Below are 72089 nucleotides of genomic sequence, written 5' to 3' on the forward strand. Positions count from 1 at the left end.
CTATTGATTGTGACGTGAGAAGATAAGTCATCGTTAATTTTAACCACCTGGATGCGATTGCAAAGATAGTTAGATATTAGTGTGTAAGCTGGACAACAAATGCCATAGCTATTTAATTTAGACAAAAGGATGGTCAATAGTGTAGAATGCCTTGCTTAAATGGATAAGAATAGCTGCGGTCACTCGGCCAGAGTCGATTGCACCTCTGATCTTGTAAGTTGAAGTACAGCACATTCAGTGGACTAGTGGCGCAAAATGGCATGATGGCAATGGGACGATAGTTAGCGATAAGGGTAGGCTTGCCTTTTTTGTAGACCGGTGTAATCCTAGCAAGTTTAAAAACAACAGGGAAAGTGCCGGTCTTAAACATTGGGTTAAAAATGTGAGCTAATACGGGTGCAAGAGTGTGCTTTACAAGCTTCATGTGACTCGAGCAAATACCACCAAGACCAGGAGCGATATTACGCAGATCTGTATCACATTCGTTACCTCCTCAGGGTAGGTGGGTCGCAAGTAGAAAGAATTTTGACGCCTACAAACAAACATATGGCGGTACAAATGAAGTTGTACAAGTCTGACTGGGTATTGTAGCGAAATGGACACTGAAAGCGTTGGCGGTTTCACTGACACCTTTTAAAAGATTTTCACCCGAGGAATTTTCTGGGGAGGAGGGGGAATGCATGAGTCTTATTTCTGCTTAGAAAATTGTTGATGACACTCCAACTCTTCCTGGGGTCGCTTTTATATTTTTCAATTTCACCAAAGTAATAGTTCCTTTTAGCGACCCTAAAAAGGTTGGTTAAATTATTTGAAAATTTGCCTGAATCTTTATGTTTTTGCCTTCAGTTTTTTTTTAAATCACCATTCGAAAAATTCAGCATACCACTTACTGATTCTTCTTATTTATTTATAGTGCTTGCTGAAGAATTTATAGCACTCACACCTTCACTCATAGAATGTGATGGAACTACACAACCTTCATGATAGGTGATCGGAGATAGAGTGATTTATTTCTTGCGCGGCCGCAGCCCGGCACCGGCGCATGACGGTAGCGGATAACGATGACGGCCGGTTCGCTAGCCAGTACGCAAAGCGTGCGAGAGGAGAGTAGCAAACCACTTGACTGTGGCTGACAATTCTTACCCCCTACAAAGAAGAAGAAGAGGGTGCCAGGCCAGGAGCCCAGTGGACGGAACGACGAGTGCGGGGGAGGGAAGATACTGGAGGCATTGGGGCAAAAACAAGCAAGAGAGAAAGAAAGGTGCAGCGTCCGAAGCTGAAACAAAATACCTACAGACCTAGTAAGAATCTGTCCGCTTAAGCAACGGCTCAATAAAACAGTATCGATAATAATGATAAAATACAGGGCACTGAGCACGTACGTAAGTAAGTCCGTGCAATGTCCTGGCATCTCCATGTAACTTCGTGTGATGACAAACAACGGAAATTTGTGGGAAGTGCAAACCGTGACCACTCGGTGATGTGGGGGACGTCCGTTGGAAAAATGACTGTGTCCACGTAGATCCGAATTCCCGGGAAAGGAACACCAAGGGAAGTTTTGCTCCGTTAGAAGCGGCTTTGAATACGGTGTGCCCTGCGTTGAGATTTCCTCTGGTTTCCTTTCAGATTTCCTAAAGAGCTTTTGCGCCAAAAAACCCCAATCAATCAATCAAGTCATCACATCCGATAGAGAACTTTGAAACCCTTAGCGTAAATGCTGAAAGGAGTTGAGACAGGTCATCTCACGTTATCCCAGATAAACGTAAAAGACGGTTCTTTGCACCAGTATGAACCTGCATGGAAGGTTTCACAGCGGAAAGAGTAATAGAATCGGAGAAAATTGGCATCATGAATACCGAAACTCATGCGGCTCGAACATCACAGTGCACGCCGCAGGCAGTGAGGCCGTGCAGGGGAAGTCACGTGCTTACTGCTGTCAATAGGAATGGACGCAACTCTGAGCTCTCTGATGTCGGCGCTAAGCTCAGGAGTGTGTTGGAGGGCTTGTATCTCGCCACGTTATCTGCCACGTTATCCAGAGGAACAGGCTAGATAAATCGCGTTACTGTGAAGCGCTGTGGCTCCCAAACTGTGTGGCCGCGATTGATGGGAAACACGTAGGAATAGTGACACTGCGGAAAAGTGGCCCCCTTTATTACAACAGTTCGTTCTGGTTGATGCTTGTCAGAACATAACGAAGCTGACAGCACCCTGAGCCGATACGTTTGGGTTTGGAACTCGAGCATGCTGCCAACTCGTTCTTAATAATTAACGGGTTGTCAACTGATACAACGACTGCGCCCTGAATATGGAGACCCAAAAGGTGTGTTGATGTACATACCTACCGATGCTTCGACATCCGGGTGTCTCTTTTTCATTTCAAAAGAAAACTTTTCCCACATGGCATGTTTCCTTGGTACATTTCAGTATTGCTCATTGGCAAGTTTCCTCAAAATCGGGTGTTGCTCTACCAGGTGTATTAAATCAAAAATAGAAGCTTGTCACATTGGCAACAGAAGGTAGCATTTTCTTTCGTCCTCCTGGAAGGCACTGCGCGTCAGTCGTCAGATTCTGTGCCCGGCGGACAACCTGTCTGTGTGGTTCTTTCTGACGGACGGAGGTGCTGAGCGCAGTGATGTTGCACAAGGCTCTTTCATATCTCGCAAAAAATAGAATAAAAACATGCCCGCTTCCTAGATTCTGCTGTACGATAAGCCCCGCCCGCGACCGAATGGTTGGATGATTTTGCGTGATTATGTTGACACATCCTCCTCCTCCTCGTTCAGTCCCTGCGTAGTCAGAAGAGGCGCTCTTGTGAATACACGGGAATTATCATTGTTCACAGTGTTTACTATACTGGGTGTTCCAGTATAGCAAAAATGCGAACATATTTTTTAAAAATGTATCACTTTTTCAGAGATGAAATCAATTGCAATGTATCATACCTGAAGGGCACTCCTTAGGAGGGCATTAACAAACTCCTAAGGCAATGTTGCCATTAATTTGCAATAATTATTTTTTTAATTATACAAGTTACGAAGTTGTCCCAATGAGCACATCTGGTCCCTTCGGTCACCTGATACCGGAGCTGTTTTCAGAACAAAAAAACGTTCGATAGATCGTCCGCAAAAATTCGGGAACGAGCACAATTTTTTTCTTTAATCTGTTCATTGCGCACCTTCTGAGACGCGTCTTTCCTTCACCTCCAATGTGAGATTGTGAAGGAGCCTCGTGCGTCAAAGACGCCGCCACGGTGCCGTCTCATGCGTCGAAGATGAGCTTTAACTTGCGGAAACAAAACAAAAACACATGTATCGGGTGACGCTATTGGAACTGCCCTTTTCTTGTATTTCCTTTTCTGTTAAGCTTTTTCCAGGACGCACTTTCACCCTCTCTCTTTGGGGGCAAAGGAAAGACGGGTCTTCGAAGATGCGCAATGAATAAAATAAAGAAAAAAAAAAGGTATTGCTTCATTCGTTTTTTGCGGACGATTTACCGAACGGATTTGTTTTCTGCAAACGGCTACGATATCAGGTCACCCAAAAAGGATCAGATCTTCCCATTGGGACAACTTCGTAGCTTTTATAATTAAAAAGTTAATTAACGATTTTTTGACGACGAAAACAATTTAGAATGTCGTTGTCACAAAGGCATACTTGAGAATAGACGACGTAGGAAGCATCCAAAATTTGGAGATTTATTACGGAATTGAGAGATTTATTACTTTATATATAACGATTTTTAGGTTATCAGTCATTTGACGGTCGAGCAACATATGGCCAAGAACGTCCGCCGGCCCAGAGATGATAGAAGTAAAAACAGCATGTCTATAGCCCTTATAGTTTTTGTTTTAATGAACAATGATTATCGCCTAAAAAAGACACCCTATGTTTTTAGAAATACGTGTTCTCTAAACAAGCTCACCACATGGTCCCTCAAGAATGGGTTTAAGTTCTCGCACGAGAAAACTGTCTGTGTTCACTTCTCCAGGGTCAGAGGAATGCTTCCTCCACGTACTCTTAAGCTGAATGGGCAGGACCTCACTGTTAAGAGTGAACACAAATTTCTTGGGGTCACGTTTGATAGCAAACTTACTTCCCTACCGCACATTAAGAGCCTTAAAACTAAATGCATCAAGTCCCTAAGTCCCTTAAAGGTGCTGTCACACAGGTCCTGGGGCGCAGATCGTGACACGTTGCACAGAATTTACATTTCGACAGTGAGGTCAAGATTGGACTACGGGTGCATTGTGTATGGGTCTGCCCGCGAATCTGCTCTCAAGATTTTGAACACACTACACCACCAGAGGTTGCGTTTAATAACTGGTGCATTTCGTACATCACCAGTTGCGCGCCTATATGTCGAATCCAAGGAGTGGTCGTTGGAGAGACGTAGGTTCTACCTCTCAGCATCATATATGCGCTTAGAGTGAGAGGCTATCCGGAACATCCTGCGATCCAGTCTGTGAGGGAGACACGGTTTGTTTAAACAGTTCTTTCTCTGCAAACCCACATTTATACCTCCTTTCAGTATGCGTGTGCTACAGGGAATCGAAACGTATGAGTATCACACCCCAATTTTGCAGACGTGTGTGGGAGCTCCTCCGTGGGACGTACTGCCAGAATGCAATTACTCTTTAGCTAAATATAACAAACATGGCACTCCGCCTTGTGTGATCCAACAAGAATTCAATTATGTAGCCGAAAGCTTTGGAGATCACACTGCTTTTTTATACCGATGGGTCAAAGACACATCCGTTTCTTGTGCAATGGTTACTGAGTCTTGCACGAAGTCACAGTGGCTACCAACCTCTGCATCAGTTTTTACTGCAGAGCTATATGCAATAATCATGGCGCTTAGCTTCGTCTTAGACCGTCAGATCAAGTCTTCGATCATCTACAGCGATTCACTGAGTTCTCTTAAAGCCACCTGTACGATACACAAACAGAAAAATCATCTTGTATTAAGAGCCCGATATCTTGCGACCAAGGTAATAAAAAAAGGTCTTTGTTTAGGTTTTTGCTGGGGCCCAGCCACGTTGGGATACCCGGTAATGAACTCGCAGATGCAGCAGCTGCCGCTGCGCTCTCTTCTGAAGTGAGCCTTTTGGAGAGTCCCTCTCAAGACCTTAGGTCAGTCCTGAGGAGGAAAATTAATGTTAAATGACAACGAGAGTGGGCTACACGAGAAAACAACAAGCTTTGGCTGTCAAAAAACACAATTTTGGGAAGCATACCGAGTTTTAAAAATCGTCTCCATTCAATAGTTTTTGCACTGATTTTGCCACGCATTGGTCACACACACCTCACACATGGCTTTTTACTGCACCGGGAGGAACCACCGGAATGCACGCACTGGGGGGAGCAGCTGTCTGTGCTGCACATCCTAATCACGTGTCCTGCACATGAACCTCATCGTCACTATCACTTTGAAGAGTTTTACAGATATCAGTTGCCGCTTCCCCCAGCCTTCTTGTTGGGTGATGAGCCTCTTTTACCCTTCATGAGAGTTTTTAACTATTTTAAAGTTTTGGCTATTTAAATGCAATATAGTTTTACCCAGCTTTGCTCATGTATCGTGTTTTAATGTCTTAACCTTTCTAAAACGATGATTTTAGTTTAATCTACCTGCTTTACATAGTCACCAACCATCCCCATTGCATTTTCACCATACCTTTGGCGCAATATGACCTTAGTTGTCCGTGCGCCATAAAAACCTGAATAATCAATCAATCAATCAACGAAGTAGGAAGCATCCAAAATTTAGAGATTTATTACAACATTGAGAGATTTATTACTTTATATATAACGATTTTTAGGTTACCAGTCATTTGACGGTCGAGCAACATATGACCAAGAACATTATGAAAAAGGACTATCGCCTAAAAAAGACACCCTATGTCTTTAGAAATATATGTTCGCATTTAGCTGGAACACCCTGTATCTTCTATTACTATTTCTATAATATGTTTTACACGTTTGATCATGCTGTGTGGTTTTCTTGCTTTTCCGGAAGCGCATTTATTGTTCGAATATTCTATTGTGACACATTGGATTCTATAGGTCGTATATTGTATCACTACCTATCATTCCATCTCAATAGCTGGGTCAACAGCACTCTAGAGAGAATCGGCGCTGTGCGGCACACCCTAAGAATTGATGCTGCTCGTCCTTCGCGAAGCTGATGAACCCGAAACGAAGTCCCAAGTAGAACCAGATCTCTCGTACATCGACGATGGTCTGTAGGAATTCTTGTAGAAGTACACGCCAAGTAAAATGAGCGTTATGCCAAACGCTAGCGATGTTGCCAGCATCATAATTAAGACGGCAGTTCTGCGTTGTCGCGCCGTGAGCACTCGCTTGAAACAGGCGCCGTTGTACTCGTAATATCCGCTCAGACATTGGCAAACGTTGTCCCTGCATTCCGTGTTATCGGTGCAAATTCTGCTGTCGTCACAAATGCCGTGAAGTGTCGTGTTCTGGACACAGCTCTCCCCTGCGAGGCCGAAGTCCCTGTCACAAACGCATTTATTTTCGAAACATCGTTGCGTCCCTGCCGGACACTGTCTGAAAGAAAACATTGAGAAGTGTCATATTATGAACAACGTCCCTCAAATAGTGGCGCTCGTGCACTATGCCGTCTGTGTGACCCGCATTTTGGATGTAACGTGTCCTGATCGACGATTTCGTACTGTCTTCCACCACTGTCACAAACCGATCTATCAGAACGACAGGCCAAACAATGACACGTGTTGTCCTCTCCTCTTCTAACACATCTGCCATTACCGTGACCAGGTTCCGCACAACTGCTGTCCACAAGGGACGCGATATTGGGACGCCTCGAACAGATAGAAAGTGAAGACCAGTGTTTGCACAATGACCAATATGGTCGCTCTGTAGAGAGGTGCCCATGCTCGCCGAGGCTTCGCCCCGTGGTGAGGCAGCGGATCAGGGCGATGACGTCATGTATTTCTTACTCTCTATAAAGCTTACGCCCTTCCCAGACTTGACTATGCGTCAGTAGGATGGAATGCTTTATGTGCCATCGATATCAAACACCTTGAAGCTGTGCAAAAGAGGGCGCTTCGTATTATTCATTGGGGTTTCTTTCGGAATTTCCCCGCATTCTTATCTTATGCCTATGACAAGCTTTCAAGTTACCTGCACTTGTTTCCTCTTTTTAACCGCCGCCACGTTCATGACATGCTGTTTCCTTATAAATGTTTGCACTCCATATTTGATTCCTCCATTTTCTTTTAGGCGGCCTAAATTTTTGTTTCGCACGTGCTACTCTGCGGAACCCCCCAACGCTCTGTAGCAGCGCAGACGAAGATTGGCACCTGGCTCGTGTCACGCCCATTCCTCGGCCATCTTTCGGTCCACGATAAACCTTTCGTACAGCGCACTGCTTGAGAGTGTAGTCGCGTTACTTTACGCTCTCTAACAGTTCTAGTGGTTCTATAAGTTTCCGGCCCGATCAACTTTTAATAGTCAAAGAGACGAAACAAGTGTATCACTTTTCGACATTGTCACCCTTAACTTCGATGCACTTTTGACACCTTTCAACCAGCATTCTTATACCCTTGAAAAAAATAGTCCGAAGTTTTGTCCGCAAAATGCTGGAAAACTGCCTCTTGCACCTCACTATCGTTTTGAAATCTCCGTCCTCTGACATCCCTCTTCAAGTTTGAGAACAGGAAGTAGTCACTCGGTGCCAAGTCTGGACTGTAGGGTGGGTGGTGGATTTCTTCGAAGCCGCACTCCTTCAGTGCAGCCTTGGCAACAGAAGCCGTGGGGACAGGGGCATTGTCCTGGAGCAACCGGACACCTCGACTCAACCTGCCGCGCCTCTTTTCCTTGATGGCGTCTCGCAGTCGGTGCAGGAGTGAAGCATAATAAGTCGCATTCACTGTGGTGTTCCTCTCTTTGAAGTCGATGAGAAGGATCCCGTGATAATCCCAAAATATTGTTGCCATGATCTTCTTTGTGGATTGTGTGACCTTGGCTTTTCTTGGGGGTGCTTCTTCTGGTTTGCGCCATTCCATCGACTCCTTTTTCGAAAGGGGATCATAGTAGAGCACCATAGTCTCATCCCCTGTGACAATTGACTTCAATATTTCTTCTTCGTTCTCTTGACAGAGCTCCAAAAACTCTTTGGCACAGACGACGCGCTGTTGCTTTTGAACTGACGAGAGAAGTCGTGGCACCCATCTCGCACTGACCTTTTTCATGTGAAGGCCCTCGCTGATGATGCGAAAAACGGTTGTTTTGGAAAGCCCCAGCCTTTCTGAGATTTCCTTCACCTTCAGACGCCTGTCGCTCAACACTTCCTCCTCGACAAGAGACAAATTTTCTTGTGTCACCACTTGTGTACGTGTTTCTCAAGTTACAATGTGCGTGTGCTCTATTCTTGTTTTCAATTGAAGTCATGTACATTTTTTTCTTGTACAATTTGTGTGTGTGTGTCATTGCATAGATTGTGTCTTGTTGTTAGTGCGTATTGTCTATATTTGCATATTATTGTTATCATTATTAACGTGGTGTCCGTCTGTGGCTCGCCCGCCGTGACAAAAGGATGGAAGACAGCCGTGACGAGAGGAGGTCAGACGTTCGCTGTATCGCGCGCGCTCATGGTGTAATGTTAATGGGTTAGCGCGTAGTGGGCATTTGTTTGGAAAAAGCCTAAGGAACTTTACTACCTGCTCAGCATGGAAAAACGATGTCGTACACGTTGAATACTGTAGAATACTGTCACGCCTTCACGTGTCCTTTTTCTCTCCTTCCGTTGTCATAACGTCGTCCTTCTATCTGTGTCCATGGCAAACTCAATGTAGCATATACATATTACACACACACACACACACACACACACACACACACATTCAAATGTTTCAACGTCCTCCTCCGCAATGATCAGGCACGATCATTCCTCCACAAGTTCGAATGGATAGAGATGTTTAACGGCACGTCTCAGCTCCCCGGTACCAGTCCCCACTATTTGGCACGATCAAACCTTACCATCTCTACTCCTGTAGGTTTCAGTCACTCGACCATTTTCCACATATGCCTAGCAAGGCTGTCTTCTTTTAGCAAAACTACGTCACTTTCACGAAGCCCATTTGACGATGATGGTGGCACCATGTGGGCGGATCTTAATTCACTGAGGTATTCCTTACGCCATCTTCGCCAGAAATAATCGATCGTCGTGTTCTTGTACCTCCAACGTGCTACAACCAAGAAGTGCGTCGGTGTCAGAGGCTGAGGTTCGCTCACGTCAGTTGACGCGAATTTACTGCTGCTTCCACTTCCACTAGCACGGTAATGAGTTCTTCAAAGTTCAAGCTGCTGCGTCCTAGTACCTTACGTAAGGCCGTTTTGACTGATATCACGAGTCTTTCCCAGAAGCTCCCCCCCCTCCCCACCAAGGGGCTCTTTCGACAATAAATTTCCACTTGATCTGGTGGTTTGCGAAGTAAGACTGCACGATGTCGCTCTTAACCACTCGAAACATGTGTCCCAGATCCTTTGACGCCCGCTTGAAAGTTGTGGCGTTGTCCGAATAAATTGTACCGCTAATTCCTCGTCGAGCCACGAAGCGTTTAAATGCGAGCAAAAATGCGCTCGTGTTCAAGTCTGTCACGAGTCCTAGATGAACCGGCCTGGTGACAGCATACGTGAAGAGTGCAATGTAGCATTTCTTGGTGCTGTTCTCTTGCCTGTTTTACAGTGGGCTCACGAAATCAATCCCCGTTACGTCGAAGGGTATACTTCATGTCACCCTATCAGCCGGCAATGAGCGACGGTTGCAGGTGCTAGCTTACAGCTTTGTTTCCGACAGGTCACGCAGCGCCCGATGATTTTCTTTGCGGCTTAGCGGACTCCTTAAAATCCAGTACACCTCTCTCAGCTGTGCTAATGTGTCGCGAACTCCCGCCTGCAGCAGACGGCGGTGCTCCCTCCTGATCAACAGCACAGTAAGATGGTGATCGGCCGGAAGGATAACTGGATGCTTCGTTGGCTCTGCGTTGTCGCTGAACTGCAATCGGCCGCCGATCCGTAGAATGCTGTCTTCGTCAAGATACTGGTTGAAGTCACGTATAGGAGAACGCAGTTCTATACTTCTTGATGAGATCGCCTAGCGATGGCCGGTCCAAACGATTCCTCCTGTACGACACGTGTCCAAGAAATATCTGCGTCCCTCATGTCTTCTGTTGTCAGAGGACCTGTTTGCCTTCCCGTTGTGCTCCGGCAATTAGTTACAAAGCGATTGAGCCATGCTGTGAGGCGTATCACCTTCTTGTAGGAGCTGTAGTTCTCCAATGGAAATATTCCTTCTCAATTTGTGGTGATGGACACTTCAGTCACTCTATTCCCCACTAACTTGTTCCATTTGTGCGTAGAACTCTTAATCCAGTGAAGTGCCACGGTCGAAACCGTCCAGTAGTGAATACTTCGCAGGCCAGTTGCTTCTTTGACGAAATGAGCGACGGATTGAAGCTCGGTCCGATTGAAGCTCCCAGGTTTCAAGTGACCAAATAAAACAGCACCGTACGCCCTCGGGTTGCGTCGCAGAAAACGTGCAGTACTTTCTGGAGGCCATCAGAGATTGATACGTCTTATGCTAGTAGCCTAGGAACCGCTACATGGCGAATATTCGGCAGTTCACTGCACTACTTGTCCCATTCTTCATACAAGTCCTTGGGAATGCACTCGTCCCAACCAGTTCCAACCTGCCACATCTTCTGAAAGAGCAGCTTGACCGTAGTTGTAACTGCTGTCAGAAAACCGAACGGCTCAAATATGCGTGCCTCTGTTCGCAAGATGAATCGCTCGCTGTCTTTTCGAGTGCACACGAAGTCAATAAGCGCTCCAAGTTCGAATATGAACTGATCTTTCTGAGAATTCCACCCTACTCCTAGTACCTTCTGCACTCCCACGTTTCCTATGGGTACGTATATGCCTCCGTCACAGCTCTCGTGCATGAAGGCATTTGGGTCTTCGTCTCGTCGTTGGACTTCCATTTTCGAAGTCGCATTCCTCCTCGACGTATAATTTCCAATGCCTCCTTGTAAATGCTATTAGCACCTTCTACGTCAGCACCGGTGACCAAGTCGTCAGCGTAGTCGTCAAACTCTCACTCAGTATTCTACCTGTTAATGCGTACTCCTCAGTCATCTTCCCTAGATGATGTCGAATGGTTGCTGCCAACATAAAGGGCTTGATGTCGCTCCAAAGGGAACCCTTGTCATCTTGCGTATCACTAGCTTTGGGAGATCCTTGCCAGGATGAGGTGTCGACTCGTACCAAATGAAACGAAAGGCGTCTCGAAGGCCTTCTCTATATTGACGAGAGGTGCGACGTTATACGTTCGAAATTGCAGTAGCAACCTGGCAAGGTCGGGATTCAAGTTCGGTCCGGCATCGTTCAGGGAAAGTTGCCCTTGTGCATTGGACGATGCATCAGAAACAATCCTTAGGCGCGTTGTTCGTTTGTCATTTCGTATTACTCCTTGATGTGGCATATGGAAGACTGGTCCATTGGTTTCCAACGTTTCATCAACAACTTCTGCGAATCCTTTATTCAGTTACTCGCGGATGCCTCAGTCATATTCTTACATGAGTTGCGGACTTTTCATGAGCCGTGCAGTAAGAGTTCGCAGTCGACTGAGCGCAGTTCATTTCTTTTCCGCCAGTTGACCAGCGCTTTTCTTCCACGGGAGGCACACCTCATACCGACCGTTTTCGAAGTTAATGGTGTCCTTCAAGTGCTCCAAAACATCTTCACCGCTGCGAGACTCAGGCTTTCCGGTAGTAATCCCGATGTGCTCGAGCTCCCAGAACTCGGTATCTGGTTCGACAACTCAAGTTCTCTCTTCAGTTCTCTTCAGTTATCTCGGTTACGAACACCCGCATTACTCCTACTGCTGTCGAGCAAACTGCTGTGGTCGACATCAACGTAGGACCCTGCAACGCCCTACTGCTGTCGAGCAAACTGCTGTGGTCGACATCAACGTAGGACCCTGCAACGCCCAGCCGAATATGTTTCCACGGCCATAAGTTTGTCGTTTATGCGCTGTACCTTTCCCATGACGACGTCCCTGTAGTGATCGCAGCCGATAAGAGCCCCAATTCCTTTCTCGTAAGCATTTCATTTCAAGCAAATCGCCATTTGGATGTATGTTTGCAATTGCCATCTCCTGACGACGAAAATGTTCGTACACGACGCCTGGTGGCGCTTCCATTACGTCGGAGCATACCTGCGGTACTTCCAGTGCCTGAATACGCACCTCCCTTCGGTCATGTTAGCTTCTGAGCTACACTTCAACTCTTTGACACTTCTGCTGGCACTTTGCTGATTCGTCACCGAATGTGAAGATGCTAATGTCCTCTTCTCGAAGCACTGTCAAATGCACCTTTTTCGAAATTCTCAGCGTATGAACGTACGGTAGCTTCCTCCATCTGTCATCATTCGAACCAGTACCCTGTCTTGCTCTCCTTCTGCCCATGCCTGTGCACTCTGTAGAAGAATTCGTTGGCTGCACAGGCCTTTGGCTGTTACTTTTAGTAAAGACTAACACTGCGCCGCTCGTTATGCTTCCTGCAACTTCTCTGCGAACAGTCCGATTCGGGTCACACATGGACGTAGCATGCTTGCCGCCGCAATTTCTGCATCTAATCCACTTGGATTTCCTGCAGAAGCGAGAAGTATGATTCCGCTTCGTGCAGCGAAAACACCGATTCTCTGTTTTCCGGATGTCTCTTTTTTCTTCAATTGACATCGGTGCCTTCCAGTCTTCTGATGTATGGGCATCCGTCCGACAAAATACGCACTTGTGGTCGTCTGCAGGAGACTCTTGTGTTGCAGTTGCTAGGACTGCGCCCGAAGATTGGGGACGATGATGCCGAGTGTCAGCCTGTCGTGCAGGTCGGTCACCGTGTGCGCTTCCTCTATTGTGCTGCTGTCCCTTCTCTCTGCACTGCTGTAATTATCCTCAGTTACTTGAAGCCCCTCTATGACTACTTCAGTCTTGCCCGTGAGGTAGCTCTTCAAGTACTTAAACTTGTCAATGTCCGACAGACCCACATTTCCATTGTTCGTAGAACCAAACTGATTCCAGAACGTTTGCCATGAACAGATCTCGCCACTGAACTTAAAAATCTCTAGCTTCGGCAGCTGCAGCTTCACTCCGATAGCGCCATGCCCTATAGTAGTGACAGGTCCTCGCGCTGGCGGCGTCGCTGTAGTTCCGACAGATGATTCCGTAGACCGTAGCTTTCGCCTTACTCTTGTCTTCGTTATACTGATCGCTCTTCATACGTTTGAAAGGACTCTAGCTCTGCCTCTAGCGCATCAATTCCAACCAGAGTCTCAATGTCCCCATCCAACTTCTGAAGCGTTCGTTCCTTGAGTACCTTCAAGCTTCTCTTCCAGCTCACCGACTTGTGTGATCTCCGTGACTAGCAGGCTTGCAACCTTGTTCATCATCTTCGTCGCTGATGACCGTACCACAGCTCTTTTCCTCTTCAGTCGATCAACGTTGGCCATGGAACTCAATGCTGCTGCTTCGTTTCCAGCCTCCAGTGACATCGTCGCTTTCTTCAGTGTCGCAGCTCAACTCAGAATAGCTTTTTCCCGGGTTTCGGCAACAAATTATGTTTGGAAGCCTAAAGAACTTTACTGCCTGCTCAGCATGGAAAAACGATGTCGACACGTTGAATACTAAGAATACTGTCACGCTTCACGTGTCCTTTTTCTTTCCGTTGTCACGTCGTCGTCCTTACTGTGTCCACGGCAAACTCAATGTAGAATATACATATTACACACATACACACACATTCAAATGTTTGGACAGCATTACTGTTCCACGAGGCTGTGGAGCTTGAGCTTCACTGGCACTGCCCCACTCCAACATGCTGAGAAGCGCCAAGGATTGGCAGCGACTCATCTGACCGCCCTCCAGCATCCCACTACGACATGCATGGGAGAAGCTCTTCAGACCACCATGTCTTCTGTGCAGGCATGCTGTATTGCTACTGCACCGTATGCATCCGCTGCTCAAGCACCAGTGGCACGCCCCTCCAGCCACTCACGTCTGTCACCACGTTAGTTTCAGTAGCTCCTACCCTTTGGGTACCTTTGTATAGTACACATGTCAGTTGTGGCATTGGTTTGCATCTGAGTGCATGGCCAATTACCAGTTAAGCACTCTCCGTTGCACACCGGAATCGGTTTCCAACGAACTTCCAACCAGTAACAGCATTTGATAGCGTCGCCTTTCACCACCTGACGATTTCATTTGATAGCAAGCGAAGTTCCCAGTGCAACCACTATGTAATAGTGGCATTCCATCACAGAATTCCGTCAGGACTAGGACATTTTTTTGAAACTAACGACACGCGACATCTGGCGAATATGCGGAAAGGGACGTCCACCTATGAATCTCCCAAGTTGTTTTATGGATGTCTATGGTACCGGCGCATGTCGCGTGACCTTATATTGGCTGCGACCGTCGCGCAATGCTCAATCGTCTTTAAGGGCAGCCTCCATGGAGCGAATTTTTGCAACGAAGTTCGCGCGGCAGACTGCCACGCGCGTTCCGCCGCCAGTTCTTCGCCGGCACCAACTCCATGGAGCGAAAAACCAGTGGACGGCGTCGGGAAGTCATGCTGTGATGTCACTGTTGCCAGGGTATAAGGTGAAAGCTTAGTGAAATCAATTGCTCGAAAAAGTGCATTTAATGTCACAAATTTTGCAACTAAATCCAGCATCTGTCTGAAAAGGTGCGCCCAGTAACGTACCGAAAAGCATATTCACTACTGCGAAAAGAAAACATGTTTCTTGGCAGAGAATGCCTCACGTTCTAACGATGCAGTTGGCGAAACAGCGAGCAGACGACAGCATCCAGTTGCAAGAAGAGGACGACGACGATGATTCACGAGAGCAGACGACCACGTGCAGGCGATCTGGCGTAGATGCGTAGCGGCAGAGCACTTTGATTGGTTCATCTGCAGTTCACGCTTCCGGAATCGCGGACGCTGGGCGAAAATATCTGACATGGCAGATCGGCGGCGGACGCTCACATTTCTGACGCCTCGCGCAGGGCGTCCGACGCTGAGCGAAGTTCGCAGCTTTTTCGCTCCATGGAGGTTGCCCTTTACACGCTGGAACGTCCGTAGCTTGAGTCTTTGAGCGCTGATCAGTTTTAGGAAGTTTTATGGGGGTCAAATATCACGAACGATATTTAACTGAATTTTGAAGCAGTATTAGAATACTCCGAGTCGCTATGAGTCAGGCTGCATAAGACATCGGTAGCTTGACGGTCGGAAGTCTATCGCCTTGTCAGGACAATGCCAGCTGCAATATTGAATACTGTAAGAACGTCGGCTACAGCATTGCTCATTTTTTATAACAGCTAGAACATTCGATACAAGGAAACACTACGCTAGGACAGGACAGGACGCAGTTTCCGTCTTATCTTTTGCAGTTCTGTGCTTCATGGGGTCTCGCATGGAGTGTCTTAGCGATTATACGCTATGCCATATCTCTGATGTCGTCTTAGGGGCACCTGACCTACCATGAGGTATCACCTGTTTGACCGCAAAGCTTCGTTGGTTCTCCTATGTGACCATTAAGCTCACCTGATGGGCATTGGATACCCTTTGTTGGACCGCCAGGGGCCCTGTGGTACCATCGGGCGTTTTTGTGGGGTCATTCAGCCCATCTGACTGGCTGTGGGACAGCATTTGTCGGACCGCTAACAGTCCTGTTGGGCCTCTAGGCGTTGTTAATGGGCCGACAAGCTGTTTTGATGGTCCTTCAAAATATTTTAATGGGCCATTAGAATTTCTGATTTAGTCTTGTCGGATTTTGTCGATCGGCATTCTCCTCTTGCATGTCGCGACGACACGACAAAGTTAGAGCCTGCAGCACCAATACAACATTAGGCCAATTTTGCTATCTGTTCGTCGTAATGTAAAATGCGTGCGACAATGAGCGATGGGAAATTCAAGAGATCGCCTCAATGTAGGGTAAAATCGTATTGTTACATCGGCCGCCAAGCTATCTCAAACCTTTGTCAGTTACCTTAACAGGCTAAAAGTGAAGTCGTAATATTTTTGCCGATGCACCGCGTTTCTTAACAACAGACAACTCACGGACAATTTTCGTGTTGTGCGTTGCACAAAGAGTACACATGATTCTTTCGTATTCGCGAAGCTTCATCTAGAACATTGTGTTTTGACATTTTGAGTTTACAGTGTACATAATCGGGGAAACCTATGTGTGATTGGGTGTAAATCTAATGCTATGCACCCCGTATTATTACCACGTCGTCGTACTTCACGCCCAAATTAACCAGATTTCAATTGAAGAAATCCTGTTTATTGGATTTGTTTTAAAATTTAACGTTTTTTTCGCAAACCTGCCCGGTTCCCCGGAATGAACCATCGGCCGCTCCATCTACGCGGAGCCGTTTACGTTTCCAACATAGTAAACGGCTGTACCTCTGCACACACGTTTAGGAAGCCGTTTCCCCTTTTGGATATTAAAGAGCTCCTGCCTTTGAAGAACGCAGCTCAGTGGCTCTTCTTGGTCAGTCTAACCCAATTTGTGTTCCGACAACGCGCAGCATTTCCAAGAACTGTAGTTCTCATTGATGTGCTTTGGGATAGATACATCAGTATGGTTTCGATCAGGTGAAGCAGAGGAAATTAGTGATATCACGTGACATACCGCGTATTCCGTGGATCACAAAATTCCGTGGAGCGTAAAATTTCTTATCGCGTTAGTGAATTCTAGTACATCGTACGCCTTCACGTACGTAAGAGGTAGCGTACGTGGGTCTGCGTACGCGCAAATCATAAAGAGGACGTCGCGAAGTGGGAAGAACGACGACGCTATCCCGTGCGTTACTCGTGATAATTGAAAATGAGACAATAATCGAGGCGGCTTTGCGTGTGGAGCTTTTAACTGCGGTTGGCAATGTATAAATTATTTTCTGCACCTTGGAACGAATTTAATGTCACTTGGTACATTCTACGAAGTCATGGAAGCAAAGTTTGAGTGCGTTATGCCACACAGCTCAGGAACCATGTGATCCCCCCGATCAATTCACGAATCGTCAATCGCGTTGGATTCCACAGCGCTTCATTCCAGCTGCAATATCCACAGACTCCCGGAACAGTTATGTTCACTATGATGAGCGCACGCGATACAGCGGTCCTCGTGTCTGTGGTTTTCCCTGAGTTTTCCGGCAGACTTTCCAGATGAATGTCAGCACAGTCCCCCTTGAAGTCGGCCCAAGACGCATGCTAACCCCTGTGTCTCCCACTCCTTCCTGCTGTCCTCTCTCCATCTGTCCACGTCTGTACGCCGCTCATAGCCACAGTTGCTTCGCGGCGCTGACACGGAACTTAAAAAAGCTAACCTCCAGCCTCCTCTCGCCACGGCTGGCTTCGATCCTTCACTGGCGGCGGGCGAGCCGCATGCGGAGGACGCGTACTCACGTGCACGTCATCACGGGGCGGAGCCTCATCTGTTACGTCACTACGGAACGCAGCCTCGGCAGGCATGGGCACCTCTGTACAGAACGACCTTAAAAAAGCCACGCTACCAAAATCGTGTCCCGTTATCGTATTTCTAAAAACACTGCCCAGTACAACGGGTCGGGCTGTATCTATAGCCCATGGGACTTTTTTTCCAAAGAGGGGCAAAGCACTTCCAGGGAGGGGGGGGGGCAAGAGTGCACCCCCCTACCACATCCTTCTCTGGAGGCCGACTTTGCGCACTGTGTGGGTGTTCAGAGGTTCCTATCATAACATCTGAGAATAATCATTACGACCCATGACTAAAGAGCGCACTATTTTCACCAGCGACCTTTGAGTTCTAGGGGAGGAGCACGGCCCCCCTTGCACCCCTATCGGTACGGCCATGATCTAGCCGTACCGTATTTGTCAGAACGATGGTTAGGTTATGAACCGCAGGACGGCTTGCAGCCGTAATGACAACGAGAAAACGGATAACTGTGGATCTAATTTGTGTTCATGTCATCAAAACAGTATTGGTGTGACAATCAGTACTGCCCAAAGTTCACCATCTTGTCTGATGTCCATGGAAATGTCTGAAGTTGAAAAATTGAAAAGGATACTTATAAAGTGCTGTGTTACGCTTTAAGGGTGAAAATGTTTCTATACCTGTTCAAGGCTTACGTGATCATAAAGGACATTTCGTAGGTTAATTTACTGCATTTTAGATGAAGAATTGCAACTGATTAGATTTCTGCATATCTCAACTTGTCATGTTTCCCATTTTTATTCCATAATTTACTTTGCTAAGCCAATTGCGAATGTTTCCTTCGCGCGCACGTCTAACCGTGCCCCAAGTATACAGGGACCTTCTGTCCAATTCTGCCCGCTGGGATGAGGTCTTTACCAAAATTCTCTGTCTGCCACAGGTCATACGAGTATAACAGAAACTCCCTTGTGTAAGGTTGACGAGACTCTTTGCATGCATTTCAATGCCTTTCTCTTGCGATAGAAGCATAGACTGGTGAAATAATGTGGCTTCACATGGCTTCATGCCGTCCCCACAACGGGCCATGAAGCCCTTTTTTTCTTCTTTTTCAGGCAAGAAGCTCAAGAGTTGCATTGCACCAGTCAGTGACATGGTTGGGCTCTGTAATTTTGATTAGTGCAGGAAGTGGTGTTTCTCCACGCAGGAATGATCATTGTGTTGTCTGTCTCCGTTATCTTCTTGATCCTGATGTCCACCTTTGCTGTGCAGCATGTGCTTCGCTTAGGTCGGGGATTTTATTCGAGAGAGAAAAATGGCACCTAGAGATATTGTGGCACACCATTCTGGATTGAAATTAAATAAGATACACATTTATTTATGCTGCTTACTTGATATAGTAACAGCATTGGCTCTTGAATTATGATTCCTTTTTCCCTTTGAACGAAAGCCATGCAGTGTTCGTGCTATTTCCATACTGCTATATCCATGCACACACCGACCAACTGTATAGATTTGATCGAAGAACCTCACACTCTTGTGCAGATGATCAGTCATGCCAGCGAATGAACTGACATGTGATTGCAATTGATATTTACTTTTTATTTGCCTCGAAAAGTCCCCAAGTGGCTTTTACTCCTCCATTGAGCTGTATGGAGTAACGCGGTGTGTAGTCTGTTTCACTGCGCTCCAGTTTGACATGACACAAGAGCGCATACAAGTGTTGTCAGTGTTTGTGAGTGCTGTGTCTGCTCTCCATGTCGAAGCGTTAATGTGCTCATCCTTCTGCTTGAACCGCGCACATTATCCCTTCGTGATGTAGGAAAACCGAGAGGCACGGACAAATAAAAAAAAGAAAGAAGAAGAAAGGGGGACAACACACGCCTCTCGGTTTTCCTACGTCATGATGAAGTACCGGCTTGCCTGCATCCTACCTCTATTCTCATTTATCTCTTCAGTTTAATGCAGAAAGAAAATGGGATGGAGTTGTAGAGTGAAGCGACCAGTGCTAAGTTGTGTCGCCACAGTTTGAGCGCCGAAAGACAGCACAGCTGACTCAGGATTCGACATAATTATTACAAGGGTATAAATCCAGCGAGCCAGTACGGAATTATGAAGCGAAGTGCCTCAGGACGAGAGCCTCCGATATTTTGAACAGCGACTGTTCTTCATCTGGGTACTGTCCTCATCATTGGCATTGTATTTAATGGATTAGGTATGACGGGTTAAAGGTTCATGCGAATTAGGAGTCAACAGCTTTGGAGGAAGAAAGAATCGTGCACCCAAGTGAATGGCCGCTTTGTTAGAGTGTGGAGGGGATTATTATTACTATTATTATTATTACATCATTCACATAATCCCTCCACACTCTAACAAAGCGGCCATTCACTTCGGCGGTAAAAGCCTGAACGGACTCTTTCTTCCCCCAGCGCTGTTGACCAACAATTTGCGTGAACCTTTAACACGTCATACTTAAGCCTTTAAATACCATGCCAATGATGAGGACGGTGCTCAGATAAACAACGGTCTCTGTTCGAAATATCGGCGGCTCAGACAGACTTGGTCTGTCGGCGAACAAACTCGAGATGGATTTCATGAACTTTGGAACCGCTGTCGCGGCCCAGCGCGAGTAGGCGCAAGCGTGTTGAAAAACATCGCAAGCAGGAATTTCGTCAGTGAACACGGTTAGTTTCATACAGAAAGCGCGCAATGAATTTTACCTTGGAACAGAATAAGGAGTAAATATGCAGGCATAAGTCACAAAACTCCACAGCTTGCAAACTGTACACACTGCCACACACTGTCGATGCTCGCAGTTCAACACAACCGGTATATGGGCCAAGAAACAAGAGACTGAAAAAATCGCTAACTGATGATTCCTGCGTTCCTTCCTCCGAGAATAAATGCATGAATATATGAAGCTGGCGGGAGCGCGGGGCGTCTCGGTTAACCCATGGTAACCATGGTTGCAGTGCCATCATCTCTCATCCTCTGAGGTAGTGGTTGCAAAAATGTGGGTCCCGACCCACACGTGCCGGGGGGGGGTCGCGAAGCGGCCGACAAAAAAGTGCCACGGTAACGCTATTCTGCGTTACCAGGAAGACCGTGGCAGCCGACTCGGAGGTTTCCCATAAATGTGTTGCATGCAGGGTACGCGGTGCTTTCGATGCATCGCACAGCCTCGCTTTCGCGTCTCCTTTAACTTGCGCTTCGTGGGCTTAGTTCGAGGTTCTTTAGGCGCAACAGCTAGTTAGGCCAAACTGCGTCAAGTCATTGATGAAAAAAGTCATGGACTAGCCAAGATCTTCAGGTCCACTCACTCACTAAAAGCCACAGCGTCTGCGTCTATCGCGGCATACCCGAACGCCCTGCCTTCACAGTGCACCTCGCAATGGCGTCTTCTCGAACTAGAGCGGACGCCAAAAACATTTCGCGTTATGTTGTCGCGTTGTCCTTTCGCGTGTTTCGCGTCCGTTGTTGATCCAAGGACACGAGGAAGCCGGTGCGGGGGGGGGGGGGGGGGGGGGGTCTCGACGAGGTCGTCTATATTTTTATGGCCCACGTGACGGCGAAGTTTGGGAACGACTGCTCTAAAATGAGATACAGCGCAATCTGCTGCATTGGGTAGTGTTTTGGAAATAGGCGTTCCGTCACCACTCGAAAACGGAGTTGTCACTTTTTAGCAATTGACATCAGTTCCGAGTCTTAAAGGGGCCGTAAACAGGCCACCAAACATTTCTGAAATAATGATACCCCATGAAAGACCACAGATCATAATACCCGAATATATATTTCGTTGGGCTCATGCCAGCTCATTGACCCATATAACTGCTTTCAAAGATAAGTAACCAGCGAGCCTCTCTACACCACGCATACGTCATGTTGGCTACGTAGCGTTTTGCCGTCCAATCGGGGGGCCGAGTTGCGCACATGACGTTTCAAATTACCAGCCAATAAACATACTTCGTTATCAGCTGTGAGTCAGAGCGTGTCAGAGTTTGTTTGTGTGAAACGACGTTTTGCGCTCCGTGGTTCCGAAATTCAATGTCATGACATCTTGAGAACCTCCGGCTGGCGCAAACGTCAACAGTTGAGCTGCTATCACATGACGCGATTCGAACCCGGGTTCATCCCAGTCACGACGTGACATGGCCAGCAGGCTATCCATTGGACCACGCGAGCTGTTGACGCGATGCCGCGTGACTCAAACCAAAGTACGGCAGCCCAGTTGTAGGAACCACTGTAGTCCCGGATATTCATTCGCACTCGTGGTGTGCTGCGTGCTACTGCCCAGAAAACGTAGTGCGCGTATGATACCTACATTAAACGCATTTCTTTTTCAGTTTGAGGCTGTAACGGTTTAGATTTTGAATAGAAGAGGATTCACGTTCATTTAGTCCAATTCCGCATTTGAAATAAAATCGTACGTGGAACACTCGATCGTAATTGGTGCGGAAAGCGCTACGTCAAAATGGGGGGGGGGACGTAAAGTTAGAGCGCGGGGCGGAGCTAAAATGCGAAAGAGTGCAGTGAATATTTCATCCGTATGCAAGCGCCTGTTGGTTTTGAACGTTAGTAATTGCAAGGAGTTTTCACTGCCTAAGTTTCAATAATATAACACAAAGAAATGTTTGTACCTGTTTACGGCCCCTTTAACGGCTAGACATCGAGGACAGCATAACGTTATCAATAACGTAGTTGGAAGTGTCTACGACCGTGGTACTGATGTTTAGAACACCATACCTGGACAACACGCAGGACTCCCCTGTTTTCTTCTCTCCGAGGCACATGCGTATTTCGTCTTCGCGGTATGTTCCGCTGTCACAAGAGCACTGAGGGAATCGAGAGGACCATATGTCGCACATGAGGCCTGATCCAGTACAATGGCGACTGTGCATTGCGCACTTGTCCCCGTAGAAAAGGTGAAGCGGCGGGGTCCCACTGACGATATCTGCTGATAAAACAACAGACCAGGATTCTGCCACGAGAATTCTGGAAATAAAAGACGAACTTTTTCTTGTGACTTCTGAGGTCGGGAACAGGTTACAAAGCGTTTCATAGTTTCCACAGCGACGCAAGCAAACCAGACTATAGCATAGGGAGTTTTTGAACAACGGAAGGACTCTAATACCCCTGACGCACTGGCACTTCAGGACCTCTTATCTCAAGGCCTTTTGGAAATTCCACAATTGAAACAGAAAACATTCACGCAGCACTGTTTCGCGCTCTCTGCGGCATCGAACTTGGTGCCCTATCTAATAAAACAGTTGAGATAAAAGGCCCTAAATGTGCCCGTGTGACAAGGGTATAAGAGAACGATACCGTAAATTAAGCTGTCAAGTCAAAGGTCAGCAAAGTTACATCTCAGAACAAGAAGCCTTGCTAGTTAGTATCGGTTCGTGATAAAGGTAAAGCATGAAACAGACGTAGACGAAGAGAAAAGTAAATTTCAATTTTCAGGTTTTAATTGTGTATTGCTAATCTAATGTAACCACTCCACTCTGTAGTGCTTGGGCCTATTTATCAATCAATAAATGAATAAATAAAAGGAAAGTGGCAGGACAAAGCGCTTCACACAACCGAAGGTTTGTGGGAAAAGGAGGAGGGAGCACAAAACAGTTAGTTTATTCCCAGTGTCAGAGTGCGCCAAGTATGCTTGATCATTATTTCTGTTTCCTATATTTGAATTCACTTTGAATTTCATATCTGTTTTCAATGCCGATACATTTCTTTGTGAAGAGGCACCACCTGCCGGTTTTGTGCACAGACGAGAAGTCTGAACCAAACAAAGCGCCAAGGCCACCTGGCTTTCACCTTGGGCTGGTCGCGGAGGCCGCTTTCAAGATTAGCAATCACCACCACCGCTCCCCAGTTTGTGAACAGTGTGTGAGGTGGCATGGGTAAATCCCAGGGTAATCCTAGGGGTAAAAGCTTTCGGGAGAAGTCAACACGCCTGAAGTCAACAGGTGTAACATATTAAGATCCATGTAGCGATGGGGGATGGGAACATCAAGCACATGCCAAAGTACGGAGAGCCAAGTTTCTTCGATTAACATGTTTCTGCACTATCGGCGTCGTTTCAAGTAAAGAGGTGATTTAAGGGAACCGCCTTTCTTTTTCTTTTATCTTTTTTTTTTTCGGCAGTGTTGGTCAGACTCGGAACGAGGAAGGACACCGGTGCGGCGTAGGGGGTTTGACGGCGCACGGCCGTCGGGGAAAGTCGTATGGACGAGGGGACACCGGGACAGCTCCATTTGTGTGTTCGACGGTGTGGTGATGTACAGTGAGGTGAAGTGACGCAAATCCAGCCACCGAGGACAAATGAGAAAAGGAACCCCGCACACCAGCCCCAACTCGGAAGACTTCGAAGATGGTGGCATACCTTGAGCTTGAGGGAACGAGAGGACACACGAAGAAGTAGACAGAGACGAGTAGACGTGTGTCCTCTCGCTCCCTCAAGCTCAAGGTATGCCACCATCGTCGAACCTTCACCAGCTCGTTTGCCTGCTCACCCTTATTTCATGGGGAGACTTCCTGCCGCAACAGATAAGACTCTCGATTACTTTCTTAATTTTGATCCTTGTTATGATTGGCCTGAGTGGCAAGTTGTGTGTTAATAGATGTTCAAGCCTGTATGTAGTAATTGAGTTCACGTTTGTAGCCGTATAAGTATTTGGGCATCGTAATGATATCAGTTGAGCTTTGTGTGATCTTTGTTTTGCTCTAAAGTAAATTTTGTTTCGTTCAGTAAACATGGCTCCTGTTTCGTGTCACTTGCACGTCTAACTGCTACTTTCCAACGCTTCTGTTGTGTCAAAAATAACTTGACAATAAAAAAATGGCTAAGAAGCAAGCGAGCTGGTGAAGATGATGCATAATGTAAAAACCCCGAGACTAGGGAACACGAAGGGGCAGACACAAACACGAAGTCTCAATTATTGAGACTTCGTGTTTGTGTCTGTCCCTTCGTGTTGCGTCTCGGGGGTTTTTACATTATGCAAAAATAACCTGGTCGCAGAGGCACCCGATCTCCGGATACCCAGATAGCGACCACTCTATTGAGGAATGTAACATATTTTGTGCCTAATGCTATAGGTGGCTGGCTAATACCGGTGTTGCACTAGCTACCGAAACTAAGTAACCAAATACCGCTACCCGCTACTCCACAAAAAAGTAGCGCAGTAGTAGCGTTACTTCGTGGTTCAGCGTTACTTATAACACATGGAAGTGACCTAAATACTATGCAGCTACTCATGGGCTACCGTACCCTTCTTTATGCAACACCTTACCGAAGGTGTCACGTTGCCATTTCCGTCTAAATACGGTGCAATATTTCATTTCCCTCACATTGACAACTTGCAGTACCACTACTTAAAGGTCAGCTACGCCGATTTCCCGATGTGTTGAAACGGTTGCGATATTCAGAACCAGCACATCCAACTGCCCCCGAAACGCACCTTCGTTTCTCAATTTGTCTTCCTACTACGAAAATTAATTAATCAAAGAAACCAAAACAAGCCATGGGCGCAGTCATTTTTGTGACGTAGATGGGATAAACCTGCTCCATCTACGTAGATAGAGAATCGTGCTTCTGATTGGATGAAAGCTGAGGCTTTCTCTGACTTCCCTGGCGTCTTCTCCCGTTTGCGAGGAAATCCAGTTATGGCCACCGGCTACGATGAGCGTTTCGTCCGAGGTAATCCCGAGAACTATTGAACGATGGAAACAACAACCGCAAACTCACCTCAACAACATTTTCGGCGTGAAATTGTGATTATGTGCTCAAGATGGTGGTGATGGTGAACTTCGCAGTTCAACCGTTCAGCTGCCATTCACGTCAACCCGTTTGCTGCTTTTACTACAAGTGCAGGAATGGGAGCGATTGAGCGTTGGATTGAGCAACAACGTGGGACTTGGTGATCGTTTGAGCATATACCTGCAGAGGACTGGTCTTCAAAGAAAGAAGACCGTATTTCTGCCCATGCACATCGTGCGATTGCCAGGCTTGTTACACGAGACACATATATTGTGCAGCATGATAGCGCGACTGCAATGAACGACGTAGGAATGTATCGTGACCACTCGAACTGCATTCGTTGAACCATTCGTCGGTTATATGAAAGTGCTCATTAGAGTTGCCCCGCACAAAAAGTGTTGGATGTAGTTTTGTAGTGTGTTGTTTATCTCCTAGAGCGCATCGCGGCATATAGATCGAGAGCCCTTATACGTATTTTTTGCATGTTTACTTGAGTGTGCGCATTGTTCTATACCACACAGGCTAGATTTCATTCATAATAGTTTCGCAACTAAACACGTACGGGTCGATCTCATATTGCTTTTGAGTTAGGCATAGTGTCTCCAGATCAGGGTATGTGTATCCTGTTTGCTGGGCCCACAGATGCTATTAAGGGTAGTGTTATTTCCCACTTCTTCAATCATGCTAACATTGCCAGAATAAGGAGATTACGATTACGTTGCTGGAGATTACGTTGAAAAATAATACTAATTTCTCGCCTCTAAGTTCATTTTACTTTCGCGATAAATGAAAAGTCCCGGTTTGACTTGAACGCCCCTCATATATATACTGCACACACAGGCACAATACTGTTCACTAATTAATGACACCTCAGCACGATCGGAACAGAAACGACAACCGCGTACGATCCACCTCAACCCGGGCCGTCACGGCAACACAGAGGCCTAGCCACACTTTTTACACTGCCCACAGTCTTGTTTTATGCAAAACGTACGAGACAAATCATGTAAGAACGCAAATGAATGTCAAACGCAAATAAATAGCAACAGCGTCTCAGTGAGTAAGTCGCCACGATTCCGGAGCTAGCAGATCATTCTGGCGGGGAGCGGACGCTTCCGGCAGCCAATGAAGTGCTCGGCCGCCTGACGTCACCACACGCCAGACTCGGCTTAGGGGAGGCTGTCGCCGCGGAGTGCATTCTTGCAAACTAATTTGCTCAGGAAATTCGCGCTTTTCGAAGGAACTATTTTGCGTGACAGTTTATGAAGGTAGTATGTTCATATCAAGCGGTGAAAAATATATATATATTCCAAATGATTTCCATGCTCCTTTAAATAATGTACATGTCTACCTCTCGCGACTTGGAATGAACCTTTCGTCCGAAAAATGCGTCGAGCTCCCTTTCACTCAAAAGGCTATGAGAAATTTCCCTCTTTGGGTTGGTGCAAAGAAGCACGGGCCTGTATATTCCCATCGCAGACTTTCGTGGTGTGGTCTTGGACTCAAACCTGCGCCGGCTCTCCACATTAAGCACCTTGAAACCAAAGTGCAGCGATGGCTTCCTGCAATTCAACATCTTCCTGGCTTAGGATGGGGCTGTGATCAACGCTCCCTTCTAGCCGTTCATGCGGCTTCGGTGAGGGCGACTGCTTTAGAGCCTTCCAATCTTGCACAGGGTTCCTACAACGTCGTTAAATACCCTTCGCACCCTATTTGCCCGAAGCCTTCGTCGCTGCCTTGGAGTTGCAAGAATGGCTGAAGCATGGCAAGTCCTAGCTGAAGCTCGCGAACTCCCGGTGGAGGTCCTTCGTGAGCGTGAAACGGCACGATACTTCCTACCTTTGCGTGCGCTCATTCCCATCAACCTCTCGTCGGGAAAATTCGATACCGTCCTGCAAGCGATTTCCATCGCGTAGCACAGAGGACACGCCAGGCTCTGACTGGCTTCATAGCTAAGGACGTCACACCTCTGAACGCCCCCTTGCTCTCTGCCTGTGCCAGGCACCTTCGCACGTCTTCCGGACCTCCAGGACCGTAGACATCACGTTCCCCCTCAAGTCCTTCGAGCTCATTTTTATGCTCTGGTAGACGCGAAGTTTTCTTCCTCTGCCGCAGCATACACCGATGGCGCATCTCCAAATAGCAAGTCCGTGTCGGCATTCGTCATCCCATCCGAAGGCGTAGTGGAAGGACGTCGCCTTTCGTTTCAAACCTCACCCACAGCTGCGGAACCCTATGCTATACTTTTCTTTCTGCAGCACATCGTTCACTTTACCACACGGGTTTGGGTCGTATTCAATGACTCAACATCTGCGCTGCAAGCAATTGAAAGTTCTGACAGCCGAGGATCATCGGCATCGTTGGTTATGGATATGTTGCTGCCTTACAAACTTGTCTACGAAGCAAGGCACAGGCTGAATCTCCAATTGGTTCCAGCCCATTGCGGTGTCGAAGGCAATGAACAGGCCGACAGCGCCGCAGAAGCAGCTCTCTCGTCTCGGGAACGGACGCGTATTGCGCTGCTGAGAGGAGATCGTCGGTCCGTACTTCGACGCCTCGTGACTCCTCTGGCTACCCGTCAACGGACCGCTGCCATTCTCTCACCCCCCCCCCCCCCAGCCATGCTGTGCAGAGTTCATCCAGCGGCTGGTTTTCGCATGCCTCGACATACCTTTCGTCTAGATGCCGTATTAGTTCACCGAATGTGCCTCGCTGTGGCTTTCACAGCACAGTGGACTTACCGCTTGATGCAAGTTGACTCTTCCCACTGCGGTGTTGTAGAACATCTACAGCACATTATTCTCCGTTGCCCACAATACTAACCTTCCCGAACCGTACTCTTCGGATCCCTTAACGACCTAGACTGTCGCCCCCCCCCCCCCTCTCACAAAATTGCTTGGTCCCTGGCCACACCCAGCCCACAAACGCTCCGCCCTCGAAGCTCTCTTCATCCTGGATGGATCCTTATTGTGAAGGGGCTCATTATATCATTCCTCGCATCACCACCAGCAATGGGGTAGAGTATCGCCCCTGGCGATGAAACTCACCAGTCATCATCTTGTAATAAAGTATTGTGATGTACATAGGCTACTTATTGGTTTTTATTTGTGTTCTGTCTATTGTGTGATGTGCATAGGCTGCTTGTAGGCTACGCATTGGTGTCTTATTTACGTTCTGGCTATTGTGTGTTGTGCATAGGCTGTTTATACGTTGCATATTGGTTCCTTATTTGTGCTCTGTCTGTTGTGTGTTGTGCATAGACTCTCTATGGGCTACATATTGGTTGCTTACTTGTGTTACGTCTACGTTATGTTGTGCATAGGCTACTTATGAGCTATATATTGGTTTCTTATGGATGTTCTATCTGTTGTGTGTTTTGCATGCGAGCCTATAGGCTACGTATTGCTTTACTTGTGTGTTGGCTGTCGTGTGTGAATTGTGCACAGGGTGTCGATTGACAACATATATTAAAGACACAATTTCCAAATTTGTTGAATCATAGTGAAGGAGTAAAGAGATTCAATTACTAGCTATTTCATGACATTGTTTCACACAGCTACTATATTACACTGTGTTACTATATTACACAAATATTTGTTTCATACTGTGAACTACTGCAATGAAAAGAGAGCATGAGGAGTCACAAAGGTTCCATAAAAACACAGTGCCCGGATACATAATGTTGTGTTCATAAATAATCAATTAACAAGATAATATATATCAAACCAAGTAACTTCTAATTTATTTAAACGGTGTTCAAAATACAGTTAATATATGCAACATAATATCTGTTAGCAAACTGTACGTGCTGATATGATTGAGCGTATTTTGGGGGAGGGGATGATAAACTTGGCTCATGAATAATGGAAGCATTCAAGACGTTGGCACTTCTTACATGAACACGTTGCAAGAATAATCCTAAGTAGAATGCACGCACAGGACAGTAAATAATTTTTCAGAACACGCATACTATATATATACAGATTCAAAGTGATTGTCATACAACCGCTTTCCAGAGTGGTATTCCTTACGGCATACAGCTCTATGACTCGAACCACGGCTGCATGTACACCCATGAAGGAAGACATACTCACAGTAGTTTCAGGAGCGCATTAAAATATGTTGAGAAAGGAAAGAGACAATAACAAGAAGGAGCATACAAAAGCTACATTTACTACATGGGGAAAGTTGACATTGCGTTATAAGCAGCCATTGTACAAGTTTGGAAGTTTCGCCGTAATGTTTGCATGTGTTACCAATTATTTTCGGGTGTGTGATTGACGTCTTGTGCTTTGGGATTCATTTCTTCTGCAGTGTGTTATGTGCGTGCCGATATTTCTGTTTTCCAGCTTACACGATGTCAGCCTTAGGCCTGAAGGATGACACGAAGTTAAAGAACGGCCTGGGAGCCTTACTTCTAAGGGAAGGCAAACTAATAACTGTGACCTGAAACCTGTCTCAATGTTTCTAAAGTTCAACTATTCTGCTGACTTTTTGAAACTGAAAGTTCAATTATGACAGAGTGGCTAGCGAATAGTAACTGCCGAATGCAGCTTTTTTAACGTCTTTGTTTTGAGCCTCTATTGCATAATGTATATTAACACTTCTCAACACATACACCGTGGTCAACTTGGAATAGGGGTCCAACAGAATTTCAATAGACCGCCTACCGTGTTTCTTTGTGCTCTTATTTATATATGGCAAAAGTGTTCCTATAGCCGTGAGAAATTTGTTTCATAATGGCAAAACAGCTAGGTGGTTTGCAATATAGGATAGTATAGTAAGATATGAAGCCTACCAGCTTCCGTCACATAGTGGTTAGGATGGTCGTTTTCCAAGTCACGACTGAGAGGCGACGCGGGATTGAATCCGAGCACCGTCAGAATTTCAATACGAATGTCGGCACAGTTCCCCATAAGTCAGACCAGGACGCATACTAACCCCGCTCCTTCCCTGTGCACTTTCGTAAGCCACAGTTGCTTTGCAGCGCTACGAAATTTAGAGACACTGTCGCAATAAAGCTCAATGAGAAATCAGTAAACCGTCGTGTTGCTGGTTCGAATACGAAATTTTATAAACAAACCTGTAGAGGTTGTTGAACTTCTATGAGAGGTTCAACAACATCTACAGGTTTGTTTATAGGTTATAGGATATCAGTGTGCAATTCCCAACACCCTTTTCTCACGGGAAGCTCATACGGCGTTTACAAACTCTTTATCGAATCCCTTGTACAAGTCTTGACGAATGTGAATATTTTATATAGTAGAAATACATTTTTTCATAAGGGACAGACTATACGAAAAACTATGTTCAATACGTACAAAGGTTGAAATTTGAGCGAACAGGCAAGGAAATGTGAAGGGACCGGCACGCTTTTGGAGTCAAACGTATGTTGCACACAGCTATGGACGTGAACGAACCAACGGGTCCAGTGGGTGTCCAACTCAGTACACACGCGGTAAAGCCTCCGACGCGTAAACTACACAAGTTGAAATAACCCAGTGATTCCCAGACTGCGGGTCCCGGTACGTTCCGAGAGGACTGGCAGAGCGGTCTACAAAGTTAAAAAAAAAAGATGAAAAACTATTCTGCATTACTAGGAAGTCCATGGCAGCAGACTCTGAGGTTCCTCATAAGTGCGCGTGCACGCAGGGTACGCGACGCTTTCGATGCATCACACATCCTCGCTTTCAGTTGTGCATGAGGACTTAAATCTGCGTCGTCTTGTACACTCACTTGCACTAAAGGCCATAGCGTCTGCGTCTATCGCGGTATACACGGTCGCCCCGCCTTCAACTGCGCAGCGGCGTCTTCTCGAACTAGAGCAAACTCTAAATGCCAAGCAGTGCTTATCAGGTCACGGCGCCGTATCTGCTGAGGATTAAGCGTTCGTTCGTGTTTGCGGCTTGACAGTTTTGCGTGCATCCAGCTGTGTAATAATGGAACGATTTCTGAGCGCTGTCAAGCGAAAATCATCGTTGGAGTCCGAAAGCACGAGCGCTCCTGCCATTGTACGAGACTTTTTGACCCAGATAACTCGTTCTGAATGTAGCTCCCATGAAATGTCAGTGTATCGTTTTGGCTAACGTTCATGCATTAAGATCCGAAGATGTCCGCCATCGCGACTCTTACACACATGATAACTCTTACACATTTTTCTTCGCTTGTTTTCTATGTCACGAAACTCAATTTTTCATCTTCTATCGGTGTTTATGAATGTCAAATTTTGGCTTTGTCAATAAAGCCGTCATTCAGGGATCATTGGTTAGGGCGAACGGGTTCACGTTGCACGCTGAAGCATGTCAGTCGACGAAACGCCATTGTGTCGTCGTCGTCTGCATGGGTCAAGGAGACAATGAGGACAACCAAGAAAGGACAAGAGGGTGGGGTGCCACGTGATTTCGCCGCTCAACTCATTGTTGCAGTTGTTTTAAATGCGAATTACGCCCTTTATGATTAAACTGGCTTGGTCATTGGGTCCTGGAACACAGGCGCGTCACTACGCAACATCATACCGTGGTTGGAATCAAACCCTCACCTTATTGCCGGTCATGAATGCTAAGTATCATTACGCTGCGTACGCTTATGTTGCATTCGTCTGTTTCTGTGCTGCGCTTTCAGAGCTGCTAGTTTCTATCCTATGAGTGGCATTACGGCGGTACACGAACATCATGGGAATCCGTAGACACGCCACAGCTATACAGAGCCAAGAGCTGTAGCCAATGTGAAATCTAGCTGACCCAATTCTACAGAATTAAAGGAGGTTCAGCGCGACGTTAATTGCTTCCCTTCTTTAGAACAGACTTCAAATCGTTGATACATCTCGGTTTCGTGCAAAATCCGTAATTAGATGGTTCCGACAGTTTAAGCACTATTCCTTCGTGGACGTGACGGCATTTTTACATCGTGTCTTCGTTTCACTGGCAAATATCGGCTTCAGCCTTCATTTGATTGCAGAACATTGGTAACTGTTACATGAATCAGCTGATTTCTTACTTGCAAGAGACTGTTTGAACGCCGTCTGTGATTACGATGGTGAATCGGCTATACTGCAGTAGAAGGGAGGTACGGAGGTTAACGCTGAACTCCTGTTCGCTTGCCATTTGAGTGCCACCCAGAAACCAGGAGAAGGATGCTCTCCCATCCGTGGCTGCGAGGCACGTCAGATTGCAACCTCGGTATCCAGATGTGCCACAACTCGATGTCTGGAGGCTAAAGTAAGGTGCAGATTCAGTAGCACCAAGAGCGTCGTCCACAAAGTCAGACGCCGAGTAAGACGGGAGCATTATAATGGTTCTGCAGAAACAAAGACAATAGACAAAAAAAAAAAAAGAAACAAGTTATTAGCGCAATACTTCGACTATTCAACATTATTTGACATATATCGTTCTTGAGTGCACTGTTTACGTCGTGGAATACCAGGAAAGCTCTAATGTAACCAGGAACCCATGGACGGGAAGTTTGTTCCCTAGTCGTAATAGACATGACAACACATAAAGCAGTCCATTTGTAGAACTCCGTACCTTATGCGTAACTATGCGCACCTGATTATGCCACGCGCGATCAGGACGTGAGATCCCCGAACAACGCTGGATAGAGACACTAGCCACCCGATCAGGGGAGAATAGGCCAGTAACACACTCATTCCAGTAACATCATTTATGTGACACTATAGCACTTGATCGAAATTTTGAAAACTCAAACAATGTGGCGGTGAGAATGACATAAGCAAAGATCGATTGACATCGAACTTGCGGCTAACGGAGTGTCCAACCTTGATGCGGTGGTCGCTGGGAGTACCTCGTCGTGGCCATGAGTAATGTAACCAATGACGGTGCCGGAGATTGTCGCAAATAATGGATCCGGAGCTGAGACGAAGTGAAGATTAAAGGGAGAATCCGCAACGCTTGTGCCCAAAATTAAGTGAAAGTTGATTTCAGCAGAGACCACCCCCAGATGCTGACAACAGCCTCCGTTTCGTATAAACGTGTGCGTATAATTTATAAACAGCGAAAACGATAAAGCGAAACCGAAACTATGAGAGCAGGCGGTGGCATCGGAATCGAGGAGCGCCACGCCGTGACGTCAGTCGCGAGATTCGTCTGCCGTGATTCCCATGTGTTGTATTGCATTGAAGACGCAAGGAAGCAAGTTACGCTCAACGTGCAATCATGGAAACCGACTCCGCATCAGAATAGAACTCCACGGGACTTCAGCCCGATTCAGACGTGTATTCTAATGAGGAGAATGACTCGACCATCACCATAAACCACAACGACTCGCCGTATTCGACGGACCCTGTACTAGTGCGCGCGTCGCTTGAAACCGAGGCCTCGGGCCCATACACTGAAGACTGTCGAACTCGGAGTAACTAATGATGAGTTTCTAATAGGTTGTCGCACATTCTTATACAGGGTGTCCCAGAAAACGTGTCATTGAATTATAATAAAAGAACTACACCAACTAGAGTCATGCGGTCAATGGCATTTGTTCTTACTGGGTTTTTTCCACCTCCTCATATGAATGTCGTGTAACGTAAGTTTAATTATGTAAATTTTTGCGAGCTTAAGTCGGAAATTTGCCTAGTAAAGGTAACTTTGTTACCCCACCAATGTGAGGAGCGTGTCTAATTTAGTCAAATTAATGATAATTGACAGGGATATTCACGAGCTATCCCATCGGAGAAAATAGCCTAACATCATACTCTACGGAGGTCGCACAGAATAGCGCACGATGAATTTTTTAGCGCAATCTTTGTCAGTCCTACGTATGCTACGTCCTTTGTTGTATCCGACCTGTTGCCACAACTGATTATACAGCATGTCTTACCGGCCATCGTGGTGGGTGTAAGATCAGTGTGCGACGTAACGAACACAATTGCTACGGAAAATTTCCTTCGTCAAAACTACCAAAACACACCGCAAAGCAAGGCGGACGGCGCGGGATATCTCGCGACTTACATCACGCTCGGTGTTGCTTGCAGAAAAGCGCTCGTGGCTCGCACTACCCTGTCACCGAGCGCGTCATAGAAGAAAATCATTTTTATCAAGTTTGACTCAGTTTTCGAAGGAGATTTACAGGCATGGTCGTTGATGGCTAAAGGTGACGAATATTCGAAAATCTCGGAAGGGACCTTATGCGGATTCTCCCTTTAAATAGAACTCAGACGCGCACAAGTTAGAAAAGACGTTTCATGAGACCAATACTGATGTGCAGTTCCAAGGCGCCTAATACACCAACTCAGCTGTGCGACTTGCCCTGGAGATGGCCTGATACCGACTCACTTGTTGTCGGCGTTCGTGTCTGGAACCCTCACAGAGGTAAGGTTTTGTCGGCGCCACCAAAGGGTCTCCAAGTGTTAACAGGATTGACTGCGAAGGGGGCTGCTTTGTTTGGCGCGCGGGACTGGCGACGCCCAGACGCAGGAAGGGCACAACCTCATTCCACATTTCCGCCCGTAGCCCAGTGCTGCTCCCCTTTCAAGGTTTTGCCTAATTCCAGTGGCAATATTCCCGAATTACGAATGTCATCAACTCGAGACGGGAGACGGGAAAGCACAGCGCGGACAGTGAATAGAGCTGTGAAGAAGCTGTGTCTGCGCACGGACCGTGACAATTTCCAGGTTCTTGTTCGTGACAATTCGTGACTCCAGGTTCGTGCCAATGTCCATGTCTGCCGACATGCTTGTCACATCATACTCGTTAATATTTTGAGCAGCAGAATTTCAGCAGAGCTGAAATTCTGAAGGAGTACTTGAGACGTGGGTGACATCACCCATCAGGACGAGGGCCATTTACTGATTTCCTTTTATAGCATCACTGTCTGGACATATCTGTTAAATCTAGAATCGCAGACCGACGGACCGCTGTGGCGCCACTGATCTTCAGAGACTGGCCGCTGTGTGAACGACCGGCTTCGTGAGCACTAAATGTCATTGAGCAGTTCAGTTCAACTAAACCTGAAGCGGCGTTCTGAGGAATCTGGGCGCGTGCTATTTAGTGCCACCAACATCTCATGCCGAAATGCCCATAGGGGAATCCGGAGGCGTTCGAGGCTAACCAAGAGGCCACCGTTGCATTAGCCATCCCTCTGATAGTCCAACATTTCTTCCTGAGCGACATGTGTATTACTTCTATTCCCTTCCTGTGTTTCCCCTTTCTTTTTACTTGCGGGATGCAACAAACGTTAGCTGTTAGTCTGAGCTCGATTTGTGTTATTGGCTTTGCTCCGTGTGCTCTTTTATTCGAGAATGAGCAGGCACGAACTTTCCCGTCTTGCCAAGCATGGAGCGAGATGGAACATTCGGCGTCATCGTTTGTGTGCACAGTGGTGCCACACGTAGGCATACGGCCCACACAACGGAAATGTTCTTTTGCGGAACCACTTCAGTGGTTAAATATGCGGAGAACAAATACAAGAAATACTGAACCAAACATCAACAAGAAAAGTGGCACTAAAATGAGAAGCCGCAGCAGGAAGGCTAGGACGAGCTTAGCTCAGCCATACGCCACTGAATTAGTCGTCCTTAAGCACGGATGTTGGCACGTACGTGTCCGTATCGGAACCACGGGAGTTTTTAGAGAGTTTTCCGGAACTGGGACACAGCATGCGGTCGGTCAATTGGTCGGTATACGGCCTCACGGTATGGGACCGCTAAGGCTCTCGCTATAAACTCGCGACTCGAGTCGCCTATCTAAACCACCTGTGTGATTTGGAAATGCTGTTTGGTCCCCATATGTCGACGCTTTCCTCCATCTCAAATCAGGTGAACGCGCATATCGAGACAATGTTTGGCCACCAGATAAGCGGCCGAATTTTTCAAAAGTTCTTTACTTTTTTCATGAGTGACTGTGTATCATGTATCCTTTAGGCTTACATGTTTTCTGTATCATGTATGATTTCATAGCTCAAGCAGTGTCGCTGGAATAGTGTGACACTCAGAGAAGTACAAGCAGGTGTAGAGTCAAGGATGATGCGTGTGAATGGCGTAGGCTGCCGTGCCTCCGTGTCCGTGTCCTGAAGTGCGTGGTGACTCCGCAGTACTGAACTGCAAGAAATGCAAGAACACTCCAACAGCAATCGAATCCAAAATGTAAGCTGAAATGGCACTGTGTGGGTGTCTGCTGCACGAGCTCCAGCTCAGGGGTAGTGACTCGCTCCAGCGGAGCTCTGGAGGAAAACTGTATGTCATCTTGGGAAGACATGGTGACGTTGTACATCCCCAGATGTATCTCTTCTGGTGTTCCGCCTTCTGACAATTCTCCTGGTAAAGTAAATAATACAGGTTCTATATCAGTAATTGGTCACTGCATGGCACAAAACTGCTCTCTGTTGACCTCTGTTTCCTTCTTACAGTGGTATCAGTATTTCATGCAAAGCCTTTATTGTTAACAGCATTGCATCTGCTTATTGAAGGCATTTCTGTCATGAATCAATTCACGATATTTTGCAATGCATATAGACTATGCAAAGCATACCTTCGCGCCTTTACTGCAAGAGGGATGTGTGGCTTGTGCAGTAGCTGCAGCAGCAGTAGCTGAGTTCTCTGCTGCTGTAAAAACGTTGAAGAATGAGAGTAGCTGTAGGGGGGGGGGGGGGGGACGATGTACAGTAATAAGTGCATTGACAGTTACACTTATGTAAAAAATGCAAAACTTGTTTGCTTGGCTGCTCGCTGAATTCTTTCTGTAAGTCGAGGACATCCTGTAGCAGTCGTTTCTTTTCTTCAATATGCTTCTCGGTGCCCGACCTGGATGTGTAAAGTACAGCTGTGAAGTTGCATATCTACTTGGTAAAGTTAAAATACTTCCGGAAAAAGCGCTGCGTTCGAGAAATGTAGGTTTCTCAGCACCTAAGCAAGTGCTGGAGCATTGAAATCACGTTGTCGTTTAGGCGGAGAGGGGTGCTTGTGACGTTGGAGGAAATGCGCAACGCCACGTGTTTCCCTATCATTTGATCTGCACACAACTGGTAATTGAATATCGTATGGAAGTACTTACTTTCTCATGTTGATTCGGTCTTGTTTTTTGAAGAGCGACATGACCCTTTCACGGGCTCCTCTTACGGTGAACGCCTTCCCCGTCAAAGGGTTCAAAGCTCTCACGACGTCCATCCATGATGCTGCATTCTCAAACGGATTTAGAGAAGCTACCTCACGCAACAGGTAGATATCTGCCGTCGCGTTGGTCGCTTCTAGATAGCGCGGTCGCCTGTCAATCACTAGATCACACGTTCGGGGGACGGCGATGCTGGAAATCGTGATAGAACACGCGGTCACGGGATGAGCTGAGAAAGGGACCATTCCTAAAAGGCCTTTCTGTCTTGGTCGAACGGACTTTGCGGTGGATGCTGGAGGCTGAAACTGAGGTAATAAATATTTGAACGTTTCTTCTCTCTTTTTTTCTTTTTTTCCAGGATCTGTTTGCGTTCCTTCGCGGTCTGGACGAGCGAGTACGAACTCGAGAGTGGCAGAAACGTGAAAAGTTTCCCAGAGCCCCAACGCTTCCCTGCCTTTGACAAGAAGGCGACCTCCAAGTCCCGCCCAACGTGTTCTGAGAACGGCACCCGCGTTTCGTGGTGGGAGTCATAATCACGCACATCCTTTGGGTTGCAGTTTGGGTTGACGTGATGCATGGGCTATTCCCGCCAGTCCCCCCCCCTCCCCCTCCCCCCACCGAAAAGAAAAAAAAAACGCTTTCGCCTGCACCTCCTGCGTATCGGTTTGATAGCTCTGACGCTAGACGATCGTATTCGCGATATTTTCCTAGTAGATATCGGGTATACCCGACTGAGGGCCGGCTTTCAGATAATCCGAAGAGCGAACGATGCTTGCAATGTATTGTTCTCCCAAGCATTTGATCCGTTCCTGTTCGCGCGGAAGTCGATCGCTGCAGTTAGGGACATGAAAAGATCCACCCTGCCTGACCTATACGCCTGGATCAGAAGGCTCCATTCGGACCTGCTTCCAGCTGCTACAGTTTGTGTCCCCACACACAGCGCACAACAATTTCTGTCAGGTGCGCGCGTCGTAGTGCGTTTTACTGTGATTTCCGTTACGCGGTCTTCCGCTTGAACGTTTGGGGAGAGTTGTTTCAGGCTCTTGCACTGTGGCGTTGCCCTCTTACTGCTGTTTCATTTTTGTCCCACTTAGTTTCTAATGCAGCGTCAAAGTCAGCGCACTAACGTGCCCCGGGGATCATGTCGGTCATCTCGGAGTCTCGGATCGTCGAATCAAGCAGACATGAACAGTGGTCTATAAAGGCTATCCAGTATCTTGAGGCGTCACACAGTAAATGGTCGGCGCAGCCCCGCCCACTCAGGACTGCAGACTTGAGCTCTGTCCCACTGCCGTTTACAGGCCTGACCATATCCGAAACGAATCCTGCTGACCCTCTTCAACCTTAGTCGCTTGATGAACACCGCAATATGTGCCCCATCTGTTAGGTGCCTGAGGTGCACCGCGCAACCCACCGACGGAGCGAGCTGACCCGATCCAGTTGTGATTTTTTCAGAATGATTGAACACTTTTGGCATGGGGAGATTGCGTGCATTTTCGACATTGACTGTTGCGCAGATTGTTTCTAGATGGCGCGGTCGCTTGTTAATCACCAAGTATGTGTTCGGGGGCCCACGAGGCTGAAAAATGTGTTATAAGGCGGGGTGATGGGATGAGCTAGTCTCAGTCCTAGGGAGATTGCATGTGGCCTGGCCATTCCTGAAGGACCTTTCTTTCTTGGTCGAGCGTACTTCGCGATGGATGCTGTAGGTTGTCACTGAGGTAATAAATATGTGTACCTTGTTTTCTGGATATCTGATGATGATGATGATTCGGGTTTCAATGGCGCACGGAAAACTAAGGTCATAGCGGGCCAAAGCTGTGATGAAAAGACAATGTTTTCTAGGTATGTTAATGTTCATTAGAGGGGTGGACGAGAAAGGGCGGCCTCAACACTGGGAAGAACGTCAGAAGTTTCCCATCAGAATCAGTTTCCCGTCAGAAGCTTCCCTGCCTTTCACAAGGCGGCCTTCAAATTCGTCAGGCATAGTAACGTCGTCTGTGTGCTGCTGCGGAAGCGCTCCATATGTTGTTAATGAAATGCATATAAAACGGTTCTAGATGATGTATTTGAGACATCTAATATTTTTGGTTCGGTTTGATGGCCTCCTTTCACTTGTACGCAATATTTACCTTTAAAGCTCTTTTACTAACTTTTAAAGCCCACTGGTCCCGAAGCGGAACTACACCCGTTTCGTGCGACATCATTCAAAGAAAAAGAGCTCGTTCTTCAAAGATCTGCCTGTGCGAGACATTTGTGGTTGGACGAGATAACTTGCAGAATTTCGGTCCAGGTCTCTGGTTGTGTGTGATCAGCGGCGTAGGCAGGAAAATATTTCGGGAGGGGTTCCATGGGGATCCTACATGGGAGAGGAGGATATTCCCCTCGTTCAACTGTCCGCATATGATTTCGGGGGGCTAACACCCTAACGCCACACCCTGGCTACGCCAGTGGTTGTGATACAGAGAGATAACAGTACGAATAGATCTTACCTCATCAAAGCTGGTAAGAAAGGACACAAGAAATACGTTCCTAACATAGCTCCTGGAAACAACCATTGGACGTGTTCATCGTCGTCTTCCTTCCAACCTACCACATGTGCAGTGCCTGCTGCAGCTCCGAGATAAGAACATTCTAATTAAAATTTCCGCGTTTTGCGCGAAAGAAAGGACCATTTCTGGGTACGCGTATGCGCATGCCTAGCCACTCCTGGTGGACGCCGCCATGTTGGTTGACATGAAAACATGCTGTAGGCTGTGATGCGAGTTGGCGAGGCTTTTTCTCGCAATGTCTGTAATGTTTCAACTGCGGAAACATGAAATGCATAAATGTCAGTGTACGATTCTTCCGCTTCCCACCGTACAAGCATCACCGAAAGAAACGGAAGCTTTGCATTCGCACCGTTGGGCACATGAAGAAAGATGGTTTCGTGTGGAAAATGACGAAGAACTTATGTGTCACGCTCTCCGTCCCCAACATCTTTCGATTTGCCGATGTTGGCGCATGCACTTTGAAGCTTCTCGCAGTGCCTGTAATGTGTTGCTATGGTGAGCTAGCATTAACATATTTAGTGGTCTTCTTGCTCACCATAGTGTTGCGTCCAACTGTACTAGCGTCGCCATGATAGTTGGTATGAAAACATGACATATGATGAATATGCCTTAACAAGTTTTCGTGTGTTTTTTTGGGGTGTATCATGTGTTGTGTGCTTCCACAGGAGAAGGCTACACCATTCCAAGCAAATCGTATCCTGCTATATCCTCAAAAAATGCCAACTACACCCACGTGGTGTTAATTTTTCATCATTGCTTCGTCGTCTTCTCATCATGTCGTCTGTCGTCTGTCCATTGTGGTGGCATGTGGAGCCTCCTATTTAGGTGGTGGTGAAAGTGGTGATAGCGTGAACAGTTTGCTCTTGTTGGGGTCTTAAGAATGGGTCTCCATTTTCTCTGGGGTTTCAAAGATTCATTTGTGTCCACATGATTGTGATGAATATCCCTTTCCGCACCGATAAGATTGAGCACTTTTACGGTTCTCGTCTTATACCCCTGTCACACGGCAAATTGAACGTCATTCCCAGCGAATGATATTCGCTCTGAATGACATTCGTTTCGTGTCACACGGTGAAATCAAATGGCAATACATGCGAATAATATTCGCACAGCGAATGAATTCCAGGAACTCATTCCATCTTCCCTCTCGCACCGACAGCGTACCCTCGCAGTATGAAAAAGAACAACAATAAACCGTTCGAAGAAATTAAAGAGGAATCAAAAGTTGTACACCAATATTTTATCACGTATTTGATAGGTATTTTTCGGAGAACTACCCTCGTTCCCAGTCGCCACGTTTTCAAGTGCGGTGCAGATAGGCTTCTTAGCTGTCTTTGCTTGTGGTACTTTGCAAATGAAGTGTCTTTGAAAAGGCAACTACTCTGTGAAATAGTCTAGCGAATACGGTCCGAATTCGCATGTTTAACATGAAAGAACTGATGTTCTGAGGCTGGAACAACATAGAAGGGACAAATACATACGAAGCCTCAATTTGCCTAAGAAATTAACGATGAAAGATGACCCTTCAGATGACGCACCCTGGAAGTCGCTAAGAAGGCGTGTAGTTTAGCTCAATTCGTAGAGCTCTGGACCGGCAATCCAAAAGATGTAGGTTCGAGTCCTACAGCTGGCTAACCTTTTCAGTGACTTTCATCTTTCATCGCATGTTGAAGCCAGCTTACGAAGGGCCACTACGAAGTCCGACACAGTTTAATCTCCTGCTTGTAGGGTGAAGTGGGGCTACTTGAAGACGGGGAGAAGTTGAGGGCAGTTTGGGTTTTTTGCGTCGCATTTTCTTAGCAATAAATCCTTCTCGTCTGTAACACCAATGTGAGCACAGTCGTTGACTGGGCTTTGAGGTAATGACTTTCTGCAGGCGCCCCTTTAGAAAGACGTCAGGCGCTGTTTTGAAGATGTGGTCGAAGTAAGAGGGGCCTTTTTGTCCCATCTGTAACTTTCACGAGCGCGACTTCTAATTCGCCCTTTTCTGCCCCTCAGCTAATAAAATACCACCTCGCCGTTATGATGCTGTGTCACTGCATTGTGTTCCCATGTGCATTACTCGTGGCTGAGCGTTTCGGCTGGCGCATACGACAGACAAAATTTTAACTCAGCACTGCGGGGGAAACACAGGACAGTCGCGCTCGTCGTACACTCTGAACTGCTCAACCATAGATGTCACGCAGAACTTGTTGTTTCTTCTGTGTATGTTCTTGAGTTAATAGAAGCTGCGTGTGATCTTTTCAGATGCCTCGACGGTAGAGGCTGGTACGTCAACCCAGTTATGCTAATGATGTACTCGCCAGTGGAATGTCTCGGAACTCGGAATGTCTTACCACGAAGCAGCCAGTATGTTTTCTACCAACAACTAAACGCATTAGCTATATGTTAAACGGTCAAGGGAGACGTCTCATGTAACGGAGCAGGGGACATCTCCTCTCTTTACATGAGAGTAAGAAATGCATTTCGTCTCCAGTTGGCCGAAAGGGGATTTCCACTGACTCTAAAAGATGTTCGCGCCGCAACGTTCGAGCTTGCTGTGACTCTTCATGTGAATCATCCCTTTAAAGAGTCTGGTGAGGATGGACGACACTAGCTTCGAGGATTTCTCAAGTGGTACAAGAAGCTGTGGCACCCAGGCTGAGGGATAGTCACGGGTTAGGGCAGCTGGTTTGATAAGGGAAACAACGGACGCCATTTACCTCCTGGTGAAGGCTTTGACGGAGTTCAGGGGCCCTATCCTCGTCAAAGTAATCGTCCTCGATTACTTTAGATCTCATCTGTCATTGGTGCACAGCCGAAAAGGGCGTGAGTATTAAAAGTGGTTGACACTTTTTATCAAACAATGACCCAACGTGTTATCTTGGGATGCGACCCTCCTTATCGGTGTTTCCTCCTGAAAACCCGAAGGCCACACCTGTGATATGCCCGCCCTGCATTGTTGCTTCGGTTCTTTGATGTCGGAAACGGAAAACTTGTAGTGGCTAAGCTAAAGAAGTGCTCGCTACAACAGCTGAATCGCAACTGAAGGTTTATTGGGCCGGGCAAGGCCCGTGGAAAAAGTAAGAGCGTGGAAACACACGTAAAAAAAAGAAAGAAAAACAGCGCCGACAGCGGCTGCTGGGCCGCGAGCCCATCGTGCCATCTGTGGACGTTGTTGCCATGCTTACTCGAATGCTGTACGTGGCGGAGGCAGTGGAGAGGGCGTACGGCGGTACTGTTGAGGCTTTGAGGGGTTGAGGAGGGCAGTTCGTACATAAGGTAGAGAGACCCATGGAGGCGCGGGTGATTCGTTCGTACCGTGAGTGTTCGAGGGAATCGAGAGTCGGAGAACCGACGAGCTAAGCAGCTGAATGCTAGATCGCCGGGTGGGAGAACGAGCTGGAGGCCAGGAGTGAGATACGGGTATCGAAGCGCCAATGGGCGGTGTAGTGGTTTAGCATTGCGTAGTCGCTGCGCTGTTCAGTTCGGTTCAGAGAGGCTCGCCGACGGCGCTTGTTGTTTGCAGTCATGGCTCTCGTATGACGGAGGGCGCCATGTGGTGCCCCGTGGCTAGGTTGGTCTCAAAGGCTCACACTAATGAGATTTTGGATGACTTCCCTACTGAAAATTCCTATATGTAGATCCTCATATGATGTTATTGGATATAGGACCTATAAGTGGTGTAGGTACCACAGGAGTTATAGGTTTTATAGGAGCAATATAGGTATTATAGGAGATGTAGGACCTGCGTCTCCTATATGATTTGTACACTGCGTGTATGGGGACACGGTATGAAATTTCACTGTGGCGATACAGGCATACACATGCAATGAACAAAAATAATAAGAGAGGAGTACAATAAAATACCGTCTACTTCCCTTTATTTATTAATACCATTCACAATTTTTTACATTCAAGGACACAGCTGTAAAGGCTTGCACTGCCGTGGAGCAGATGACGGAGTTGCATGGGTGAGGCGTATGCCTCATCTGTTTCACAGTAAACACAAATCAGTGAAGAGCTCTGCAACGTACTTTGACGCGACTTACTTGATGTCTTTCAACATTTCCGTGACGTATCTGTTCATAAGGTAATAGGAATCACAACGGTAATATTCACACTGAGAGCATAAAGTAGGAGGAACCCACATGCTGGAAAGGACACTGAACAAAAAGCACGAAACATGACACTACTGGCACGCAACTAACCTTTACTTCACCAAATCTAAGGGCTTCTTTACGTATCTTCCAACACGCACACAGGAAAGGACGTCCAGGCATCACCTGTAGAGCAGAATAACACATCCACAGCAGTTCGGTGCACCAGAGGCGCCCAGAGCCACAACGAAACGCGAAAATCCGGATGCGAGAACAAACGCGTCCGACCTCAACGAACTTTGCAAGCGAAATGGACGCCAGAGCGCCAGAGCCCCGCCTGGTGGCGGCGGTGGAAGGAAACGAAGATGCATGCTGTTCAGGCGCTCCTCGCACTATGGCAAGAGAACGGAAAGTCGCGAGAAGACGGCACTAATACTATCGGAAAGAGGACGCTTTCCCCGTCAAAAAGAGACCTCAATCGCCTTTCTACGCCAACAAAAACCCGATATCCAGAAAAATGCCCCCGGTCCTATGTATAAGAGGGCCGCCGTTGCCACGGTGTCCTAACTCGGGAACGGAGACGGATAGAAAGGTGCAGTAAGTTTCTACGCGTTGCCTTTGTCGAGTGCATTTATCCATTAAAAGGAAATTCGCATCCGCCGCGGGCTTGGAACCTGAAAATGGGGACAAAGTCAGGAAATGGTGGTCGGTGTCAGGAATTTCGAGAATGACGCCTTAACCACTGGAAATGGACGGGTGGTTTGGATGAGAAAGTTGTACAGCAGAGAACAGAGCACATACACACAAAATTTCGACTGAATCGGACGTCGGGTATGCGAGTTGAGACTCCGAACAGTGGGAAGCGTTTCAGAGTTGCGCTAGCCAGACTGGTCGCCTCGTCATACTCTTAAAGGTCAGATATGCCGATTTTGAAGTGCCGCAGAACTGAGCGATACTCGCGCTGTGTGTTCATTACCTAACACTGAATATGTGTGCGAAATATCTTGCTCCAACTGTTCGTAGTTTTTTAGAAAACAGTTTTTTTAGTTCCCACGCCGGGCCGTCAGACCGTCGGCAAACCCTGCGCACGGGCGCACCGACGTCACTGCTCTCGGTTTATCTGTCTTTGGCTTGGCATGGACTCTTGGCTTGGCCGCTTGGCTTCTTTCGTTTCGTCCTCTGTGCATCGTACATAAGCGAACAGCTGTTATGTTATTGCTAAGCCGGAAACAAAGCATGTGAATATTTTTTTTTGGCACGGCGTCGTTTGGAAAGTGCACTTCCTTGTTCTGACCTTGCCTTTTATGGGCTGGAGCAATATGCCACGGCGAAGTTGTCGAAGATGCGACGGTGCTACGTGCTACGCTGTTAGAACAATTCATCGGAGCATTCAAGTGTTACCTTTTATAAGCTGCCAAAAGACCAAGCAGTGAGAAGCTCTTGGCTGACAGTGGTGCCTGCTAATTTCCACTGCCTGGGTTTCGTCCACGAATGTTATCGTAGGTTACGCGCGACTCCAGAGGCAATTTGGAATATCGGCACGAAATCGTCGGATGAAATCTGAGGTGCCCGACGCACAACATTTTGAACGTGCCACGGAGGATCAAGGCAAAGAACGAGAGCAAAAAAGGTAAGTCGAGGTTCAGATACAAAAAATAGCAAGCCTAATGAATCGATTGTGCAGCTGTCCTACTGCGCTTGCTCTGATATAACCACGATTAACAACACAATAGTATTGATAATCTAACTTCTGAATTGTCACAGGTGCACGCTGAAGGCGGAAATGAAGCATGATCGGGCTTGCATCTGGTGCATGAAGAAATTGCTGGCACGTTAGTTGCAGTCTACCTCCACCAACAGGTACGACAGTGTGATGTTATAATTTGAGTATTCACCTATGTTCACCTTTTCATGTGCACTCGCATGCAGACATCTTGACACCACTTTTAAATCTGCCCTCAAAGTTACAACCTGTGCTTTCAGGGTGGAAAACAAAGGTAGCCATTCCGATTAGCTGCTATCTCCCAGTTCAAGCACTTTTGCTGTCTGGACACTGGTTCCTGTGGATGGGCTGTTACAAACTTCACTGTCTGATATAGAAGGTACGTTACATTAGTTCAGTTAATTTGTCTTTTTGCACATTTTCTTTACTGTTAGTTGGATTACTGTTGGACATACATTCCTTTGACACACAGAAGCTGATGTCGCCTCTGATAACGTTTTAGAATTTTCAGTGTCATCAACGTCCATTGAGGAAGGTGCCTTTACTATCTGTGAACCTTTAATTGAAGAATAGCCCAGAATTCATGTTAACATTGTCTACTCTTATTAATTCACTGTCTGTGTTCTGAGAGCTTAGAAAAATCGAAACTATTTATTTGTCACAACTTCACACTGGATGTGGTACTGGCTTGACATGTAAGGTAAAATACCTGGATTCTACAATAATTGTGTTGAACTTGGTGCATTACCGTGGGCAATGCCACATTCACTACATTTTTAGTGGGTCTGGTGCACAAATACTGTGTGCATACTGCATACATACATACTGTTTGATAGGCAAAAATACCTGAGCAGTGCTGTGTAGTCTTTTTACCCAAAGTTCATACTCTTACTGCAAAGTCACAGTACGTAGAACAGCAATGTGCAGGTATGCTGCGATAGAGATTCACAACAGAAAGAAGACTGTTGAGAGCATCTAAATTTTAATGGGACGAGACTTTCGTGCACGAGGCTGCTCTTGTTAATCTCTAGCATGAAGCTACAAACTCCCAGAATATATAAAACATGTTGTAATGTAGAGAGCGAGGGTTGCAACAGACATAAAAATAATTACACAATCATATATAATAAAATAAAAAGGGGGTACAACACCCCCTCAACTCAACTCGACAACTCAATAACTCTACTTATTCTCTACCTTACAACATGTCATATATTCTGGAATTTTGTAACTTGATGTTAGACCTCAAGAAGTACAGCCTCCTGTGCGAAAGTCTTCTTTCTGTTGTGCACAATCATTACAGAGTAAATACGACTATCCATTTCTTGTCATTAAATGCTTTTTCTTTCTTTTTTTCTGCAGTGATGAGCATCCATAAGGACACATGGCAGAAAGGGAGTCTCTTTGAGATGGCAAACCCTCATCACCTCATGAGGATACAATGGTTGACGAATGGTTCTCAAGTACATCGAAACTTCAACAAATAATTCATGAAAAAGCCAGTCAGTGCTAGCACCAGGAATTGAACGTGGACCGTCCTGCTACCAGTCAGAGATGTTACATTTCAGGCGCTCATTGACTTTTGGTGAATTACTTGTTGACTTTGTCCCAAGGTGGAGCTCGCCACAGCTCATTTGTCTATCTGTTAATGTTGTGGCGTGTGTTGCGTTTTTCTCTTTGTGTGTTCCAGACTCAGAACGGTTAATTTGGATCAGGTCAGGTACGTTTCATTTAGACATGACAAACATAAAGTGGTGTGTCTCAACACAACTTAGCAGTGGCCTTCATGCATTACTGCCACGGCCATTAAGCGTGAATGGAAGGCTGCACATTATGCATGATGTAAAACCCCAAGACTAGGAACACGAAGGGACAAACACAAACACGTCCCTTTGCGTTCCCTAGTCTCGGGGTTTTACATATGCATCATCTTCACCAGCTCACTTGCTTCCTAGCCATTTTTTCTGCACATTATGTTCACTCTACTTCTATCGTGTGCTATGTAATCTTGTTCAAGTTCTGTCAAACGACGTGTAATGCTATAAAAAAATTCAGTACAATGTTTATGTGGGGTGAATGGTAGCGCATAAATGCAGAAAGGGAACTGTCATGTTATGGAAGTGTTTACGTATTGTACATTTAACTACTAATTTTATTGGTTAGCTTTCGCCGGCGTATGATGTCAAGCAATGTTATATTAATTTGGAACATGTTCTTCTTAGTAGCCAGAGCAGCTGACACACATTGAGAACATAGCCCGTGTGTGTTTGTCTTTTCCACCGCAGCCCTTGGGTTTCCTCCCTGATGGCTACACATGTCAGGGATAGGTTTCAGAACCGGTAGTTCCCGCCAAGTGTGAATTACTTTTCAGGGGATCATCACGCTGGCAGATGAAACATATCGTTTAAATTATTTGCAGGACAGGAATTGCGTAGCTTCACACAAATACTACTACTACGACGTAAGAGTGGTTTCAAATCTGGCTTTTTTGTGTTCCTGACATTATCGCACGAGATGTAGTATCCACTATGATCCTTTATATGAGGGGTATGTACAGTGCAATCAACAGATGCAATTTACAAATCTGTGTTTTCTACTGTGTTGAAATGGGGTAGTTTGTATCTGAGAGATATAGTGAAACACAGGCAGCCAAGGACAGACTTTTGATGCCCTCGAGAAACATGGCAACACATTGCAGGGATTCTGGATGCTGCATAAATTTCCAGAACACACAGCTCAAGGCAGCGGTTAAATAACAAGTGGTTAGAGAAATACAAGACAGTTGCACGTGTAAGCAGTCTGCTGTTGGATTTGCTTCTGTCTGAGATACGTTATCTCAAAGGGAACGCACGGACACACTCCGAATGATACTAGGGCTGCCTGTGAAATAGAATGAGGAGAGGGGAAGATATATAACCCTTTTTTCTTGTCTGTTATTCTATTGGTTAACTTGTCATTTGCTTAGCAGCATATATGTGTATATTCCAGAGTCTGCTAATAAATATATCAGTTGTGAGCTAGCAGTCGCATTGCAGATGTCTCATCCTGTCCTTGGCTGCTTGTGTTTCACTATGGCCATGCTTGCTATTGCAAAAACAGAAAACAAAAAAAGACAATAGAAAAACATGAAAAGAGCGACCTAAAAAGCTGCCTGTGCTAGTGCTCACATGGAGGGAATGCAATGAGATAGCATGTTCCATTCATGAACTGTGCATAGTAGTACATATCACAACGACAACCGATTATTCAGATTTTTTTTGAAGTACTTTGTTTTTTTTTAGCTTTGTTTGCACAATCTATTATTGGAGCTTTATGTGACTCCCCTCTTGAGATACTTTAAGATTGCTGATGCTGTGCAGTTTGTTAATTTTGAAACTGTACTGTGCTGAGGTACAAAAACAGAATTGTCATATCTGCATTTGAGCACATAGGAATAATTTGTAAGTACTTTCCTTGTTGATATTAATATTTGCACCAGGTCACAACATTGTTGATTGATGGAAAATGTAAATAAATATATTTATTTGCTTGCCAAACAATGCACAAATGTCTTCTTTTCTAGTGAGATATTCCCTGTTGACCAGAAATAAATGTGGAAAAGTTAAAGGGGCACAATGATGGTAGAGTCTAGCATTGCTTTTTGCCACTTCACAAATATTCACTGTTGTTCGTGTGCACATGTAGGAATAAGAAGGTAGAGCATGCGCATAAAAAATTTCGTATGCAGCCACACATATGGTTCAGAAGATTAATTAGATGATGTCCAAGCATATATAATTGTGCTTCATGTGCAATGGGTATGCTAATGGATTGCTTCCATGAAGCCTTTTCATTTATTTTTTATAAATTCTTTTTATAAATGTTATTTTTTTATATAAATTTCATATTACATATTGTATACTTATATTTTTATAAATTAAAAACTCAAATTACACGGCCCCTGTAAGTGTGCCCTTTTTAAATGGTTTGGTAACGTGTCTCAAACTGTAAAGGTTCAAACTGTAAAGAGGCCATCGAGAATGCTGCAGACAAGGTTGCAACTTACATATTGCTTATCATGTCCTACATACAAAGTGATTTGTACAATAATTCCTGAGCACGGAATTAATTCCGAGGATGGCCAGTGATGTCACCCGGGACGACAAGTCACATAATTGCCTCTAACACTTTTACACCCCATGGGCTGAGTTGTGAATTGAAAGAGCACTGTACAGAAGGATAAGGTGCACCTGATTTCTAGTATATATGCTATGCTCTAGCTCTTCAGACACCACATTTCTAAAAACACAATTTCTAAGTAGCGATATGTGCTCTGGTACTTCTTTTGCGTCTGCATAGTGTGCAACCACATGGCTACTGGAGCTTTCGTGTGCATGTTTTTGTGCGACGGCGTTCATTACAAACAATACCCAGATGTTAGACATAAAATGCAGTAGTTTGTAGCGTGCCACACAACGCAGCGTGGGGGTGTGATTCAAAGATAGCTTCTGGAAAATGCAGAGAATCCCACAAAAAGTTTAAAATGTTATTTGTATTTCGTTTTACGTTTCTCGTCGTTACATACCATCGTCGACGCTGTTGCACATTGATTAAATCGTACGTAAAACTTGTCCCATAATAGTATGCGGTTTCTCAAATACACGAAAAACCGCGTCCCGATATGACAGCTGCAGGCCGAGATATTAGACCCGGAAACCCATCGAGCGACAAAGCAATGTCGCTGGATGGGGTTCAGCAACCACTGGACGGTTGAAGAACGCCAAGTACTGTAATATGTCAAATGTGTGCATGGAACGCACGCATCATTTTATGTTTGATGTTTGGTCGATCAATAATGGACTTGTATGTATGTTCCAAAAATGAATCGAACATCAGTTATTTTAAGCTGCAGCTTAAAATAACTGATGAACCCCCCCCCCCCATATCAGCCCTCCTAAAATCAATATAAAATTTTTACATGTAAAAATTTTATATTGATTTTAGGAGGGCTGATAAGGGGGTTGTCTGCACGTTCTTGCTTGTTTCAGGGATTCAGGGACTTATAACTGGTCGACAAAGGATGACTCCTATGTGGCCGTATGTGACCCTGTATGACTCCTGCATGGTCTACACATAGGACCCGTGTAACTCCTACATCCACAATGCTGGAACGTATGGGTCCTGCATGGTCCTACATGACTCCTGCATGGGCTCGTTTAGGATCCCATAATGGCCTACACAGGAGTTATATAGGACCTTATGGCTCCTACATGACTCCTGCATGGACTCGTATAGGATCCCATAATGACCTACACAGGAGTTATATAGGTTCCTAAATAACCCATAAGGATCCTGTAGCATCCTGTATAATTTTACACAGGACCTATATGAATTACTTATGGGTTTTTTCAATAGGGTTGCAATACAGGGCCACTGTGTGTGCTGCCTGGGAATGTCAGGTGGTGCAATGAAACGATCTGTCAAAACGACAAGCATTACCGCTCAACACGTCGTCTCACGTTTCACAACGCAGGCTGCATAAACAGCGCCTGTACAACCTGTTTAATCGCAGGTATACTGAATAACACCAACGATCAAGGCTGAAAGAGGTCCTGAGATGATCCACATGAGCAACAACCGCTTTGTTTACTGTCTCTTTGGCCGCCGATCAAGGGAACCGCAATGTTTTCAATCCCTGTGAGTCTGATGCTCTCCGCTTCATGATCAGTGTTCGTGTGGTTCACGAGTGAGAGAACTGATGAGCTGAATGGCTGAGTCAGTGTTGGACCAAGTTAAACAGAGCGCAATGGGCTCGGAGAACGGGTGAACGGGGATGTAGCGGTGGCGCTCTTTGAGTTGTTTGTTGAGAAATGTTTTTGGCCGCAGTGAGCTCCTGTGCTTTTGTGTATGTGTCGTCTCTTCCTTGTTGTGCTCGCTGGGGCATTGGTGTGATATGGCCGCTGTGGCTTTATGAGTTGGCTCGGTGTTTACGACTCGCGCTCTGTCGTCATTCATGAGTTGATGTGATTTGGGAGCTATGAACTCCTTGTGCACGGGATGGAAGGCTGTATCAAGCGGTAGGTATTTCGTCTTGTACAGTTTTAAGTGGTCGTGTCATGCCCATGCGGGGATCTAGGGGGGGGGGTCCAGGGGTCCGGACCCCCCTCATTTCCAGACTTAAACATAGGGTTCAATGGACCAATCCCAGCATGCACCTGGCACTTGTCCATAGCGGACCCTCCCCCCTCCCCCACCTCTGAAAAATCCTAGATCCGCCCCTGGTCATGCCAAGGATTGACGCACGCGGCGAAGCCCGTCCGACGACGAAGGCTTTCACTGACAAGCTATGACCGGTGAGCCTGCATTCCAGCAGATACCCAGGATGTGGTCATGAGCTGGCTGCAATACCAGTATGACGTCAGAAAAACAGTGACGTCACTGGTTCATAACGAATCAGTAAAGTAAACTGATCGAAATGAGCCGGTTCACCAAAATGAGTCCGACTTCCCATCACTAATATCCACCACTCATATTACTTCTCTCTTCTTTTCGCTTTCTCATTTCTGCAGATCTCATTCATCCACGTTGCATACAAAATAAAAAGAGAAAAAAACACTGCATCGCCGCAACAAACGGAGAACGGGTGCTACGCCCGTCTTGCTGAAGGACACAAGCAGACCCACGGAAACCGCAATGCCAAAGATCCCTCAGCAGCCTTCATTGGGATCGCAATATTCTATGAACGAAAAGTTTCCAACCCGCTCCAAGAGTACAAGTACGGTCCCGTTGATACTCGCTCAGTATCTCAGAGAGTATCAAAGGACCGTGGTACAAGGGAGCGAAACACTTTCGTGACGGTGACGGACATACGCCAGAGCAACTCACACTGCTTGCAGCAACTTAAACGTCATCTAACTTTACACAAGAGCCGTCCCTTCCTATCAAACATTGTTTTTTTTTATTTCACCTTCCGCAATTCCGTTGTCATTAGGGGAACCAGCGACATTTTAGCGCATATGAAACGTCCGATCCCGCTGTCGCGCATGGGAATTAGTTGAAGGACGCGTGATTTCGCTCTAACGACCCGCTCGCTCTCAGTCGGCTTGACCGATTGGCAATGGCATCGCGAAGCAAGATGGCGGCTGCTTCCACAACGTGGAAAGTTGAGTTATCGAGTTCTAGTGAACATTAGAATGGAATTGCCACGTATGTTGACTGTTTCGGACAATGTGTATCATCTGCGGGAAATCGTTGGATGTAACCACGTACTCAATTGGGCATTTCACACGCTTCAACGTCCAATCTTGCCGTGCTGCTTGGGCGTCTGTGTAACTCGGGTACGTACCACTTTCTGTATTTTCAGTCAATATGGGGTGTACACCGGCAATATGGGGCCCATATTGCCCAGTTTCAGCCAATGTGGGGCAAATCTTGGCGAAACGGGTTCCATATTGGACCCGTATCGCCAATGACCAGCCAATATGGGCCCAATATCGTGTGCTGCATGGGAAGTGGTGCAGATGTGTGCCTGGTAACCTTGGACCTCTGGCATGCAGAACAGGAGGAGACCCACGAGCGGACGTCTGAACGCATCTTCGGCCAGACGAAACGGGCAGCTACGAGCCGTTGAGTTGGTCGTACTCCGGGGTGCGACAATAAATGCAGAGAGTCGAAGATGGCGCGACGGAAAGCTCGAGGGACGCACTGACGTGGTGGCGTTGTGCTGCTGTCACAGCAAAGAAATAGGCCCGTGTCAGGTACGGCGACATCTTGCAGAAGCAGGGAAGTGGAGGAAGACCGAAGGGCTTCAAGCTCGGGATCGCCCGACTGGGCTCGAGCTAGGGCTTCAGACGACAGTACGTCAACAGCAGCGATGCAACTTAGGGCGTCAGCTGGACCATTCTGAGATGCGGGTACATGCTCGATGCGAGAGGTAAATTCGGCCAAGAAAGCTAGATGACGTGTCTCTCGAGGTGAAAAGCGGCTACGAGCCGAAAGCAACGCATATGTCAGGGACTTGTCATCCTTCAGGATGGTGAAATCGCGGCCCTCCAACAAATAGCGGAAATGCTTGACGGCAAAATACGCGGCAAGGAGCTCTCAGCCGAAGGTACTAAACGGGGTTCGGCGGGCTTGAGGGCCTTGGAAAAGAAGGCAAGAGGCCGCCATTCTGCCCCAACTGGCTGCTGGAGCGCCGCGCCAACAGCCGTGGTCGAGGCGTCAACCATAAGGGCGGTGACGGTTCCAGGGGTGGGATGGGCGAGGAGCGTTGCAGAGGGCAACAGCGACTTCGCGAATCGGAAAGCGTCCATAGCAGTGTCCTTCCAAACGATGGTGGGAGACGAGTCGGCGGACTTTGAAGAGGGCTTTGAGCGCTTGCCCTAGCGGGAAGAGTGGTATTGTGACAGCAGGGCTTCAAGAGGGTGGAGGACGCTCGCACAGGGAGTAATAAAGCAGCTATAAAAGTTGACGAATCCGACGTTGAAGTTGACGAGCGTCGAAGCTGGCGCACGGAGTGCGGTCGGGGGAAGTCGGCGATGGCGGCGACTTTTTGGAGTGGCGGGAAGTGGCGAGACTCCAGCATCGAAGACTTTGTGGCCAAGGAACTCCAAAGAAGAGACGCCAAACTCACACTTCGCGACATTCACTACGATGCCATGCGAAGCGAGACGCGAAAAGAGTAGACGAAAGGGGAAGGTATTCCATATGTTCAGCAGGGTCCCGACTTGCGACAAGGATATCACCTATAGGGACCGTGCGACACCTACAGGGGGCGCGCTGCTCCGTCGCGACAGCGCCGCCAGTGGCGGTCTTGGACGTATCCGACGTGATACCACGCCGCCCGTTCTATGCATTCTCAAGTGGAACCGTAGCTTGCGTGGCAACCTCCGTAATTAGAAGGGCTAATTTTCGAAGTGCAAATAATGTGGAACCTTTCTGGGGCGCGAACGAAGAGAATGGAGACAAACTGCACAGAAGTAACCACCGTATTTATAATGCATCTAACAGTACGGAAGGAGAACAGCCACTCGCGTGAGTCGCGTCTGCCCGGTCAAAACACCTGTAAGTGATACGTCGAGAGGATGGTTATTTGACTCCTCACAAAATGGCTTGCTAGCGAAGGTTATATACGTGTATTCCTCTGACTCCAGCCATTTGTAATATCATTTTTTTGACTGAGTCTTGTATTCCTTTCGTCGTCTTTGCACACACATAGCTTCGTCACTGAAATTTACATCGTGCGTCCGTTTTATCCATACAAATAAACACGTGGGGTCACAACTTATTGCCTGAACTTGTACTGCACTTTTTCCAGTATCTTCAGATACAATAACTCTAAAGAGATCCTCAAAGAAGAAAGTATATGAGTTTTTACCTCGGCTACCGCCGTAAGCTTGTGGGACGACAGCTGTGAAATGGTCGGTGAGTAAATACTAAACCTTTTGGACAACGTAGAACTTCTGTTCTCACTGTGAGACTCGTCATACCGAGAGCAATATCGGCTCTGGGCACTGGCGATGAAACACCTCAATCATTATCTCGAAATAGGTTGCCGTTTGGTCGGTGCATTTGACGGTGATACAGTATCCAGCGGCGTTTCACCGTCACGAAAGTGGCAACTGTAAATCATTGATCATTTTGCAGGTCCTCATTCAGTTTCATTGAAACTGAAACAAAAGAAATAGAATATTATTCGCTCATGTTGTGCACACCTCATGCAATGGCCGAACGCGCGTCGCAAACGCTATTCGCTGCGAGTCTAGTGACGTCGGTGGTATTGGAAGCGTAGAAATCACGAGAAATTAAGCATCTGGTCCCTAATGAAGAGTTCTTTTAGGTGCTGGCACAGTTAGCGATGCTGTGGCAAAAAAAGATACCCGCACTTCACATGTAAACAAAGCTGGCTATCCGGTGGCTATCACGCAAGGTACCTTCTCCGGAGGCCGCATCGCGGCGCCACCAGTTTGTCGCACAGTCCCTATGTACGCGAAGACGAGCGGGAGGCCTCTGGTTACCGTGTCTATAAATCGCTGAAACGTCTGCGCGGCGTTGCAAAGGCCGAACGGCATGTGGAGGAATTCGAAGAGACAAAACGGGGTGCTGATGGCTGTGCTCATGGCCGAATGTCCTCGGGAGCAACTGGTATTTGGTGGTTGGCCTTCTGTAAGATCGATCTTTGAAAACCTCTTCATGCCGTGGAGGTGGGCCGTAAAACCTTGCAGAGGTGGCAGATGATATCGATCCGGAACGGTAACAAGGTTCAGAGCGCGATAGTCCCCGCAGGGCCTCCAGTCCCTGGTCTTTTGGGGGATCATATGAAGAGCTAAGGACCAACTAGGAGAAGAAGGTCGTGCGATGCCGATGTCCAGCATGTGTTGAAACTCAGCCTTCGCAATTTTCAGCTTCTCAGGAGACAGGGGACGCGGACGGGAGAACACGGGTGCTCACTACAACAGCTGAATCGGAACTGAAGGTTTATTCGGCCGAGCAAGGCCCGTGGAAGAAGGAAGAGCGTGGAAACGGGCCGCGAGAAGGCGTGGAGCCAATTTCGTCGTAGCGGGACACCACAAACTCTTCCACTGTGTAAAACTGAATTTCGTGGAAAATGTGCGAAAAAGCATGCTAGTAATTTCCTTTTTTTGCTGTTGTCATTTTTTATGACCTACAGGTGTGCAAGACGTGAATGTTTGTGTGACACCGTGATGGCTACTTGGCATTTATAGCTGCGATATGTGGCCGTGAGATGGCGCCGACGGCACGCGCGCGGCAGGATGGCAGGCGACAAAACGACAAAACCCACAAAGGATCATGCAAAGGATCGAACCGACAGTGTGGCGCGAGCCGTGAACCCGTTATAAGAAATCGGTTCGTGCTTTAAATCATGAGGTTGAACTTTTTTTTTTCTGTGTGTTTGTGTGCTCGATGTGCGAAGTGATGTTATGGAAGTCGCGTTTCAATATGCTTCTTTCGCCCGTGAGCTGGGGGGCTGGTAATGGTACCGCAAATGAGCGTTCATAGTTTTAAGCATGGTTCACACTAGTGCATTCTGCTGCGTGCGGATGCGTGCGGGTGCTGGTTACCGTGGCAACAGATACGTGCGCGACCTCCCGCAGCAGAACGCAAGGAGTTCGTCTGAGGTCAACTTTTTCCGACGCACGCAGCAGCCCGCAAGCGGAGAACGAATCGCGAGGCCACCTTCCGAGCGTGCGCAGTAGGTTTCTCTCTGCGAGACTGTTTTCAACATGGCGGCCACCGGAGTGGAAATCCCGCTCGGCGCTCATTGGCTTACGGTTTGGTGAAGCAGGCATTCGGACGCAGGTTTGTGAACAGCGGAACGGAAGGCTTACAGCGCACGCATACGCACGCAGGAACCCGCACGCAGGAACCCGCACGCAGCAGAACGCACTAGTGTGAACCATGCTTTACTCAACGAACAGTGAACTTCGATCGGTGACTTTTTGTGTGCATACCTCTATATTACAAGATAATTGATTGTACGACGCTTCGTAAAGCGCGCCACCTTCACGCATACGAGGCGGCGATCCGCGCCTAAGAACTGTTGACGCGGTGAAGCGCGTTGTGCAGCGATGCTTTCTATCATTAAACAAAAACGAAGAAACGTATGAACTTTTTGTTGTGACGAGCACATACAGACTTTATGCAACACAATAAATGGATATGCACATGCGGACTCCTCACTAAACCCGTCGCCGCTCAAAGATCGACCTCTTTCGCTAATCTTTTACGGCATGGTTACATCAAAATGACATTGGGTCACGGTCCAAGTTAGAGCCGAGACGCTGCGAAGGAAAACTAGGGATACATTTCCATTGAAATGTGCGGGCTTTAAGGGCGGAGTATTTCTTGGCAGCCCCACCCTACAGCTGGTGACGTAAAGTAATCCAGGTCGATTAGTTTTGACGAGGATAGGGCCCCTGGTTACAGGATTACTTGAAGCTATCTATAACAAGAATGAGGCACGGAGTCCAATGAACAACCGTCTGCCGCAAAAAGAGGGGAGAAGACTGTGGCTGCAAGAACAGTGAATAAGAATGGTGAAAACATGACTGTCATTGTGGCGTGTAGAGCCTCGGGAATGTACATTCCTCCCATGGTGGTGTTTAAAGCGACAGTCCGGACCTCGGGTGGGCATTCAGATGGCGACTGCATTCGATTGTGCGCTGCACGTATTTCATCCAATTAAATAGAAAGTTCCGGTTTCGGTTAAATATCCGGTTTCGGTTTCTCCGTGACGTCACTGTCGTTCCCGACGTCACAATTGTTCAAGACGACAAAGCAACCATCAGCGCTCGGGTGAGGCGCAAAGTAAGATTTTCAGGTAAGATTTGACCCAGTTGGAATTGACAATTTGGTTTAATGACTTGTTATTTTGATCTATGTAGTGTGTGACATTTCTTATACAGGTGTTGGTGCTGTAACCCAGAGATAGGCGCCTGACAAATGTTTATGATGCGTATGCCGAATCTGTCACGAGAACGAGGTCGACACTTAAAAACACTTACTTGTCTATTCAAAAACCATTGGTACTGCCCCGAACTGTGGACCAGGACTGTGAATACTGGCTATCCGCAACTGTTTTGAGGGTTCAGTCTTCATAAACCCGAAAAACGACACGCACGTTGGGTTTTCCTTCTTGTTCTCACGATGCACTATGCAACACCTATGCTCGCTCGCAAAAATATAATGAATCATCTGACAAGGTCTATTTACTTCACGTCTGGAGTCCAGACTGTCCCTTTAAAGAGAAACCTCTGTTGTCAGAGTTCAATTTCAATTTCAATTCAAATTTTTCAATTTCAATTTTTCTCGATTGAATGTCAAAAAATAGTGAAACATAGAAATCGGAACCGCAGGGCAAGCCGGCGAAGCGGTTCCCCTTCAATGATAACAAAGACTTAAGGGGGCGCCATAAAACAAACAATGTTACAAGCAGCAATGAATAACAGCAAGCCAAATAATAAAGTAAACCGAAAAACGACAGTAAGGTTAAAGCAACAGAGCACCAATATAGTGTTAAACAACATGTTGTATAGCACCGATTTATTACATGAGTACAACAGCTGTAGGGCAGGAGCATAACTGCAAAAATGAAAAAAAAAAAGAAAACATCGAAATTCACTAAAGATGTGAAATATCTTATTTCGAAACACATAAAGCGATGGGGAGTCACGGACGTCATAGGTAGACAATTCCAAAGCTTCCCAGAATAATAAGAAAATAAAACATACCGTAATTAGAACGAGGATAGGGAAGAGCTACTGTTAGATTATCAGTTCTAAGATTACACACATTCCTATTGAACTGAGGGAGAACTGAGCATGAAAAAACCATACCATGGATGATTTTGTAAAACAATATAAGGCACTTATGTTTAACAAGGTCTGACAACGGTCTAACGTGCAAGAGTGTGAAAGGGAATGAAAAAAAAACGATTCTCGGAATGGTATGTGATTCATAATGCGCAGTGCACGTTTCTGTAACACATACACGTGATCGAGTCGAGTGTCATAAGTGATACCCCCAAGGCGTAAGAGAGATGACTGTGGAACTAGCCATTAGATACCGCCGTATAGCCGTATAGCCGTATACATAGATTCTCATTTATCTTGGTGAATTCACATAGAACATGTGAGGAAAAAGGCTAAGAAAGGGTTGTATGCTATTTCTCGTTTAAAGTATCTCCTTCCTCTGAAGGTGTTGCTAGCAGCAGGGTGTCGAACCGAAACGCTTTTCGTTCCGGTTTTCGTTCCGGTTACATCATAAACGATCCGGTACCGGTTCTGCTCCGGAGCCAAAAAATAACGGTTCATACCGGTTTTAACCGGTTCCGCTTCCGCTGGGAATATTCATCCCCCCCCAAAAAAATCAATGTTACAAAATGTAAACCCGTTTATTCCGCACCCATATTATTTAACATTAATAGACAGCTGTGAAATTGATAGCTCCTGGTTCCTGTAGGTTACTCTCTGTTCAAATAGGCTTTTTACTTTCTTGAAGCACATGCTACAAACGGACTTGTTTGTCGTGATGTCATACGTAAAGTACTTTCTTGCTGGGTTGGAGCGACGGCGTCCCATCCGAATGTCTGTTGCTACTGTCTAGCCAGCAAGCATCACCGCGCGAGTACGACGCAAATTGAGGAACACCTTCACTCACAAACGCGCTCGACGGCTCCGTTTTATTTTCTTCGTGTCCTGTCCACAAAAGAGTTGCCACTTCGCACGGGCTTGCCCTCGCGTATACGTAAATGTATTCAACTTAGCTGCCCTCAAAGAAGGGACGCGTTGCGCGACATTACCGATAGAGAAGCCGTTATGCAGCCCCCGTTGGGTCACTGTTTAGTTGGGGCGAGTTTGAGGGGTCAAATTTCAAATTAAAACGAACACTACGGCACATCGCTAGAGAGTGGCATGTGCGTGCGCGAACGATAAACCATTACAATGAGATCCTAAGGGTCATAGTATACCGACATCCGTAACCCTCGTATACCATCCATGACATGACTTCAGAGCACACGACGTCTGTTTCATTCGCCTATCCGTAGTCCAAACCGGCGAAGTTTTTTTCTTGGACCGAAAACCGTTCAATATATTTTTCGGTTTCCCTCCTGAGCGAAAAAAACTTATACGGTTTCGATTCCGTTCCGGTTGGCACTAAAATAGCGGTTTTTTTCGGTTTTCGGTTCCGGTTTTCGGTTCGCTCCGACACCCTGATCTGAATGGATATGCTTTCTCACATAGGGACGTCGAGTGCAAGGTTACCACTGACGCTATAAGCTATTCTGTTGCGAATGTATAGTGCAACGCCACCATGGCTACCTGACAATCCATTGGCAAATGGGCTCGTGTAGCCATCAATTAAGAAAACAAACATTCTCATTCAGATATCAACCAAATCTCAGATAGTGCAATCACACTAGGGGCAGAACAAAAGAGCAAAACACTTGTAACTATTGGATCAAAATTCTTATTTAAGATTTGTACTTACTACTTTACTGTACTTTGTAAGCTAAGCACTTAGGTTAGCGTCCTTTGCAACATTTGCATATTCACACAAAGACATTAGTGTCAGTATTGTTCTGCTGAGAGGAGACCGTCGTTCCATTCTGCGACGCCTCGTGACACCCCTGGCTTCCCGTCAATGGACAACCGACATTCTCTCCCCATCTATGTTGAGCAGAGTTGATCCAACGCTCGCTTTCCGCATGCCACGAAACACCTGCATTAATCCACCGAATGCGACTCGATGTGGCCTTTACAGCTCAGTGGCGTTACTGCTTGAGACAAGTTGACTCTCCCACCTGCTGCCACTGTGGTGCTCTAGAGGATCTGGAGCACATTCTTCTTCACTGCCCCCACTACCAACCTTCCCTAACCGCACTCTCCGAGTCTCTTCGTCAGCTGGACTCTCGCCCCTTCTCCCTCTCGAAATTGCTTGGTCCCTGGCCCAATCCAGCCCAGCAACGATCAGCGCTCAAAGCTCTTTTGACATTTCTGAACACCATCGGACTTCGATCGTTATTGTGAAGGGGCTCATTATTTCATTCCCCACATCCCTACCAGCAATGGGGTAGAGTATCGCCTCTGGCGATGAACCTCCCCCAAGAACACACTGTCATCCCAGGGATAGCCTAGGAGCATCATTTGCGGACAGGGTGACATCCTCAGGAGGGTCAAATTGATCCTCAAATCGTTCTCAATATGTCAATGTGGCACTATACAACATCCGCACAGTGTACTCAGAACGTCCTCAGAACTTTCTTAAGGACAATTGTAGAACAGCATGGTGGCACATCAGGGACAAAATCTAGCTTAGTCTTATTGTACTTAATTTGTTTGTCACACATGCTGAAGCAGGATAAATGATAGGAGAGCACACATAGTTCGAGTAAGTTCTGTTTTATTGCACAAAACATCAAGCATAACCTGGAGCAGCCATATATGGAACACAGCGTGGGGCATGTCCATACAAAATATGTAGCATTTGAAGGACTTCCAGTATCAAAAAGTTTATGTATGACATACACTGTACAAGTGCTTACAAAAACCAATGACATATGGAACACTGAGACACTCTTCAGAAACCCGTGTCACAAGATGTGCTAGTATTGTGATGAAGTGCACACTGTGCCTGCAGTCCAACAGCTTTTGCAGGACCCCACATAAGGAGACTACATATAATACAAGGCTAGGTGACACACAGAGAAAATATTCACACTAAAAACAGTAAAAAAATGGACGCTCTATGTACCCGTTTATCTGAATCCTGCATGAAGCAGTATACAGGGTGTGTGCAGAAAAACGTGACCCGCATTTTTACATGTAACTCGTTGTCTACTTACCGATGAACTTCCGGTGGCGTACGATGGCGTATTTATGCGTGCGAAAGCTACAAAAAAATCATGAAAGCCATACTCAACGTAAAAAAATAAATAAACAGAGCGCGAAAACATCGGCTTCCATGCATTAGAATAGGGAAGCCATCACAATGCATGGTAGTGCATTTCAGTCTCAGGTGAGTTATGTGCAGGCACCGCTAGGGGTACTGCCGATAAGCATCCATGTGGGACATCGTTTCGATTTCTGCACCGATAGCTCCCTTAGCGGTACTTGAACACAACTCTCCTGTGTCCACCATGTTTCCCTATTCTGATGCACGGTGGCCGAAGTTTTCGTTGCTCTGTCTATTTTTTAAGCTGAGTATGGCTTCCACAATTTTTCTGCAGATGTCGTACGCATAAATGCGCCATCGTGCGCCACCGGAAGTTTGTTAGTTAGGTGGACAACAAGCTATGTGCCTAAATGTGGGCCATGTTTTTCTGCACACACCCTGTACTTTGTATCGCTGAGACCAGTGATTTTTTTCCCCATGAAACATGACTATGACTACAGCCCAAAGTGTGATGGAAGAGTACACTGCATATTAAGTCATGAGCCATACATAATAAGTCAGCTTTTGCCCACACAATAGATAATATAACAGCCCAAATAAAGCACTTTCAAAAGTGAAGAAAGAAAGCAAAAATGTGCTTGTCATGTGCGATATAGCTAATATAGCACTAGTACAGCGAACATAAAGTTAAACCCCATTCTTAGACAAATTGTTACATCAAGACGTGTTGCTGTTACATTCTGTTAGCATTAGTAGGTGCCTATCCAGTAACATAACAATGAGACAGGGCTAAGTGGCATGAATAAAACATCTTCGCAATGAGGAAGAGTATGAAAAGCATAGTCTCAGAATCTGTATAGCCAAGTCCTGCATAATAAAGCAGTGGGATGAGTATTCTTTCTATCATGAAGTATGACTAGAGTCTCAAGTGTTAACTGAACTGTGAGATGTGCTGCTACAGTATCACAATGAAAAAATGCAGGGGGCTGCATCAGCAGCAATCTGATCTACAACCCAAAAAGAAAAATAGGGGTCAGAAGTGGTAGCCTCCTTCAGGGTTGCTGGACGCATGAATGGCCCAAAAGGAGGATAATACACACACTTGTCCAATCTGTTCTATGCATCCTAGACTCTCGTGACTCTACTTGATCCCAGGTGTTGGGCTGGGCTGGGTTTGGCACAGAATAGTTCTGTGTTCGTCACAGCTGCTACTCATTTTTAGCCTGGGCACCATTCACAATTTGTGGAAATACGCTTATTCGTGCTCTTACTTCAGTAGCTCTGGGTTGTAAAACATCTGTGTGCTGTATCGCATATGGTCTCAGTCACTCTTGCACTTCTTTCCTTGCACTGTCTCTGCAATGACTACTACAAAACCCGAGAAGCTCCGATAAACAGCCTCTGAATTTTCCAAAATGAAAGCTCTGAAAACTCGGAACCCTAATTATAAAGCAGGCTAAGAGGCACAACCAGGAGCAGAGGGCTAAAAACAGATCTTCCCTACAGCCAGGTCTACAACACGGGCTGGGCAACGGAAAACTCCCATCCCAATATTGTTCCCGTCTACCACCTGGGCGCATTTCTTAGACACTGGACTTATCTTGTTGGAAAATGTTTCGTCCCAGTTCAGTTTCCTGACTTCTTACTTCCAATGTTAAGTATCTTCTAGGCACAAAACATACAATAAGGAGAGATCTACGTATATTACAACATTACACACCACCTCATCATTTGTGGAGCGTAGACTACATGGCTGGTGTTCCGAGTTTTCAGAGCTTTCATTTTGGAAAATTCAGAGGCTGGTTATCGGAGCTTTCAACTTTACCAAAATTCGGAGTTTCTCGGAGAAACAGAAAGTCTGAAAAGTATGTCCCTATTTTGGAGGGTTTTGGAGTAGTCAGTGCAGAGACAGTACCAGGAAAGAAGTGCAAGAGTGACTGAGACCATACGATACAGCACGCGGATGTTTTTCAACCCAGAGCTACTGAAGTAAGAGTATGAACAAGCGTATTTGCACAAATTGCGAATGGTGCCCATGCTAAAAATGAGTAGCAGCTGTGACGAACACAGAACTATTCTGTGCTAAACCCAGCCCAGCCCAATACCTGGGATCAAGTAGAGTCACGAGAATCTAGGATGCATAGAACAGATTGGACAAGTGTGTGTACTGTCCTCCTTTTGGGCCATTCATGCGTTCAGCAACCCTGAAGGAGGCTAACACTTCTGACCCTTTTTTTTTCTTTTTGGGTTGTAGATCAGTTTGAAGTCGAAAAGTATATGTGGAAAAAGAGGGACAAAGGAAGAAGCAAACAGGAAAAGCCATAAGGCCGCCATGTCCCAGACAACACGCAAAATCCCTCGGATGTCCTGGCGTTCTCATCCGGTCCCAAAAATAAGAATGTCCCGCTGAATTTTGTGGGGATATCCCACGCATGTTTCAGCAGGACAAGACTCGGAATATCCCATAGGCGTCTAGCCGGGATAATTTTTGTCCTTCGTCATTTGGCTTCCTGAGCAGGTGAAATTTCGGAACTGTGGTTACCAATAATATCGCATAAGTGTGTATCTGATCGTCTGAAATTACGCTGTGCCTGAAGCAGAAAAAAAACGACATATATCTGCAGTTAGACTCGCTTACTGAAAAAGTCCACTGTATGTACAGGGCAGTCCCAAAACGTTGTACTGTACTTTATTATCCTTTGATTATACCATTCAATAAATATATCCCCCCCTTTGATTATACTGCACAACAACTTGCCTCATTAATGTAAATGACCCCATGACGAGCGCTGCCCGGCAGTGCGGCCAGGATCTACGCGCTAAGCGCGATCTAGATCCTAGTTTATTAAATTTTTGACATGCAATATTTTCTGTATCGCTCGCAATGTGGCCTGCGACATAAATTTGAAACGGCGCCTAAATCGCTACTTTTTACAATGAAAACGCAACTCCGCGACCTCATTTATTCGACGATTTGCAAATCACCACGATGTGCGAGGATGTGTGTGCATCTGCGTGGTCACAAAGTGGTGTTCACTTGTGTCGCTAACGCCGCTTCCTAAACCACCACTAAAAAACAAACGCGTATGACGCGCGCACACGCATCCGAATCCAGCAATACACTGCCGCCCGCTGGCTCCGTCATAAAAGAAGTAGAAAGTCAGCAACCATGGTCGGTATGGGTGAGTGAAAAGTATGAAGGTGATGAGTCAGGAAGGATTGTTTACGAATGTTTGTATTTGTGTTGTGAAATAAAAAGTTGCGCTGTTTCGTTTGTGCTCATGTACATGCGTTCGTGTAGTGCAGATCCCATTGTGTTTTGTGTTGACAAAATGACAAGATCGATGGCATTTTCCACTGACGTGTGAAAAGCAGCTGTTCAACGCGCTCCTTCGTCAGCTTGCTCGACATCTCAGACACGGCTAGCACTGCTGTGCGAACAGTGAGCAGGGTGAAGATACTGATACGTAATATCACGTTGCGTGTGCGCTCTCAAATATTTCAGAACATACCCAGGACGCACAGGACAGAGTAATTATAGCTTTTTCGCTGCTTCTAACAGTGCGATCAAGAAACATAGCATATTCAGGTATGACTTGCTTAGTTCTGTGTCTCAAAAGGAAATGCTAACCTGACAAAGGCTGACAAATTTCCACATGGTGTGTTCCTCAAATGAAGCACAAAATTTTCGACATCAATGTATTTAACTGTACTTACAATGCCATTAATTTCGTTATCTCCCAACGCTGATGTTACCGAGGTTTCCTTCTAGGGTAATTTCGTTTAATAGGCAGGCTGGTTCGGGCGTAGCCTGTTCTATTGCCTAAGGAAGTCACTAGTCTGTTCAGCTTCTCTATACTTATTTATTGTCGATAAAAGTGTGAGATGGCTGATGGGTTTCTTCAGTTTCACCGTAGAATTTTCTGGTGAAGAACCGAAGCTTTTAACATTAGAGGATACCAGGAAGGCAAGTTGGTTTTCCAACTTCGTGATAATAGACTTGAGCGAGGAGCAAATTTGACTTTGAACATTTCTCTAACAGAAGTTCATTTCTCCGGGCAGCGGCGACTGGTGCGAAAAAAATTGCTCTTCGGGGTCCCATATTTACGTGAAAAGATGAGTGACGTGGCCTGCTAATCAGTTTCACGTGAGAAACTGAGAATTTTACGAGCGCTCATGAAGGACAAAGTAGCAACCTCCTCTAGCTCGCAGTGAGGCAAGGGGAAGATGAAGTTCTGCGACCTGTTATGCTGTGATGTAAGTTCTTGTAAGATTCCATAAGTTCTTATGCAATCCTATTCATTTTAGTGAACTCCCTCGTCATGGTTTACTGCGATGTGTCTAAGTTGGACTCGAATAGTGATATGGTAAGTTTTAACTACAGTGCTGGCTACAAGTACAGTCCGTCCCACTTTGCTATAAAGAATGCATGTGCAGCTATAGTGCTGAACAATTTTTTGTCAGTAATAAGCATTTTCCCACACCCTTGCATTCATGCTGCAGTAAGTATTAAAATATGTGTTTGCATATTCTGTATATCTGACTTGTCACCTGTGTTTCTGAAGCCAAGTCACGTTTTTAATTATAGGCACTGTAATGTCAAACCGGCTGCTCAAGGACGTGACCCGCAGTAAAGCAGAGCATCACATAAAGTCCTGGCTGAGGCACGCCAAAGAACCTCATGACAGGACGTCGACAAAAGATAAGGGCTCAGAGTACTACACAGAACAGCGGCGACAGCTGGGCCAATCTGTGCGAAACTATTCAGGCCTAGCTTTGACTCTAGATTTCACGTTGTGCGTTCTCTGAGAGAGCGGTACATACACATTTCTTACCTCTGTATATTTGGCTGCAGACTGAGGGCTATGCAGGTGTTGCCTTCAAAATGAAAAGTGTTATTCCATTGTCATCTCCATGCAATACACATCGACAATATTAATGGGTTTTCCATGTGTAATGTTGGACAAAAAAAATTCAGCTCATGAAGCAGAAGGTGGAATTATGTTAAAGTTTATTCTGTGTAGAGAGCTTGGGAGCAGACCATAATTGTGACAAATAGTTAATAACTTTTTGGTGAGGGTAATAAGCTTGATTGTGAATAATAATAATACATAAAGACAACTCGAATATTGTTCGAGTTGTCTTTGTGTTCTTGTGAATTAGAAGGTGACGACAATAGAGCCAGATATAACTTTGCAACGTAGAAGGCTGCACATACAGGGCGTTTCACCTATCGTGATAAATTATAACCGTTGACGTACACGCCGTATAGGATTGTGGGATTTTTGGCAGTTACCCTCTGGCAACTTTTGCCGACACTTAGGAAGGCTTTGGACAATTTTTAATTGATGGAAATTTATGGTTTCAATCAAATTAGGAAAATTGCCAAGCACACCCCTATTTTTTAACAGAAATATGAAGTGCCCTCCGGATGACCGCAGCCCCAACAAAACCTATGCGCAGTATTAAGAGAAATGGTCGAAAAAAGTAAAAGTGCTGCTTTAGTCCCGCCGACTTGATTGTTGCAAAAAAGCCAGCAGATAAGTTGCAGGGAGGAAGTATCCCCGCCTCTTGCTTTACCTTTCTTTTCCCTGGTTTGACCATGATGCACAAAGAAACGAAAAAAAAAATCAAGGTGGGAACACTTCTTCCTCTTCCTGCACATTTTGCGCACGCATTTTTGCAACAATAAAGCAGGTGGGGCTATAGCAGCACTTTTGCTAAGACTTTTCAACTATTTCAGTCACTATACTGTGCATAGTAGGTTAGGTCTGCGGTTATTCGTAGGATCGCTTGGCAATTTCCATTGAAAAGACCCCTGAATTAAAAATTGTCCAAAGCTTTCCAAAATGGCAGCAAAAGATTCCAGAAGGTAATTGCAGAAAGTGCCACAATCCTCCGGCAGGTACGTTGCCAGTTAGAATCGTTTATCACTTTAGGTGAAGCGCCCTGTATGTATACGTTCATAAAAAAAAACAAAAAAAGAAACACCAGGAATTTTCCTTGCATATGTGACCCCTCAGAGACTGCCCTTGTTTCAAGCAAACTCCAAAGAGGCCAAATTACACCTCTGCTTATTTTCCGCAACCTGACTACTAGTCATGATGGTGCGTTTATTTCATTCATGAGCATGTTGTGTAATACGGAAATGCTCAGGATGTTTGAAATTCCATGCTATATTTTACAGCTGCCATTGCAGCTCTTGTAGTGTTATTTTGAACACCCAAACTGGGCTCCTTACATATCATCTAGGCCGAGGCCAACTGTAGACTACAGAAGAATGAAGTGTGAAGTGCCGTATGGATGACGTTATTCATTTTATTCATCTATGTATTTTGTAAAGACTGCACTTGGCTCGCATTGTCATATCGGACTCCTGATACATATTTCTTGTTCGGGTTGTTTGTTACGAGACCACGCTGTCCAGAAGGGAGTAAATAAGGTTCTCTTTGAAGTGATTGGTATTTTTGTGCATATTATTGTAGCCAAATAATGTTCATCGGCTCAGTTAAAGAAGACTCAAATATCTGTATCTGGGATTGTGAAAAATGGTTTTGCTCAGATGACAAAGGTGGAAGGCACTTTGGAAGGCTCGTAGTACAACTTACCTCGTAGTACAACTTACCTCGACTGAAATGACGGATTTCTACATGAATCTGATGTGTACTGCACGGAAGTGGGTTTGTGGTGGTGCTGTGCTCATTTTTGCTAGTAGGTGCTTCGAACCAATTATGTGATGACGGCGTTTGCTAGGTGCTACACCGCATTAATGCGATGACATTATTTACTCATTTATGCTGAATGGTGCTTCAGCCCATTGATGTAGTGACGTTAAATAACAGCACCAAGGTAATGATCCTTTAGTTCCATATGTCATGTGTACATTTACAGAGCCTTTTCTAGATAGAGGGATGCCATTTTCGGTCCAAATAGGCATATCGACTATTTGTTAAGCGTTATGAATATTTCTAACTGCTGGCGCAAGAATCGATCAGCTTTTCCCTGTATACAAGGCAATGTGTGGTCTGACCCTGTAAGCCATCCAGCCACCATTAATTCCAAAGCACCCCTTGTGGGCTTAATGACTGAGAACACAGTTTCTGCTCGTCACTGCTAAATGCAGACTACAAATTGATTTCACCTCTCAGCAGCTTCAGATGTTGATGTGATGTAATTTCTAGAGCTTTTATGCGTTCATGCATTGAGCACTTATCTGCTTTGTTATCATCCAAGTCAAATGTCATTTTCTTTTTATCCATATTGTGTAATATTTAACATTGTGTAGCTATACATCACTTGAAGTTCCTTGAAATAAAGAATCAATGAAAGCTTTGAAACTGCTCTGATCACGTGAAAATTATTTGCTGCAGCTAGTGTTAAAGCATATCGGATACCGTGAAGGTACGGTATGGCATATCCGATCAAAGCCTGATCATATCCCAGACTTATCCCACGGGATGTCCCCAGGAAGGGTCATAGGACGTCTTTTTGCAGACAACGGGATGCCCCATGGATGTCCGCCGGATATGTTTAGACATTCCATGGATATCCTGTATTCCCAAACAGATATCCAGATATCTATGTTGTATGGACGTATTGTGTCGTCTGGGCGGGGCCATGGAAAAATCATAGTCTCGGACAAATCCTATTTTTGGCAAAAAAAAAAAAAACATGCGAGGGAGTTTATCGGATAAATCTGAAAAGTCGGAAGCCTATGTATGGCACAGCATGTCCATTAATGTATGAGATTTATGGAATTCTTTCTGTCATTAAGAGGCAAGTGTCACGTCCACTGACATAATTAACCACTGAAGTTCAGTATTACAATAGAACACACCAACTGTTCTTTCATCCTCTGGGATGCCAGCAGTTCTTCCTCAAACTTCATAAAACTTTCGAAGTCTGTAAATGATTGTCCGATGATGCATGTGTCATCTGCAACATTTGGTTCTTGCAAGTGCGATAGAATGGCGCCTAGCAGGTAAGTGTGTTGAAGCTGCCGCAGTGATTGAGTATGCAGAGTTCGTAGTACCATCTTTCCAAACACTGAAAAATAATTTTTCTGTATGAATATTCATACACATGAGGAACATGTTTGTAAAATAAGAAGTCATTGCAAGACGAGTGGTACACACAAATGTCCAGTACTATGAAGAGCTGCTGGATGGAAACAATTACATTCAACAGGAAAGACTTATGTATTGTTTACAGAACAATAAACATGCACAGTCAGTGTACCTGTGCAGTGTTTCTCTGGATGAGTAAGACTTTGTTTGTGATCCTTGGAAGGTGTTGGTACACTGTCATCTGAAAATTCAAAATACTGAAACTAGAGGGATATAATGCTTTGCATAGGTATGCAAACATTTATCATGAAGATAGGTCATAAACAAGGGCCTTCTTTTTCGGCTGCGGCAAATCCTGAATTCCGCAGCAGGGAACTATGAATTCTGCATTTTTCCGCGGTGAAAGGCAAATTGCCCAGTTCAGACGGAAAATAATCTCTGTGAGCTCATAGTGAGGAGGAACACAGTTACAACTCCAAAAACTTTTGTGACTTAGCATAGCAAGGTACATTGTACTTTCTTCCACAGACAACCCACAGGAGCGGGACTCATAATCTGAATCGATACATACCCTGAATGTTCTGTTGCCTCACAGCACATTGCGATTTAGTCATTTCGAAAAGTTCAGTCTGCATGTGAATGGAAACACAGGACGTCACAAAACAATATGGTACAGGCTGCATCGCACATATGGGTCTCAAAAGCATATGCATATTGATCTCTGAGAAATTTCGGTGCTAAAACTTGTAGAGGAGGTGGTGTTCCTCTACATTTGGTGACCCGAACAACGAACACCATGTTCGGCGTAATTCGGCCATGCAACATCCTAAATTTTTCGGCAAACCAGCTGCGAACCACCCTCTAGCAGGCAAGGCGCACCGGGACCACTGTTCCACCGGGGACCCGCAGGAAGACCACAGTAAGCTGGCTTTCCGGCCTCCACCTGCTTCATGATTGTCCTCCCCGGCACTTCTCTGGCGACAAACAGCATCCACGCTTACGTACCGGTCGCGGTACTGTCGCCCACTCAGCAACCCACTCACCCAGCAAGAATAAGCTCTCAGCAACGCATTCAACGCACTCAACGGAATCAGCAGCTTCTGCCCGCAATCAGCAATCACTCAGCACTCAACATTCACATCTCATCACTGGAACCCGCCCGAATCGCAGCGCTCTTGTTCCCGCCATCCCGCTGCTGCTGCATCAACAGCAACGATGGTATTCCTCTACAAACTTATTAAAAGTTGGGACAAAAGCTGCACACATGTACTGTGTGTGTGTTTAATTTTGAGTTTTAGCACCAAAACTTTTAGCAATTTAAATAATAACGATCAGTGTACTGCATTGGTACTCATGCTAAAATTAGCTAACAATGCACTCCATCATATGCTAATCATATACCAGGTGTTCCACATAAATCCCCCAGCTGAATAATTCGTAAACCAGTGGCACTATCCAAGAAATTACTATTTGGTAAAGACCCTTGAGACATCGTCTGTGAGCTGAGCAGTTAGCGGCTCGTTTGCATATGGTCACTAGTTCAATAAAAATTCTAACTTTAAAATTGTACTTCAGACGCTTCTAGAAACTCTGTTACACATCAGGGCCTTCAGCGAAACAAAGCTTGTGCTTCACTCTCATGCAACATCATGCATGACATAGCCATTCTTATTGTTGCCAATGCAGATCATGGTATGCTCTGTGACCTTTATCAATTTAATAATTGTAACGTGCCTCTCTGGTAAATTTTCAGCATTGCATTTTCAAGAAAGGGCAATCAAATGATACACCTTATGAACGGGGCAGGTTGTACTAGACCGTCCCTTTAATTAATGAGCTCAGCTCACAACCGATGTCTCAAGGAGCTTTACTAATTAGAAATTTCCCTGGTAGTAACAACCGTTTACGAATTATTCAGCTGGGGGATTTATGTGGAACACCCGATATGTATTAATTTA

General features: G+C 46.1%; 1 protein-coding gene across 2 annotated transcripts; it reads right to left on the bottom strand.

Annotated features, from left to right (window-relative positions):
• Positions 1–5872: 5872 nt before the first annotated feature.
• LOC135387097 (uncharacterized) lies at positions 5873–40036 on the bottom strand. 2 transcript variants are annotated; one of them, XM_064616486.1, is made up of 4 exons: positions 39812–40036; positions 32260–32559; positions 22251–22499; positions 5873–6495 (listed from the first exon to the last, which is right to left on the bottom strand). In XM_064616486.1, the coding sequence occupies exons 1-4, from the start codon at positions 39856–39858 to the stop codon at positions 6453–6455; spliced, it is 639 nt and encodes a 212-aa protein (XP_064472556.1). In that variant the 5' UTR covers positions 39859–40036; the 3' UTR covers positions 5873–6452. The 2 variants fall into 2 exon arrangements, with proteins under 2 accessions (XP_064472556.1, XP_064472555.1); XM_064616485.1 differs by having other exon boundaries at positions 5873–6566.
• Positions 40037–72089: the final 32053 nt, after the last annotated feature.

The sequence above is a fragment of the Ornithodoros turicata genome, chromosome 3 (assembly GCF_037126465.1).
Source record: "Ornithodoros turicata isolate Travis chromosome 3, ASM3712646v1, whole genome shotgun sequence".
In the NCBI taxonomy this organism is placed as follows: domain Eukaryota; kingdom Metazoa; phylum Arthropoda; class Arachnida; order Ixodida; family Argasidae; genus Ornithodoros; species Ornithodoros turicata.

What these genes read in the sequence shown, in the direction of transcription:
- LOC135387097 (XM_064616485.1), bottom strand. Translation starts at nt 39,858, where the DNA reads ATGTTAGGAACGTATTTCTTGTGTCCTTTCTTACCAGCTTTGATGAG. An exon ending in GTTCAAACAGTCTCTTGCAA is followed by an intron (nt 22,500 to 32,259) that starts GTAAGAAATCAG and finishes TTTTATTTCCAG; the next exon opens with AATTCTCGTGGCAGAATCCT. An exon ending in GAGTCCTGCGTGTTGTCCAG is followed by an intron (nt 6,567 to 22,250) that starts GTATGGTGTTCT and finishes GTTTTCTTTCAG; the next exon opens with ACAGTGTCCGGCAGGGACGC.